Genomic DNA, 72,089 nt, shown 5'->3' with positions numbered 1-72,089 from the left:
GTTCTCCATCCACCCTGTCCATGCGCCTCATAATCTTGTACACCTTGATTAGGTCACCCCTCAGTATTCTCTGCTCTAGTGAACACAATCCAAACCTATCCAACCTCTCTTCATAACTAAAATGTCCCATCCCAGGCAACATCTGTTGAAACGCCTCTTCAGGCGCTCCAGTGCAAACACATACTTACTATAATGCGATGACTAGAACTGCACACAGTATTCCAGCTGTGGCATCACCAATGCTCTACATAACTCCAACATGACTTCCGTGCTTTTACTATCTATGCCTCGATTGATAATTGCAAGTGTACCATATGCCTTTTTCACCACCCTATTAACCTGCCCTTCTGCCTTCAGAGATCTAATTACAAACACGCCAAGGTCTCCTTGTTCCACAGGACTTCCCAGTGTGGTGTCATTCATTGAATATTTCCTTGTCAATTTGCTCCTTCCAAAATGTAACGCCTCACACTTTCCGATAACTTTCCCTCCCTGGGACAACTTGCTCAATAACCTCACAATCTCTCTCCCAGAGATCCATAGCTGCCTCCTCATTCTCCTGGGTGAAGATAAATGTGAAATATTAATTTAACACACTACCAATCCCTCTGGCTCCACCACAGATTCCCCCCTTGGTCCCAAATGGACCCTACTGTTTCTCTAGTTATCCTCTTCCCATTGATATACTTAGAGAATATCCTGGGATTTTCCCTACTTTTACCAGCTAGAGATTTCTCATATCCCCTCTTTGCTTTCTTAAGCTCAATCCTGCCCTTTCTGTACTCCACGAATGTGTCTGTTGATTTGTTTCCCTTGTACTTATGAAGGGCCTCTCTCTTCCTTCTCATTGTATCCTGAATATCTCTGGCCATCCATGCTTCTCTGGGCTTGTTACCCTCCCCATTTCCTCTTTGAACCCCCCCCCCCCCCCCACCGCTCTTCTGTAGATCTCCCCGCCAGTAACTTTTCCCAATCTACCTTGGCCAGATCCGGCCTTATTTTATTAAAGCCTGCTCTTCCCCAATCCAACAAAATTTTCTGCAATTTGCTTATTTCCTTGTACATAATAAATTGACATTGCACCATGTTGAGGTCGCTATCACTAAAATGCTCCCCCGCCATCACGTCTACCACTCTGTCTGGCTTCATTCCCCAGCATTAGGTCCAGCACTGCAACATCACTTGTTGGACCCTCCACACATAAGTTTTATGAACTCTGCTCCATCTAAGCCCTTAACACAATGACTATGCCAGTTAATGTTGGGAAAGTTGAATTCACCCCGTATAATTACTCTGTTATTTTTACATCTGCATATTACGCCCATATTTGCTTCTCAATTTCCCTCTGGCTATTTGGGGGTCTATAATAAACACCCAGCAATGTGGCTGTCCCTTTTTTATTCTAAGCTCTACCCACAAAGCTTCAATTAATGCAACCCCCAAGATGCAACCCTAGGCAGCACGGTATCAGAAGTGGATAGCTCTGTGGCTTCACAGCACCAGGGTCCCAGATTCGATTCCCCACTGGGTCACTTTCTGTACGGAGTCTGCACCTTCTTCCCGTGTCCGTGTGGGTTTGCTCCGGTTTCCTCCCACAGTCCGAAGACGTGCAGCTTGGATGGATTGGCCATGATAAATTGCCCTTAGTGACCAAAAAAGGTTCGGGAGGTTATTGGGTTACGGGGATAGGGTGGAAGTGAGGGCTTACGTGGGTCAGTGCAGACTCGATGGGCCGAATGGCCTCCTTCGGCACTGTATGTTCTCTCTCATCTCTCCTTACTGCAGTAATTGTCTTCGTAACTAATAGCGCAATTCCTCCCCCTCTTTTGCCCCCTCCCCTGTCCGTCCTGAAGATTCTGTATCCCGGGAGGTTAAGCTGCCAATCCTGCCCCTCTCTCAACCACGTGTCCGCGATGGCTACTATATCATAATTCCACGTGTCAATCCTCGCCCTTAACTCATCCGTTTTACCTGTAATACTCCGTTAATAAAGCAGAGGCCATTCAGCCTTCTCTTACTCTCCTGCAACTTACTGCCACTGTATTCCCTCTGACTTGATTGTTTTTCTGTGATACACTCTGTCCCTATTCTGGTCACAGTCTGCGTCCCCTTCCCCTGCCACCTGCAAGTGATCTGCTGCATGTCCCAGCTGCTTATCTGTTAAGCCTGGAGGTTTAGATCGGAGACAAGGTGAGGTCATTATTGCGATTTTTTACCTCTTAAGCAATCCCAAATCCAATGTTTGCGTGACAAAAGCAGTCCTTACTACATGGGCTCAGAAACCAGGAATGTTTATTGGTAATTTTCAGTTTTCCCTCTTTCTCTGACAGCGAATTTAATGGTAATTGTGGTCGTGTCGCAGGGAAAGTGTGGCCTCTCCGCTGGTACCGTTCGTTACCTGGTAGCCATGGCAATGGCAGATCTCCTGTCAATTATCACTGAGGTCATACTCAACCGAATCAATAATTATTATTTCCCAATGGTTTTAATGGAATTCACCCCTGCGTGTCGAGTTCGATATGTCCTGCTCCGTATAGGCATCGACTGTTCTGTATGGTTCACCGTCACCTTCACTTTTGATCGATTTGTCCTTATTTGTTGTCAGAAGCTGAAATCTAAATATTGCACCAAGACAACTGCGGAGGTGATACTAGCAACAACCGGCATTTTTCTCTGTTTAAAAAACATTCCCCTGTACTTCAGATTTGAACCCAGAAGGATAGTTAACAATGTTGAAATCAGATGTTCTAATAAGCCAAGCTACTTTACTGACCCGGTTTGGATTGGATTCAGAATGTTTGATAAGGTTTTAACTCCTTTGCTGCCATTCGGTTTAATTCTGCTGCTCAACGCTCTGACAGTCAGACACATTTTAGTGGCCAGTCGAGCCCGGAAGGCACTAAGGGGTCAGAGGAAGAGAGAGAATGTCAGTGACCCAGAGATGGAGAGCAGAAGGAAATCTATGATTTTACTCTTCACTCTATCGGGCAGCTTCATACTCCTGTGGTTTATGTATATTTTATATTTTTTTGATGTCGATGGATATTTAGATAATAGTTCTTCTTATATCTTTGAAAAAGTCTCATACATGCTGCGGAATTTAAATTGCTGCACCAATGCGTTTATTTATGTGTTGACTCAGTCCAAATTTAGAGAACAGGTTGTGAAGTTAGTGAGATATCCGGCTGTGTCAATTATTAAATTAATGAAGAAACAGAAACACTGAGAGGAGCTCAATGGCCCAGTGCTCAAGGGTAACAGAGGAATGCAGGAGGACTGGAAGGAAACCCCCCGAGGAGGGAATACGACAGATCGGGCCACGATGGATAAGCGCTGACATTCAGAGGAGCGGCTGTAAAGGGGCCAGGAGGGCAGACAGCACTGTCTCTGAATATCAGGAAATACTGATGTGGAGATGCTGGCGTTGGACTGGGGTGGGCACAGTAAGAAGTCTGACAACACCAGGTTAAATCCAACAGGTTTGTTTCGAATCACTAGCTTTCAGAGCACTGCTCCTTCAGCAGGTGAGTGAAGAGGTGGGTTCCACAACCCATACATTGACAAAATCACTCGACACCAGCATCCCCCATGACGACGGCATTGCTGCAACAGCCTCAGTCCTCAACACCAACAACTACCAATCTCCAGACGCAATTCTGCAACTCATCCGCTTCATCCTGGATCACAACGTCTTCACCATCGACAACAAGTTCTTCGTCCAGACTCACGGAACAGCCGTGGGGATCAGATTTGCATCCCAATACGCCAACATCATCACGCACAAGTTCGAACAAGACCTCCTCACTGCACAGGACCTTCAACATCAGACACATTGATTACATTTTTTTCCTTTGGACCCACAGCGATGAATCACTGAAATGACAACACAATGACATTAATAAGTTCCATCCCACCATCAGACTCATCATGGACTACTCTCCAGAATCAGTTGCATTCTTGGACACATGCATCTCCATCAAGGACGGTCACCTCAGCACTTCCCGCAAGCCCAAGGACAATCTCACGATGCTCCACTTCTCCAGCTTCCACCCTAAACACATTAAAGAAGCCATCCCCTATGGACAAGCCCTCCATATGCACAGGATCTGTTCAGTCAAGGAGGAACGTAACAGACATCTATAGACACTGAAAGACGCACTCGTAAGAACAGGATATGGTGCACGACTCATCGATCAACAGTTCCAACGTGCCACAGCAAAAAACCGCACCAAGCTCCACAGAAGACAAACATGGGACACAACCGACAGAGTACCGTTCGCCGTCCAGTACTTCCCCAGGGCAGAGAAACTACGACATCTTCTTCGCAGCCTTTAACATTCCATCAATGGAGACGAACATCTTGACAAGGCCATCCCCACACCCCACTACTTGCCTTCAGACAACCACACAGCCTCTAACAGGCCAACGTTGTCTACCTCGTACGCTGCAGGAAAGGATGTCCCGAAGCGTGGCACATTGGCGAGACCATGCAGACGCTGCGACAACGAATGATCGGACATCGTGCGACAATTGCCAGGCAGAAATGTTCCCTTCCAGTCGCGGAACACTTCAGCAGTCAAGGGTATTTAACCTTTGATCTTCGGGTAAGCGTTCTCCAAGGCGGCCTTCAGGATGCACGACAATGCAGAATCGCCGAGCAGAAACTGATAGCCAGGTTCTGCACTACAGCCTCAACCGAAACCTTGGACTCATGTTGCATTACATTCATCCCCCACCATCTGGCCTGTGTGGTGTAGGGCGTTCTGACACACAGATGAGCCAACACGGTTGTATATGGTACAACGCTATTTTATTTAAACTTTCTATGTACAGTTTTGTCTTGATACTCTGCACATGGGGATTCCCTGTTTGTGATCTTGTAACAGGTCTTGTCCGTGTCTTTGTCCCCAGACCTACTGTCCACTAGGTGTCGTGCTCGTGCTTTTATGTGGTTGCTGTCCTTGTGCGTGATTGGTTGTGGTGTTGTGTGCTCTGATTTGTCTGTTGGTGTGTCCATCATGATGTGTGTGTTTGAATATCATGACATCCCCCCTTTTTACAAAGATATGTGCCTACGTGGTAATAAATATGATCGCGTTGTGAGTGCATCTAAGAGTGTGTGTGTGTTGTGTACAGCATGTGCGTATGACGTAACTATTTACATGGGGCGATGTCGGGTGCGTCACATGAATAAGGTTGTACCATAACAGAACATGAATGCGAACGAGAAAAAAAACTTGAACAGTGGTCCAGTCAGACGATATCTGGAACGATAAACAACAACAGGTTATCATATAAAATTGTGTAACTTGTTAGACATATGAGGGGTGTTATAAGTCCAGTCTAATGGGTTTGCGACGAGTTCGCGTTGACCGCCTCAAGGGTGGGTCAAGAACCACCGGCTGATGTCAAGCATGGCCATGGGTGGCGATGGAGAGGGCGTGATCTGCGGCAGCTCCACAAAGTCATCCTCGGAAGCCTGTTGAGGATCTGGCGTGTGCGTACTGTGTGGCTGCGAGCGTGGAAGCCGGCGAAGGGCGCGCCGATTGCGGCGACGCACTGAACCATCCGGCATGCGAACCAGGAACGAGCGGGGAGCCACATGTCGGAGGACTTCGGCCGGTGCTGACCAGCCACCATACGGTTGATGGACGCGTACTTTGTCTCCGGAGGACAGGGGGGGCAGGTCCGTCGCTCGTGTGTCGTACTGACTTTTCTGGCGATCACGCTGCATTTGCATGTTCCGAAGAACCGTCTCATGGTCTGTTGTTGGTGCCAGGATGGACGGTACCGTCGTCCTGAGGGAGCGACCCATTAGGAGCTGCGCTGGCGAGAGACCCGTGGATAGCGGGGCCGATCGATAGGCCAGCAAGGCGAGGTTAAAGTCCGATCCGGCAGCAGCCGCCTTGCACAGGAGCCGCTTGGCAATGTGGATGCCCTTTTCAGCCTTCCCGCTCGACTGTGGATGTAGAGGGCTGGATGTCACATGAGTGAAACCATATGCTGCGGCAAAGGACGACCATTCACGGCTGGCGAAGCAGGGTCCATTGTCTGACACGACAGTCCTTGGAATGCCATGGCGAGCAAATGTTTCCTTGCAGGTCCCAATGACTGCGGACGACGTCAGATCATGGAGAGGCATGACTTCCGGGTAGTTTGAGAAGTAGTCTATAATAACGATGTGATCTCTGCCGAGCGCGTGAAATAGGTCAACACCCACCTTCGCCCAGGGGGACGTCACCAACTCGTGTGGTAGAAGCGTCTCCGAAGTTTGCGCCGGCTGAAACCTCTGACAGGTTGTGCAATTGAGCACCATGTTGGCTATGTCTTCATTAATACCCGGCCAATATACCGCCTCTCGGCCCTTCGTCTGCATTTTTCGACGCCCAAGTGGCCTTCGTGTAGTTGATAAAGAATCATCTGGCGCATGCTGTGCGGAATAACGATCCTGTCTAATTTCATAAGGACCCCGTCTATGTTGGTAAGGTCATCTCGCACATTATAAAACTGGGGGCACTGCCCTTTGAGCCACCCTTCCGTCATGTGGCGCATCACTCGCTGCAGAAGGGGGTCAGTCGCCGTCTCTGCGCGTATATGGGCCAGACTTGGATCATCAGCTGGCAGATTTGCTGCTGTCAGAGTCACGTGTGCCTCAATTTGACGCACGAACCCCTCCGCATCTGGTGGTGTGCTCACTGCTCGGTAGAGCGTGTCCACCACGATGAGATCCTTCCCCGGAGTGTAGATCAGTTCGAAATCATACCTCCTGAGTTTAAGTAAGATGCGCTGAAGGCGAGGGGTCATGTCGTTCAGGTCTTTGTTAATGATGTTGACCAGGGGGCGGTGGGCAGTTTCAACCGTAAATCGTGGCAGGCCATACACATAGTCGTGGAACTTGTCCACTCCAGTTAACAAGCCCAGGCATTCTTTTTCTATTTGCGCGTAGCGCTGTTCGGTAGGGGTCATGGCTCGTGAGGCATATGCAACCGGGGTCCATGACGACGTGCTGTCTTTTTGCAGGAGTACCGCTCCAATACCAGATTGGCTGGCGTCTGTTGAGGTCTTTGTAGGGCGAGTCATGTCAAAGAACGCCAGCACTGGTGCCGTGACCAGTTAGTGCTTGAGCTCCTCCCATTCCAGCTGATGCGATTGCTGCCAGTGGAATTCTGTTGATTTGTTTACGAGATGGCGCATATTCGTTGTATGAGAAGCCAGGTTGGGAATGAACTTCCCAAGGAAGTTGACCATGCCCAGGAATCTTAGGACAGCCTTCTGGTCAGCCGGTCGTGGCATGGCTGTGTTGGCGCTAACTTTGTCTGCATCGGGACGGACCCCTGATCGTGAGATGTGGTCCCCGAGGAATTTCAGCTCCATCTGGCCGAAGACACACTTGGCGCGGTTGAGACGCAGGCCATTTTGTCGTATGCGGGTGAAGACACGTCGTAGACGATGCATGTGTTCCTGCGGAGTGGTGGACCAAATGATGATATCGTCCACATATACATGTACCCCTTCGATGCCTTCCATCATCTGCTCCATAATGCGGTGGAAAACTTCAGATGCTGAAATGATGCCGAATGGCATCCGGTTGTAGCAGAATCTGCCAAAAGGGGTGTTGAACGTGCATAGCCTTTGGCTGGCCGGGTCCAATTGGATCTGCCAAAATCCTTTGGACGCATCCAATTTGGTAAATATTTTGGCTTGCGCCATCTCGCTGGTGAGGTCCTCTCATTTCGGGATGGGATAGTGTTCCCGCATGATGTTGTTATTCAGATCTTTAGGATCTATACATATGCGGAGCTCGCCAGAGGGCTTCTTTACACAGACCATGGAGCTGACCCATGGCGTGGGCTCCGTGACCCTGGATAGGACCCCTTGGTCCTGAAGATCCTGCAGCTGCAACTTGAGGCGGTCTTTGAGTGGCGCAGGAACCCTGCGAGGTGCGTGAACGACAGGGATGGCGTCCGGTTTGAGTTGAATCTTGTACGTGTATGGCAATGTCCCCATGCCTTCAAAAACCTCCTGGTTGTGAGCAAGGAGGGAATGGAGATTTGCGTGGAACTCAGCATCCGGGAAGTCGGATATCTCATCTGGAGAGAGAGACATAATGCGCTGTACCAGGTGAAGGACCTTACACGCCTGTGCGCCCAGTAACGAGTCTTTTGATGAGCCGACAACTTCGAAGGGGAGTGTGGCCGTGTGCATCTTGTGAGTTATCTGTAGCTGGCAAGATCCCATGGACGGGATGACGTTCCCGTTATAATCAACCATCTTGAGCCGGGATGGCGTGATGGGTGGTTTGACCTTCATGGCCTGGAATGCAGAATATGCAATCAGGTTGGCGGATGCGCCGGTGTCCAGACGGAAGGTGACGCGCGATTGGTTGACCGTCAGGGTGGCACACCACTCATCGGCTGGATTGATGGCATTGACCTTGTTGACATAGATGACGGAAACGCGGAAGGCATCCTGACTGGAAGTCTTGATGCGTGGGCTGGACGGTCCTGACTTGTCTGCGAGATTGTCGGGGATGTGCAGGATCCATGGGTTGAGCAGAACGACAGTGGGCAGCATAATGGCCCATCTTGCCACATCTGAGGCACTGTCGGTTTTTAGCAGGACATTGCCCTTTTAAGTGTACAGCTCCACAATTGCCGCACGTCATGACATCACGGCGTTCGTTGCGCCACTGCGCATGCGCAGTGCGATCTTGCGGTGGGCGCGCCTGCGCAGTGCGTCCCTCGATGTGGCCGTTATTTTTGGCGCTCACCAGCGTGGGAGACCGCGGGAAGCGGCCGCTGTCGTCCGGGCCGTGGGTCGGGAAGTAATCGACGGCCTGGATGCGTTCGGCATCGTGGGCGGCCTGGCTTGCCGATTCGACGGCTGGGGACCCCCTCCGTGCCAACTCGGACGCCTGAAATCGGGCAAAACGGCAGGTTGCATTCTCGTGGAGGACACAGGCTTCCACAGCAGACGCTAAGGTGAGGCTTTTTATTTTAAGAAGCTGCTGGCGTAGGCCACTAGAGGCAACGCCAAAAACAATCTGGTCCCTGATCATGGACTCTGTGGTGCTGCCGTAACCGCAGGACTGCGCTAGAATTCGGAGGTGCGTCAAAAAGGGTTGAAAAAGCTCCTCCTTACCTTGCAGGCGTTGCTGAAAGAGGTATCTTTCAAAACTTTCATTCACTTCAACCTTAAAGTGCTGGTCCAGTTTGAGGATGACCGTGTCATACTTGGCTTGGTTTTCGCCTTCTTCGAACATCAGTGAGTTGAAGACGTCGAGGGCGTGCTGACCTGCGTAGAAGAGGAGCATTGCAATCTTCGTTTCATCCGAGGCACTCTGTTTTTCGTTGGCTCGGATGTACAGGTCAAATCGCTGCCTGAAGAGCTTCCAATTGGTACCTAGGTTCCCCGCGACTTGCAACGGCTGCGGTTTGTCGGTGCGGTCCATGTCCAGAATGGCAGGTTAGTTGGCAAGTATCGATCCACTCCTGTACCATGTGGTGTTGGGCGTTCTGACACACAGATGAGCCAACACGGTTGTATATGGTACAACGCTATTTTATTGAAACTTTCTATGTACAGTTTTGTCTTGATACTCTGCACGTGGGGATTCCCTGTTTGTGATCTTGTAACAGGTCTTGTCCGTGTCTTTGTCCCCAGACCTACTGTCCACTAGGTGTCGTGCTCGTGCTTTTATGTGGTTGCTGTCCTTGTGTGTGATTGGTTGTGGTGTTGTGTGCTCTGATTTGTCTGTTGGTATGTCCATCATGATGTGTGTGTTTGAATATCATGACAGCCTGGGCTTGCAAACTCCTACCAACTGTCCTGGCTTGAGACAATTGACACCTGTTTAACCTGCGATGATACTTCTCTCCAGTTGCTCCATCTGAACCTGTAGAGACATAATTACCTGCAAAGACTCGCATTCAAAGTATCGTCTTGCATCATTGACTTTGTCTGTATATGTGGATGTGGAACTAACCTCTTCAGTCACCTGAGGAATGCGCTGCGCTCCGAAAGCTACTGATTTGAAACAAACCTGTTGGGCTTTAACCTGGACTTCTTGATGCATCAGGAAATACAACAGCAGGCCCGTGCCTCCTCCACCTCCTCTGTCTCGATTCTCAACACCTTCAGTCGTCTCAGAAGAAAGAATAGAGCTTTCACAAATACAACAGGCTGCCCATTGTGGAAACCTTGTGTGAATACATTTTATTTATTTATTATTCTATTTATTTATATGTGCCACTTTCATTCGCCCGCCTGATCATTGTGAACTCTCTCTCTCTCTTTCTATCCCTCCTCTCCCCTGGATAGACAGACAGTGGGTGGAGGGGGGGGGTGGTGGAGGGGGTTATAAGGACCTCAGTGGGGAGCTGAGAACAGTAAGGGATGCGAGGGCAGAGAATGGATTGGCAAACGGTACTGACAACCCTTAGACTTAGCTTGGGGCTTTCTTGACGACTCCATCCCTCTTCCAGGGAACTGTCTGCAGCTGGCGCTGCCTGTTTGCAGACTGTTCATAACTGACATCAGGCAAGTTTCTAACCAGATATCTACCACTCTCCTTCTCACTGCCCAACACCAATATGTCTCTTCACAGTCCATTGTTCCCACCTTCAACCCTCAGGCTCCACTTTTGCTTTCTGCCTCCTGCTCAATACTCACTCTCCTACTTTATCTCTCACTCAACATCACGCTGAATTCCTCTCCCATTACCTTTCCTCACTCTCCAGCATAATCAGTCCCTCTCGCCTCCCTATAATCATTTCCACACATTTTATTTTATTTCGCTCTCCCACTCTCTATTTATCAACCATACTGCTTGCTCCCCTTTCTCTCAGTCTCACCCTCTGTCTCTCCCCTTCCTTGCAATCTGTCCACACCCATTGCGTTTCTTCCAATGCAGGCCCCTGAATGGGTCTAACGAAAACGTGTAGAGACCCTTATTCTGCATCTAATGGGCACTTTAATTGCCCTGGAAATGTTGATGGGACAATCTAAAGGGGCATTTACTCTTCAATTACATCTTGATACACCTGCCCAGGACGTCGTTTTTGGACAGTTTCGGGGACTGCAATCTCTAGAGAACCATTTGATGGAAGTTCTTGACAGGGACAATATCGAGGGAGCTTTGGATGTATCGAGCTCCATATTCCCTGGGAGGGACATTGTAGAGCTAGCTTTACTTTGTATCGAACCCTGTGTTTGGGGGCATTTGATAAGTGCGGTGCAGAAGGAGATTTATTCTGTGGATAATCGAGTGTAAATACATCCCGTGAGTATTCAATGACAACACTGTGGACATATTTGTACTCAGCGTTCCATCCAAATTCTTCCCCTTCCAATAAATAACAATAAAACCTAAGGAGCATTCTCTGACCTGTGATACATTTAGTCATGGCTTACTTTTCTGCATGTTATTTTTATCACAATCTCAGCTGGGACAGCACGTGACACGTGAACAGGAGAACACATGAACATGATATTTGAGGCATGCACTTTCAGCTACACTTGAACCTGGTTCAGGGGAACCACCTGTGCAAAGTAAAGCTCGCTGTGGACCCCTAGATGTGGGACGAGGAACAACAAATATCTGTACAGAGCGGAGGGGTGACAGGGAAGGTCATGATGAGGAGGAGAATACACCAAATCCTACAGAATCTTACATACAGGGTCACAGAGTTGCTCACTTGGACAGGGATTGCCGAAGAGCAGAACTAGATTGACATGGGTGAGCAGTATGTTTGCAGTGTACATGACTCACAAAATGCAAATCGGATGCTCAACTTTATTACAAGTATAAAAGATGAGATTTCTTGATGTACATGGCATTGGAGAGAACACAGTGTTGGTCAGCTCCAATTAGATGACACTCAGAATCGTTTCACTTGGCTTTTTCCTGTTACGAAGGTGTTGGTTAGGAGGAGACTTTGCCCATGTTGGGCAATACTCATTAAATCTTTGAAGAATGAGAGATGCTCCTAGTGAAACATGTCCCATTCTGAGGAGGCGTGGCAGGCAAGATTAGGAGAAGATGTTCCTCTCATTTCAGTAATCTGGAGCTTCGTGAACATTAAAAGCGGGGCGAGGTTAAATTTAAGATGGAGCGGAGTGGGAATTGGTTCAACCTGAGGGTCGCTGGTATTTCCATTCCCTTTCCCAGCCAGCAGTGGAAGCTCTGACCAGAGGGACTGTCAGGAAAGTGGAACTAAGATCACAATCAGGCCATCCACGGTTTCGCTGCTCGATGGGCCGAATCGCCTATTGCTGATCCTGTGTATTACTATATTCATGATTCCAATTATTCTTAATTTATTTTAATTTATTCAAGATAATATTCGAGGTTGGAGTACATACTCCCAGTTCAGCCATTTTAACCATTGTGTTATTCCAATCAATCTGCACATCACAGCCCGTTTCTAGCATCAGAACCGTGTGAGTTCAAGTCAGCATTGAAGAGCGGCCGCATTGTCAGATCGTAATACTTGGGATAGTTCCACATAACAAGAGGTTTAGTGCTGTGAATAACAACTCACAGACAGAGGCTCAGTACTGGGGACAGGGCCACACTGACAGAGGCTCAGTACTGAGGATAGTGTCACACAGTCAGAGGCTCAGTACTGGGGATAGTGTCACACAGAGAGAGGCTCAGTACTGGGGATAGTGTCACACAGTCAGAGGTTCAGTACTGGGGATAGTGCCACAAAGTCAGAGGCTTAGTACTGGGAATAGTGCCACACAGTCAGAGGCTCAGTACTGACAATAGTGCCACACAGTCAGATGCTCAGTACTGGGGTTAGAGCCACACAGTCAGAGGCTCAGTACTGGGGATAGAGCCACACAGTCAGAGGCTCAGTACTGGGGATAGTGCCACACAGTCAGAGGCTCAGTACTGGGGACATGACCACACAGTCAGAGGCTCAGTACTGGGGATAGAGCCACACTGTCAGAGGCTCAGTACTGGGGATAGTGCCACACAGACAGAGGCTCAGTACTGAAAACAGTGCCACACAGTCAGAGGCTCAGTACTGGGGATAGTGCCACACAGTCAGAGGCTCAGTACTGAAAACAGTGCCACACAGTCAGAGGCTCAGTACTGGGGATAGTGCCACACAGTCAGAGGCTCAGCACTGAGGATAGTGCCACACAGTCAGAGGCTCAGTACTGGGGATAGTGCCACACAGTCAGAGGCTCAGTACTGAGGATAGTGCCACACAGTCAGAGACTCAGTACTGGGGTTAGTGCCACACAGTCAGAGGCTCGGTACTGGGGATAGTGCCACACAGTCAGTGGCTCAGTACTGGGGATAGTGCCACACATTCAGAGGCTCAGTACTGGGGGATAGTGCCACACATTCAGAGGCTCAGCACTTGGGATAGTGCCACACATTCCGAGGCTCAGTACTGGGGATAGTGCTACACAGTCAGAGGCTCAGTACTGGGGATAGTGCCACACAGTCAGAGGCTCAGTACTGGGGTTAGTGCCACACAGTCAGAGGCTCAGTACTGGGGACAGTGCCACACAGTCAGAGGTTCAGTACTGGGGATAGTGCCACACAGTCAGAGGCTCAGTACTGGGAATAGTGTCACACAGTCAGAGGCTCAGTACTGGGGATAGTGCCACACAGTCAGAGGTTCAGTACTGGGGATAGTGCCACACAGTCAGATGCTCAGTACTAGGGTTAGTGCCACACAGTCAGAGGCTCAGTACTGGGGATAGTGCCACACAGTCAGAGGCTCAGTACTGGGGATAGAGCCACACAGTCAGAAGCTCAGTCCTGGGGATAGTGCCACACAGTCAGAGGCTCAGTACTGGGGATAGTGCCACACAGTCAGAGGCTCAGTACTGGGGATAGTGCCACACAGTCAGAGGCTCAGTACTGGGGTATAGTGCCACACAGTCAGAGGCTCAGTACTGGGGTTAGTGCCACACAGTCAGAGGCTCAGTACTGGGGACAGTGCCACACAGTCAGAGGTTCAGTACTGGGGATAGTGCCACACAGTCAGAGGCTCAGTACTGGGAATAGTGTCACACAGTCAGAGGCTCAGTACTGGGGATAGTGCCACACAGTCAGAGGTTCAGTACTGGGGATAGTGCCACACAGTCAGATGCTCAGTACTGGGGTTAGTGCCACACAGTCAGAGGCTCAGTACTGGGGATAGTGCCACACAGTCAGAGGCTCAGTACTGGGGATAGTGCCACACAGTCAGAGGCTCAGTACTGGGGTTAGTGCCACACAGTCAGAGGCTCAGTACTGGGGACAGTGCCACACAGTCAGAGGTTCAGTACTGGGGATAGTGCCACACAGTCAGAGGCTCAGTACTGGGAATAGTGTCACACAGTCAGAGGCTCAGTACTGGGGATAGTGCCACACAGTCAGAGGTTCAGTACTGGGGATAGTGCCACACAGTCAGATGCTCAGTACTAGGGTTAGTGCCACACAGTCAGAGGCTCAGTACTGGGGATAGTGCCACACAGTCAGAGGCTCAGTACTGGGGATAGAGCCACACAGTCAGAAGCTCAGTCCTGGGGATAGTGCCACACAGTCAGAGGCTCAGTACTGGGGATAGTGCCACACAGTCAGAGGCTCAGTACTGGGGATAGTGCCACACAGTCAGAGGCTCAGTACTGGGGTATAGTGCCACACAGTCAGAGGCTCAGTACTGGGGTTAGTGCCACACAGTCAGAGGCTCAGTACTGGGGACAGTGCCACACAGTCAGAGGTTCAGTACTGGGGATAGTGCCACACAGTCAGAGGCTCAGTACTGGGAATAGTGTCACACAGTCAGAGGCTCAGTACTGGGGATAGTGCCACACAGTCAGAGGTTCAGTACTGGGGATAGTGCCACACAGTCAGATGCTCAGTACTGGGGTTAGTGCCACACAGTCAGAGGCTCAGTACTGGGGATAGTGCCACACAGTCAGAGGCTCAGTACTGGGGATAGAGCCACACAGTCAGAGGCTCAGTCCTGGGAATAGTGCCACACAGTCAGAGGCTCAGTACTGGGGATAGTGCCACACAGTCAGAGGCTCAGTACTGGGGATAGTGTCACACATTCAGAGGCTCAGTACTGGGGATAGTGCCACACGGTCAGAGGCTCAGTACTGGGGATAGTGCCACACGGTCAGAGGGTCAGTACTGGGGATAGTGCCACACGGTCAGAGGGTCAGTACTGGGGATAGTGCCACACAGTCAGAGGCTCAGTACTGGGGATAGTGCCACACAGTCAGAGGCTCAGTACTGGGGATAGAGCCACACAGTCAGAGGCTCAGTACTGGGTGGAGAGCCACACAGTCAGAGGCTCAGTACTGGGTGGAGAGCCACACAGTCAGAGGCTCAGTACTGGGGATAGAGCCACACAGTCAGAGGCTCAGTACTGGGTGGAGAGATACACAGTCAGAGGCTCAGTACTGGGGATAGTGTCACACAGTCAGAGGCTCAGTACTGGGGATAGTGCCACACAGTCAAAGTCTCAGTACTGGGGTTAGTGCAACACAGTCAGAGGCTCAGTACTGGGGTTAGTGCCACACAGTCAGAGGCTCAGTACTGGGGATAGTGCCACACAGTCAGAGGCTGAGTACTGGGAATAGTGTCACACAGTCAGAGGCTCAGTACTGGGGATAGTGCCACACAGTCAGAGGTTCAGTACTGGGGATAGTGCCACACAGTCAGAGGCTCAGTACTGGGGTTAGTGCCACACAGCCAGAGGCTCAGTACTGGGGATAGTGCCACACAGTCAGAGGCTCAGTACTGGGGATAGAGCCACACAGTCAGAGGCTCAGTCCTGGGCATAGTGCCACACAGTCAGAGGCTCAGTACTGGGGATAGTGCCACACAGTCAGAGGCTCAGTACTGGGGATAGAGCCACACGGTCAGAGGCTCAGTACTGGGGATAGTGCCACACAGTCAGGCTCAGTACTGGGGATAGTGCCACACAGTCAGAGGCTCAGTACTGGGGATAGTGCCACACAGTCAGAGGCTCAGTACTGGGGATAGTGCCACACAGTCAGAGGCTCAGTACTGGGGATAGAGCCACACGGTCAGAGGCTCAGTACTGGGGTTAGTGCCACACAGTCAGGCTCAGTACTGGGGATAGAGCCACACGGTCAGAGGCGCGGAAATTCCCTCACCTGTTGTCTAGTAAACGCCCTCACCTGCATATATCTCAGAAATTCCCCCGGGGTAACTTATACTTTTCCTCCAGTGCTCCCAAGCTCGCAAAAGTCCCATCTATGAATAAATCTCCCACCTTCCTAATTCCCAACTGGTACCAGCTCTGAAATCCTCCATCCATTCTTCCTGGAGCGAACCTATGGTTGTTCCTGATAGGGGACCCCACCAGGGCTCCCCGCACCCCTCTCTGTCGCCTCCACTGTCCCCATATGTTCAGTGTTGCCGCCACCACCAGGTTCGTGGTGTACTTTTTCGGTGAGAACGGTAGCGGCGCCGACACCAGCGCCTCGAGACTCGTCCCTTTACAGGACCTTCTCTCCAGCCTTTTCCATGCCGCTCCCTCACCCTCTATCATCCATCTACGTATCATTGCCACATTGGCGGCCCAATAATAATCTCCCAAGTTCGGTAGTGCCAGTCCTCCTCTGTCCCTACTGCGCTGCAGGAACCCCCTCCTTACTCTCGGAACTTTCCCTGCCCACACAAAGCTCGTAATGCTCCTATCTATTTTATTAAAAAAGGTCCTGGTGATTAAAATAGGAAGACATTGAAATACAAATAAGAACCTCGGGAGGACCATCATCTTAATTGCCTGCACCCTGCCCGCCAGCGATAAAGGCTGCATGTCCCACCTCTTAAAGTCCTCCTCCATTTGTTCTACCAGCCGTGTCAGATTAAGTCTGTGCAAGGTTCCCCAGCTCCGAGCGATCTGAATCCCCAAGTATCGGAAGTTTCTTTCCACTTTCCTTAGCGGTAAGCCTTCTATCTCTCGACTCTGGTCCCCTGGATTTATCACATATATCCCCATGTTTCTTCCCCATGTTTAACCTATACCCCGAAAATTCCCCGAACCTCCTCAAGATTCGCATAACCTCTAACATCCCCCCCGCTGGGTCCGACACGTATAGCAATAGGTCATCCGCGTATAACGAGACTCGGTGTTCTTCTCCCCCTCTAGTCACCCCTCTCCATTTCCTGGAGTCTCTCAGCGCCATGGCCAGAGGTTCAATTGCCAGCGCAAACAACAATGGAGACGGGCATCCCTGTCTTGTTCCCCTATATAATCGGAAATACTCCGATCTATGTCGACCTGTAACTACGCTTGCCGTTGGTGCCCCATAAAGTAGTCTAACCCAGCGAATAAATCCGTTCCCAAACCCAAACCTCCTTAACACTTCCCATAAATACTCCCACTCCACCCTATCAAATGCCTTCTCTGCGTCCATTGCCGCCACTATCTCTGCCTCCCCCTCCACTGAGGGCATCATTATCACCCCTAATAGCCGTCGCACGTTAACATTCAATTGTCTCCCTTTTACGAACCCTGTCTGGTCTTCGTGCACCACCCCTGGGACACAGTCCTCTATCCTCGATGCCAGCACCTTTGCTAGCAGTTTGGCGTCCATGTTCAATAGTGAAATAGGTCTATAGGACCCACACTGCATCGGATCTTTGTCCCTCTTCAAAATTAGCGATATCGTCGCCTCCGACATTGTCGGGGGTAGTGTCCCCCCTTCCCTGGCCTCATTGAACGTCCTCGCCAACAACGGGGTCAACAAGTCCACATATTTTCTGTAGAATTCCACCGGGAACCCGTCCGGCCCCGGGGCCTTCCCTGCTTGCATGCTTCCCAGTCCCTTAATAACCTCGTCCACCTCAATCGGCGCCCCCAGGCCTGCCACCGCCTGCTCCTCCACTTTCGGGAACCTCAACTGGTCCAGGAACTGCCGCATCCTCTCCTCTCCCTTGGACTGAGACCTATACAGTTCTTCATAAAAGGTCTTAAACACCTCATTTAACTTTCCTGCCCTTCGCACAGTGTCTCCCCTTTCATCCCTAATTCCTCCTATCTCCCTCGCTGCTGCCCTCTTTCGCAGTTGGTGCGCCAACAGGCGACTAGCCTTTTCCCCATATTCATACCTCCTCCCCTGTGCCTTCCTCCACAGTACCTCCGCCTTTCTGGTGGTCAGAAGGTCAAACTCGCTCTGGAGTCGTCTCCTCTCCCTGTACAGCTCCTCCTCCGGGGTCTCTGCAAATTCCCTGTCCACCCTTAAAATCTCCCCCAGTAATCTATCCCTTTCCTTGGCCTCTGTTTTCCTTTTGTGGGCCCCAATAGAAATCAGCTCTACTCTGACCACCGCTTTTCGTGCTTCCCAGACCACTCCCACAGGGACCTCGCCGTCGTCATTGACCTCCAGGTATCTCTCGATACACCCCCTCACTCTTGCACCCACTCCCTCATCCGCCATCAGTCCCACATCTAATCGCCAGAGTGTTCTCTGCTCCCTGTCCTCTCCTACTTCCAGGTCCACCCAATGTGGGGCATGATCCGAAACCGCTATGGCTGAGTATTCAGCTTCTTCCACCCTAGAGATCAACGACCTTCCTAAAACAAAAAAATCTATCCGGGAGTACACTTTATGGACGTGGGAGAAGAAGGAATACTCCCTAGCCCTGGGTCTAAGAAATCGCCATGGATTCACTCCCCCCATTTGGTCCATAAACCCCTTAAGTACCTTGGCCGCTGCCGGCCTTCTTCCAGTCCTTGAGCTGGATCTATCTAGCCCCGGGTCCAGCACCGTATTAAAGTCCCCTCCTAAAATCAAATTTCCTGCCTCCAGGTCCGGAATACGCCCCAGCATCCATCTCATGAACCCCGCATCGTCCCAATTTGGGGCATACACATTAACCAACAAGACCTCCATTCCCTCCAGCCTACCACTCACCATTACATATCTACCTCCACTATCTGCTACGATGTTCTTTGCTTCAAATGCTACCCGTTTCCCCACCAAAATGGCCACCCCTCTGTTCTTTGCGTCCAGTCCTGAGTGGAACACCTGTCCCACCCATCCTTTCCTTAGCCTAACTTGGTCTGCCACCTTTAGGTGCGTCTCTTGGAGCATAGCCACGTCTGCCCTCAGTCCTTTCAAATGCGCGAGCACTCGGGCCCTTTTTATCGGTCCATTCAGGCCTCTCACGTTCCACGTGATCAGCGTCACTGGGGGGTCTACCTGCCCCCCTCCCGTGTCGACTAGCCATTACCTTCTCTAGGCCAGTCCCATATCCCGCCTCCGCGCTCCCGCTCGCTCCCCCAGCGTCGCATTCCGCCCCCGACCACCCTCTCTTTAGCCATTTCCTTTTGGATTTCACAGCAGCAACCCAGTTGTCCCCTCCCCCCCCCCCCCCCGCCCTCCCCCCCGCCCCGCTAGATCCCTATCTAGCTTGATTGCTCCCCCCATATCACTTCCGTAAGTCAGCTGACTTCAACTGACCCCGGCTACTCCTGCTCGCTCCTCGACCCCCCCCCGGTGTGAGGGAACTCCCATCCGCCTTGCGCCTATTTTCCCGCCTTATTCTTTCTGGCGCGGGAACATCCCTTTACCTGACCCGCCTCTTTTGGCGCAGCTCCCTTTCCCCTCCCCCTCTCCTTCCCCATTCTCCGACTATGTCCCGCCTCTCCCCCCTCACCGGCGCCCACATTTCCCCAGTGTCGCCCCCCTTCCCTGTTTACTTCTCGATTACATCCCATAAACAAAAACAATAATAACAACAATAACAGTTCCCTGCAGCATCAGTCCCACAGTTCCGGTCCAGTTTCTCTTCATTGATGAAGGATCATGCTTCCTCCGCCGTCTCGAAATAATAGTGTCTCTCCTGATGCGTGACCCATAGTCTTGCCGGCTGCAGCATCCCAAACTTCACCTTCCTTTTGTGCAAAACCTCTTTGGCTCGGTTGAAGCTCGCCCTCCTTCTCGCCACCTCCGCACTCCAATCCTGGTAGATCCTTACCACCGCATTCTCCCATCTGCTACTCCGCACCTTTTTAGCCCATCTCAGGACCTCTTCTCTGTCCTTAAGGCGGTAGAATCGCACGATTATCGCCCTCAGTGGCTCTCCCGCTTTTGGTCTTCTCGCCGGGATCCGATTTGCCCACTCCACCTCCATGGGGCCCGCAGGGGCCTCAGCACCCATCAGTGAGCTCAGCATCTTACTTGCGTACGCTCCACAGTCCACTCGATCCACACCCTCCGGGAGACCTAGTATCCTGAGGTTCTTCCTTCGCGCTCCATTTTCAAGGGCCTCAATCCTGTCAGCACACTTTTTATGAAGTGCCTCGTGCGTCTGAGTCTTGACCGCCAGGCCCAGGACCTCGTCCTCAATACCTGACACCTTCTGCTCCACGACGCGAAGTTCAGTCTCCTGGGTCTTTAAAGTCTCCTTCAGCCCCTCAATTGCCTGTAACAACGGGGTCATTACCTCCTTCTTCAGCAGGTCCACGCACCGTCTCACCACCTCGTCCTACTCAGTACTGGTTTAAGTTGGTGCTGTGGCTTAGATTGTTAAAGCGCCTGTTTAAGTAGACAGGCGAGTTCAAATCTCAGCAGTGCCTTTATACCTTTACGTCAAAACAAGTAACCTGTTATGAAAAGCTGCCAATTTAATGGTGGATGCCGAGTTTATTGGCAAAATCTCCATGGCACTAACCTTGAAGGTGCCTTCCCTACTCTTAGACTAGGGAAAGAGTAGGACCAGTAAAGGACAGGGATGGGAAGTTGTGTGTGGAGTCTGAAGAGATAGGCGAGATACTAAATGAATATTTTTCGTCAGTATTCACTCAGGAAAAAGATAATGTTGTGGAGGAGAATGCTGAGCCCCAGGCTAATAGAATAGATGGCATTGAGGTGCGTAGGGAAGAGGTGTTGGCAATTCTGGACAGGCTGAAAATAGATAAGTCCCCGGGTCCTGATGGGATTTATCCTAGGATTCTCTGGGAGGCCAGGGAAGAGATTGCTGGACCTTTGGCTTTGATTTTTATGTCATCATTGGCTACAGGAATAGTGCCAGAGGACTGGAGGACAGCAAATGTGGTCCCTTTGTTCAAAAAGGGGAGCAGAGACAACCCCGGCAACTGTAGACCAGTGAGCCTCACGTCTGTAGTGGGTAAAGTCTTGGAGGGGATTATAAGAGACAAGATTTATAATCATCTAGATAGGAATAATATGATCAGGGATAGTCAGCATGGCTTTGTGAAGGGTAGGTCATGCCTCACAAACCTTATCGAGTTCTTTGAGAAGGTGACTGAACAGGTAGACGAGGGTAGAGCAGTTGATGTGGTGTATATGGATTTCAGCAAAGCGTTTGATAAGGTTCCCCAAGGTAGGCTATTGCAGAAAATACGGAGGCTGGGGATTGAGGGTGATTCAGAGATGTGGATCAGAAATTGGCTAGCTGAAAGAAGACAGAGGGAGGTGGTTGATAGGAAATGTTCAGAATGGAGTTCAGTTACAAGTGGAGTACCACAAGGATCTGTTCTGGGGCCGTTGCTGTTTGTCATTTTTATCAATGACCTAGAGGAAGGCGCAGAAGGGTGGGTGAGTAAATTTGCAGACGATACTAAAGTCGGTGGTGTTGTCGATAGTGTGGAAGGATGTAGCATGTTACAGAGGGATATAGATAAGCTGCAGAGCTGGGCTGAGAGGTGGCAAATGGAGTTTAATGTAGAGAAGTGTGAGGTGATTCACTTGGAAGGAATAACAGGAATGCGGAATATTTGGCTAATGGTAAAGTTCTTGGAAGTGTGGATGAGCAGAGGGATCTAGGTGTCCATGTACATAGATCCCTGAAAGTTGCCACCCAGGTTGATAGGGTTGTGAAGAAGGCCGATGGAGTGTTGGCCTTTATTGGTAGAGGGATTGAGTTCCGGAGTCAGGAGGTCATGTTGCAACTGTACAGAACTCTGGTACGGCCGCATTTGGAGTATTGCGTACAGTTCTGGTCACCGCATTATAGGAAGGACGTGGAGGCTTTGGAGCGGGTGCAGAGGAGATTTACCAGGATGTTGCCTGGTATGGAGAGAAAATCTTATGAGGAAAGGCTGATGGACTTGAGGTTGTTTTCGTTGGAGAGAAGAAGGTTAAGAGGAGACTTAATAGAGGCATACAAAATGATCAGGGGGTTAGATAGGGTGGACAGTGAGAGCCTTCTCCCGCGGATGGAAATGGCTGGCACGAGGGGACATAGCTTTAAACTGAGGGGTAATAGATATAGGACAGAGGTCAGAGGTAGGTTCTTTACGCAAAGAGTAGTGAGGCCGTGGAATGCCCTACCTGCTACAGTAGTGAACTCGCCAACATTGAGGGCATTTAAAAGTTTATTGGATAAACATATGGATGATAATGGCATAGTGTAGGTTAGATGGCTTTTGTTTCGGTGCAACATCGTGGGCCGAAGGGCCTGTACTGCGCTGTATCGTTCTATGTTCTATGTTCTATGTAATCATTCAAGCTTTGCTCACAGACATCGCTGACAAACATTCAAAATGTATTGTTGAAACATCAGTATTGTTGATTTCTCCTGCTGACTTTGAGAGTGCAAATTAAAATATTCATCGGCAATGGGGTTTTGAAAGTGTAAAAATTGCAGTTATTTCTGAAAGTTATTAATTTAAAAGCAGTTCTGCAGGAAAGAAGTATACAAACAGGAAATATTTTGCGAATTGGGAAATTATTAAACATGGCCAGAAAACTACAGTGGTACAATGCAGGACAAGACCAGGAGAGAGTTTTTACATCAACTGAAAATCTAGCAAAAATTCTTGAAAACTCTAGACAGCTGTTGCAATTTGGCAAACACGACGTTGTCACGGTTCTTCCACTTTCCATAAAGCATCCTGCATTCTTTATTTTAATTTCCTACCGTTCATTGGGAAGCAAACGCCTTGAGCCAAAATCCAAAACCTGACAGGGACTTGAACCCTGGACCCTCGGATTAAAAGTCTGATGCTCTCCCGACTGAGCTATCATGGACCATTTTTAAAATGTTCTCATAGCTCACGTCAAAGTCTCATATTGTATCTTTTGAATTTCCTTCACTGGTAATTCGGCCTCTCCAGCTCATTTCCCTCGCAAGCAGACTGGCAGCCTCCCTTCGGCCTTCTTTCTCAAATTCGTCAACTTGGACTCGCATTTTACCAGTGACTTGTGATGTGACAACTGTTGTGACCCAGGGACATGCACTGGGACTTCAAGACATTGAAGATTATGTTTAGTTCGCTGAGATGTGAGTGGGAAGCTGCAGAGATACAGATTGTATTTTAAGAGAGGGAATAAAGGGTGTCATCTGTTGTTTGTTGTGGCAGAGAGTGAACGCAAGTAAGCTCATCTAGAAAAGTAACAAATTATGCAAATCGCAAAGTTTCAGGGTGTAAATAGGTCTGTCAATGCCACATCTTCATGGAAAACGCCCAATCCTTTATCCCGCCCAAATCGTTCTTGCTGACATGCAGCAACATATATCGTCCAATAAAAAGGCAAATTACTGCAGTTATGAAATCTGAAAAAAAACAGGAAATGATGCAAAATCTCAGTGGGTCTGGGAGCATCTGTGAAGAGAGAACCAAGCTAACGTTTCGAGGCTGGGTCACTCTTCATCAGAGTAAATCATTTAATCATTCAATCTTTGCTCACAGACATCGCTGACAGACATTCAAAATGTTCCTACTGGATTTCCTGAGGACAATCCTGTCATGCATTCAAAGGAAAATACTGCACATGTTGTGAATCTGCATGAGAAACTAAAAATGATTGGATTAAAGGTCATAAAATTTGAGGATGTCAAACACAAAGTTAATGTTTCAAATCCGTGTGATCCTTATTCAGAGCTGAAGCGAGGTTACATGCAATGGAGTAAATGAGGAAAATGGAAGTTGCGTGAAAAATGGGAGATATGGAAGTTTGAATCAAATTTGACATAAAACGGGGGAATGCAATCTTGAAGGTCAGTACCACAGAAATGTTGTCAACATTTTCTGTGTTCACCATGAAATGAGGATCATTCTTCACAGGCTACATGCTTTGACCTGAATGTATAAAAGTACTATTGAGATTTGAACTCAGGATCTCCTGTATATAAGACAGGCACTTTAACCATCTAAGCCACAGCACCAATCTGCAAGATAGGCTTGCAAGTGTGGAACAGATTTCAATTGTTTTGATTAAACATCAGGATTGTTGATTTCTCCTGCTGACTTTGAGAGTGCAAATTAAAATATTCATCGGCACTGGGCTTTTGACACTGTAAAAATTGCAGTTATTCTGAAAGTTAATAATTTAAAAGCATTTCTGCAAGAAAGAAGTATACAAACAGGAAATATTTTGCGAATTGGTATGTGATTAAACATGGCCAGAAAACAACAGTGGTCTAATGCAGGACAAGACCAGGAGAGAGTTTAAACATCAACTGAAAATCTAGCAAAAATTATTGAAAATTCTGGACGGCTGTTGCAATTTGGCAAACACGACATTGTCACGGTTCTTCCACTTTCCATAAAGCATCCTGCATTCTTCATTTTTATTTCCGACCGTTCATTGGGAAGCAAACGCCTTGAGCCAAAATCAACCCCCTGACAGGGACTTAAACCCTGGACCCTCAAATTAAAAGTCTGATGCACTACCGACTGAGCTAACAGGGCCCAATATAAAAATGTGCTCATAGCTCACTTCAAAGTCTCATATTGTATCTTTTGAATTTCCTTCACTGGTAATTCGGCCTCTCCAGCTCATTTCCCTCGCAGGAAGACTGGCAGCCTCCCTTCGGCCTTCTTTCTCAAATTCTTCAACTTGGACTCGCATTTTACCAGTGACTTGTGATGTGACAACTGTTGTTACCCAGGGACATGCACTGGGACTTCAAGACATTGAAGATTATGTTTAGTTCGCTGAGATGTGAGTGGGAAGCTGCAGAGATACAGGTTGTATTTTGAGAGAGGGAATAAAGCGTGTCATCTGTTGTTTGTTGTGGCAGAGTGTGAACGCAAGTAAGCTCATCTAGAAAACTAACAGATTATGCAAATCGCAAATTTCAGGGTGTAAATAGATCTGTCAACGCCACATCTTCATGGAAAACGCCCCATCCTTTATCCCACCCAAATCGTTCTTGCTGACATGCAGCAACATATATCGTCCAATAAAAAAGCTAATTACTGCGGATGTGAAATCTGAATTAAAACAGGAAATGATGGAAAATCTCAGTGGGTCTGGCAGCATCTATGAAGAGAGAACCGAGCTAACTTTTCGAAGTTGGGTCTCTCTTCATCAGAGTAAATCATTTAATCACTCAATCTTTGCTCACAGACATCGCTGACAAACATTCAAAATATTCCTACTGGATTTCCTGAGGTGAATCCTGTCGTGCATTCAAAGGAAAATACTGCACATATTGTGAATCTGCATGAGAAACTAAAAATGCTTGGATGAAAGTTCATAAAATTTGAGGATGTCTGTGGAGCCAGACACAAAGTTAATGTTGCAAATCCGTGTGATCCTTATTCAGAGCTGAAGTGAGATTACATGCAATGGAGTAGATGAGGAAAACGGAAGTTGCATGAAAAATGGGAGATATGGAAGTTTGAATAAAGTTTGACATAAAACAAGCGAAAACAATCTTAAAGGTCAGTACCACAGAAATGTTGTCAACATTTTCTATGTTCACCATTCTTCACAGGCTACATGCTTTGACCTGAATGTCTAAAAGTACTACTGAGATTTGAACTCAGGATCTCCTGTTTACAAGACAGGCGCTTTAACCATCTAAGCCACAACACCAATCTGCAAGACAGGCTTGCAAGTGTGGAACAGATTTCAATTGTTTTGATTAAACATCAGTCTTGTTGATTACTCCTGCTGATTTTGAGAGTGCAAATTAAAATATTCATCGGCACTGGTCTTTTGAAACTGAAAAATTGCAGTTATTTCTGAAAGTTATTAATTTAAAAGCAGTTCTGCAGGAAAGAAGTATACAAACAGGAAATATTTTGCGAATTGGGAAATTATTAAACATGGCCAGAAAACTATAGTGGTATAATGCTGGATAAGAACAGGAGAGTTTTTACGTTAACTGAAAATCTCGCAAAAATTCTTGAGAATTCTGGGCGGCTGTTGCAATTTGGCAAACACGACGTTATCACGGTTCTTCCACTTTCCATAAAGCATCCTGCATTCTTTATTTTTATTTCCGACCGTTCATTGGGAAGCAAACGCCTTGAGCCAAAATCGAAACCCTGACAGGGACTTGAACCCTGGATCCTCAGATTAAAAGTCTGATGCTCTACCGACTGAGCTACCAGGGCCCATTATAACAATGTTCTCATAGCTCACTTTAAAGTCTCATATTGTATCTTTTGAATTTCCTTCACTGGTCATTCAGCCTCTCCAGCTCATTTCCCTCGCAAGCAGACCGGCAGCCTCCCTTCGGCTTTCTTTCTCAAATTCTTCAACTTGGACTCGCATTTTACCAATGACCTGTGATGTGACAACTGTTGTTACCCAGGGACATGCACTGGGACTTCAAGACATTGAAGATTACGGTTAGTTCGCTGAGATATCAGTGGGAAGCTGCAGAGATACAGATTGGATTTTGAGAGAGGGAATAAAGCGTGTCATCTGTTGTTTGTTGTGGCAGAGTGTGAACGCAAGTAAGCTCATTTAGTAAAGTAGCAAATTATGCAAATTGCAAATTTTCATGGGGTATATAGATCTGCAAATGCCACATCTTCATGGAAAAGGCCCCATCCTTTATCCCGCCCAAATCGTTCTTGCTGACATGCAGCAACATATATCGTCCAATAAAAAGGCAAATTACTGCATATTTGAAATCTGAAAAAAAACAGGAAATGATGGAAAATCTCAGTGTGTCTGGCAGCATCTGTGAAGAGAGAACCGAGCTAAAGTTTCGAGGCAGGGTCATTCTTCATCAGAGTAAATCATTTAATCATTCAATCTTTGCTCACAGACATCGCTGACAGACATTCAAAATGTTCCTACTGGATTTTCTGAGGGCAATCCTGTCGTGCATTCAAAGGAAAATACTGCACATGTTGTGAATCTGCATGAGAAACTAAAAATGATTGGATTAAAGCTCATAAAATTTGAGGATGTCTGTGGAGCCAGACACAAAGTTAATGTTTCAAATCCGTGTGATCCTTATTCAGAGCTGAAGCGAGGTTGCATGCAATGGAGTAGATGAGGAAAATGGAAGTTGCGTGAAAAGTGGGAGATATGGAAGTTTGACATAAATCACGGGAAAGCAATGTTCAAGGTGAGTACCACAGAAACATTGTCAACATTTCCTGTGTCCACCATTGAATGAAGAGCATTCTTCACAGGCTACATGCTTAAACCTGAATGCAGAAAGCTACGGCTGAGATTTGAACTCAGGATCTCCTGATTTCAAGACAGGCACTTTAACCATCTAAGCCACAGCACCAATCTGCAAGACAGCTTTGCAAGTGTAGAACAGATTTCAATTGTTTTGATTAAACATCAGTATTGTTGATTTCTCCTGCTGACTTTGAGAGTGCAAATTAAAATATTCATCAGCACTGGCCTTTTGAAACTGTAAAAATTGCAGTTATTTCTGAAAGTTATTAATTTAAAAGCTGTTCTGCAGGAAAGAAGTATACAAACAGGAAATATTTTGCAAATTGGGAAGTGATTAAACATGGCCAGAAAACTACAGTGGTATAATGCTGGATAAGACCAGGAGAGAGTTTTTACATTCACTGAAAATCTAGCAAAAATTCTTGAAAATTCTGGACGGCTGTTGCAATTTGGCAAACACGACGTTGTCACGGTTCTTCCACTTTCCTTGAAGCATCCTGCATTCTTTATTTTTATTTCCGACCGTTCATTGGGAAGCAAACGCCTTGAGCCAAAATCAAGACCCTGACAGGGACTTGAACTCTGGACCCTCAGATTAAATGTCTGATGCTCTACCGACTGAGCTACCAGGGCTCATTACAGAAATGTTCTCATAGTTCAGTTCAAAGTCTCATATTGTATCTTTTGAATTTCCTTCACTGGGAATTCAGCCTCTCCAGCTCATTTCCCTCGCAAGCAGACCGGCAGCCTCCCTTCGGCTTTCTTTCTCAAATTCTTCAACGTGGACTCGCATTTTACCAATGACCTGTGATGTGACAACTGTTGTTACCCAGGGACACGCACTGGGACTTCAATACATTGAAGATTACATTTAGTTCACTGAGATATCAGTGGGAAGCTGCAGAGATACAGATTGGATTTTGAGAGAGGGAATAAAGCGTGTCATCTGTTGTTTGTTGTGGCAGAGTGTGAACGCAAGTAAGCTCATCGAGTAAAGTAGCAAATTATGCAAATCGCAAAGTTTCAGGGTGTAAATAGATCTGTCAACACCACATCTTCATGGAAAACGCCCCATCCTTTATCCTACCCAAATCGTTCATGCTGACATGCAGCAACATATATCGTCCAATAAAAAGGCAAATTACTGCAGATGTGAAATCTGAAAAAAAACAGGAAATGATGGAAAATCTCAGTGGGTCTGGCAGCATCTGTGAAGAGAGAACCGAGCTAACGTTTCGAGGCTGGGTCACTCTTCATCAGAGTAAATCTGTGAATCTGCATGAGAAACTAAAAATGATTGGATTAAAGCTCATCAAATTTGAGGACGTCTGTGGAACCAGACACAAAGTTAATGTTTCAAATCCGTGTGATCCTTATTCAGAGCTGAATCGAAGTTACATGCAATGGAGTAGATGAGGAAAATGGAAGTTGCGTGAAAAATTGGAGATATGGAAGTTTGAATCAAGTTTGACATAAAACAAGCGAAAACAATTTTGAAGGTCAGTACCACAGATATGAGGTCAACATTTTCTGTGTTCACCATTAAATGAGGAACATTCTTCACAGGCTACATGCTTTGACCTGAATGTATAAAGGCACTGCTGAGATTCGAACTCTGGATTTCTTGTTTATAAGACAGGTGCTTTAACCATCTAAGCCACAGCACCAATCTGCAAAGGAAATTTGCAAGTGTAGAAAAGATTTCAATTGTTTTGATTCAACATCAGTATTGTTGATTTCTCCTGCTGACTTTGAGAGTGCAAACTAAAATATTCATCAGCACTGGCCTTTTGAAACTGTAAAAATTGCAGTTATTTTTGAAAGTTATTAATTTAAAAGCAGTTCTGCAGGAAAGAAGTATACAAACAGGAAATATTTTGCGAATTGGGAAGTGATTAAACATGGCCAGAAAACTACAGTGGTATAATGCTGGATAAGACCAGGAGAGAGTTTTTACATTCACTGAAAATCTAGCAAAGATTCTTGAAAATTCTGGACGGCTGTTGCAATTTGGCAAACACGACGTTGTCACGGTTCTCCCACTTTCATTGAAGCATCCTGCATTCTTTATTTTTATTTCCGACCGCTCATTGGGAAGCAAACGCCTTGAGCCAAATTCAAAACCCTGACAGGGACTTGAACTATGGACCCTCAGATTAAAAGTCTGATGCTCTACCGACTGAGCTACCAGGGCCCATTACAAATATGTTCTCATAGTTCAGTTCAAAATCTCATATTGTATCTTTTGAATTTCCTTCACTGGTAATTCGGCCTCTCCAGCTCATTTCCCTCGCAAGCAGACCGGCAGCCTCCCTTCGGCTTTCTTTCTCAAATTCTTCACTTGGACTCACATTTTACCAATGACCTGTGATGTGACAACTGTTGTTACCCATGGACATGCACAGGAACTTCAAGACATTGAAGATTACACTAGTTCGCTGAGATATCAGTGGGAAGCTGCAGAGATACAGATTGTATTTTGAGAGAGGGAATAAAGCATGTCATCTGTTGTCTGTTGTGGCAGAGTGTGAACGCAAGTAAGCTCATCTAGTAAAGTAACAAATTATGCAAATCGCAAAGTTTCAGGGTGTAAATAGATCTGTCAACGCCACATCTTCATGGAAAACGCCCCATCCTTTATACCGCCCAAATCGTTCTTGCTGACATGCAGCAACATATATCGTCCAATAAAAAGGCAAATTACTGCAGATGTGAAATCTGAAAAAAAACAGGAAATGATGGAACATCTCAGTGGGTCTGGCAGCATCTGTGAAGAGAGAACCGAGCTAACGCTTCGAGGCTGGGTCACTCTTCATCAGAGTAAATCATTTAATCATTCAATCTTTGCCCACAGACATCACTGACAGACATTCAGAATGTTCCTACTGGATTTCCTGAGGTCAATCCTGTCGTGCATTCAAAGGAAAATACTGCACATGTTGTGAATGTGCATGAGAATCTACAAATGATTGGATTAAAGCTCATAAAATTTGAGGATGTCTGTGGAGCCAGACACAAAGTTAATGTTTCAAATCCGTGTGATGCTTATTCAGAGCTGAAGCGAGGTTACATGCAAGGGACTAGATGAGGAAAATGGAAGTTGCGTGAAAAATGGGAGATATGGAAGTTTGAATCAAATTTGACATAAAACGGGGGAATGCAATCTTGAAGGTCAGTACCACAGAAATGTTGTCAACATTTTCTGTGTTCACCATGAAATGAGGATCATTCTTCACAGGCTACATGCTTTGACCTGAATGTATAAAAGTACTATTGAGATTTGAACTCAGGATCTCCTGTATATAAGACAGGCACTTTAACCATCTAAGCCACAGCACCAATCTGCAAGATAGGCTTGCAAGTGTGGAACAGATTTCAATTGTTTTGATTAAACATCAGGATTGTTGATTTCTCCTGCTGACTTTGAGAGTGCAAATTAAAATATTCATCGGCACTGGGCTTTTGACACTGTAAAAATTGCAGTTATTCTGAAAGTTAATAATTTAAAAGCATTTCTGCAAGAAAGAAGTATACAAACAGGAAATATTTTGCGAATTGGTATGTGATTAAACATGGCCAGAAAACAACAGTGGTCTAATGCAGGACAAGACCAGGAGAGAGTTTAAACATCAACTGAAAATCTAGCAAAAATTATTGAAAATTCTGGACGGCTGTTGCAATTTGGCAAACACGACATTGTCACGGTTCTTCCACTTTCCATAAAGCATCCTGCATTCTTCATTTTTATTTCCGACCGTTCATTGGGAAGCAAACGCCTTGAGCCAAAATCAACCCCCTGACAGGGACTTAAACCCTGGACCCTCAAATTAAAAGTCTGATGCACTACCGACTGAGCTAACAGGGCCCAATATAAAAATGTGCTCATAGCTCACTTCAAAGTCTCATATTGTATCTTTTGAATTTCCTTCACTGGTAATTCGGCCTCTCCAGCTCATTTCCCTCGCAGGAAGACTGGCAGCCTCCCTTCGGCCTTCTTTCTCAAATTCTTCAACTTGGACTCGCATTTTACCAGTGACTTGTGATGTGACAACTGTTGTTACCCAGGGACATGCACTGGGACTTCAAGACATTGAAGATTATGTTTAGTTCGCTGAGATGTGAGTGGGAAGCTGCAGAGATACAGGTTGTATTTTGAGAGAGGGAATAAAGCGTGTCATCTGTTGTTTGTTGTGGCAGAGTGTGAACGCAAGTAAGCTCATCTAGAAAACTAACAGATTATGCAAATCGCAAATTTCAGGGTGTAAATAGATCTGTCAACGCCACATCTTCATGGAAAACGCCCCATCCTTTATCCCACCCAAATCGTTCTTGCTGACATGCAGCAACATATATCGTCCAATAAAAAAGCTAATTACTGCGGATGTGAAATCTGAATTAAAACAGGAAATGATGGAAAATCTCAGTGGGTCTGGCAGCATCTATGAAGAGAGAACCGAGCTAACTTTTCGAAGTTGGGTCTCTCTTCATCAGAGTAAATCATTTAATCACTCAATCTTTGCTCACAGACATCGCTGACAAACATTCAAAATATTCCTACTGGATTTCCTGAGGTGAATCCTGTCGTGCATTCAAAGGAAAATACTGCACATATTGTGAATCTGCATGAGAAACTAAAAATGCTTGGATGAAAGTTCATAAAATTTGAGGATGTCTGTGGAGCCAGACACAAAGTTAATGTTGCAAATCCGTGTGATCCTTATTCAGAGCTGAAGTGAGATTACATGCAATGGAGTAGATGAGGAAAACGGAAGTTGCATGAAAAATGGGAGATATGGAAGTTTGAATAAAGTTTGACATAAAACAAGCGAAAACAATCTTAAAGGTCAGTACCACAGAAATGTTGTCAACATTTTCTATGTTCACCATTCTTCACAGGCTACATGCTTTGACCTGAATGTCTAAAAGTACTACTGAGATTTGAACTCAGGATCTCCTGTTTACAAGACAGGCGCTTTAACCATCTAAGCCACAACACCAATCTGCAAGACAGGCTTGCAAGTGTGGAACAGATTTCAATTGTTTTGATTAAACATCAGTCTTGTTGATTACTCCTGCTGATTTTGAGAGTGCAAATTAAAATATTCATCGGCACTGGTCTTTTGAAACTGAAAAATTGCAGTTATTTCTGAAAGTTATTAATTTAAAAGCAGTTCTGCAGGAAAGAAGTATACAAACAGGAAATATTTTGCGAATTGGGAAATTATTAAACATGGCCAGAAAACTATAGTGGTATAATGCTGGATAAGAACAGGAGAGTTTTTACGTTAACTGAAAATCTCGCAAAAATTCTTGAGAATTCTGGGCGGCTGTTGCAATTTGGCAAACACGACGTTATCACGGTTCTTCCACTTTCCATAAAGCATCCTGCATTCTTTATTTTTATTTCCGACCGTTCATTGGGAAGCAAACGCCTTGAGCCAAAATCGAAACCCTGACAGGGACTTGAACCCTGGATCCTCAGATTAAAAGTCTGATGCTCTACCGACTGAGCTACCAGGGCCCATTATAACAATGTTCTCATAGCTCACTTTAAAGTCTCATATTGTATCTTTTGAATTTCCTTCACTGGTCATTCAGCCTCTCCAGCTCATTTCCCTCGCAAGCAGACCGGCAGCCTCCCTTCGGCTTTCTTTCTCAAATTCTTCAACTTGGACTCGCATTTTACCAATGACCTGTGATGTGACAACTGTTGTTACCCAGGGACATGCACTGGGACTTCAAGACATTGAAGATTACGGTTAGTTCGCTGAGATATCAGTGGGAAGCTGCAGAGATACAGATTGGATTTTGAGAGAGGGAATAAAGCGTGTCATCTGTTGTTTGTTGTGGCAGAGTGTGAACGCAAGTAAGCTCATTTAGTAAAGTAGCAAATTATGCAAATTGCAAATTTTCATGGGGTATATAGATCTGCAAATGCCACATCTTCATGGAAAAGGCCCCATCCTTTATCCCGCCCAAATCGTTCTTGCTGACATGCAGCAACATATATCGTCCAATAAAAAGGCAAATTACTGCATATTTGAAATCTGAAAAAAAACAGGAAATGATGGAAAATCTCAGTGTGTCTGGCAGCATCTGTGAAGAGAGAACCGAGCTAAAGTTTCGAGGCAGGGTCATTCTTCATCAGAGTAAATCATTTAATCATTCAATCTTTGCTCACAGACATCGCTGACAGACATTCAAAATGTTCCTACTGGATTTTCTGAGGGCAATCCTGTCGTGCATTCAAAGGAAAATACTGCACATGTTGTGAATCTGCATGAGAAACTAAAAATGATTGGATTAAAGCTCATAAAATTTGAGGATGTCTGTGGAGCCAGACACAAAGTTAATGTTTCAAATCCGTGTGATCCTTATTCAGAGCTGAAGCGAGGTTGCATGCAATGGAGTAGATGAGGAAAATGGAAGTTGCGTGAAAAGTGGGAGATATGGAAGTTTGACATAAATCACGGGAAAGCAATGTTCAAGGTGAGTACCACAGAAACATTGTCAACATTTCCTGTGTCCACCATTGAATGAAGAGCATTCTTCACAGGCTACATGCTTAAACCTGAATGCAGAAAGCTACGGCTGAGATTTGAACTCAGGATCTCCTGATTTCAAGACAGGCACTTTAACCATCTAAGCCACAGCACCAATCTGCAAGACAGCTTTGCAAGTGTAGAACAGATTTCAATTGTTTTGATTAAACATCAGTATTGTTGATTTCTCCTGCTGACTTTGAGAGTGCAAATTAAAATATTCATCAGCACTGGCCTTTTGAAACTGTAAAAATTGCAGTTATTTCTGAAAGTTATTAATTTAAAAGCTGTTCTGCAGGAAAGAAGTATACAAACAGGAAATATTTTGCAAATTGGGAAGTGATTAAACATGGCCAGAAAACTACAGTGGTATAATGCTGGATAAGACCAGGAGAGAGTTTTTACATTCACTGAAAATCTAGCAAAAATTCTTGAAAATTCTGGACGGCTGTTGCAATTTGGCAAACACGACGTTGTCACGGTTCTTCCACTTTCCTTGAAGCATCCTGCATTCTTTATTTTTATTTCCGACCGTTCATTGGGAAGCAAACGCCTTGAGCCAAAATCAAGACCCTGACAGGGACTTGAACTCTGGACCCTCAGATTAAATGTCTGATGCTCTACCGACTGAGCTACCAGGGCTCATTACAGAAATGTTCTCATAGTTCAGTTCAAAGTCTCATATTGTATCTTTTGAATTTCCTTCACTGGGAATTCAGCCTCTCCAGCTCATTTCCCTCGCAAGCAGACCGGCAGCCTCCCTTCGGCTTTCTTTCTCAAATTCTTCAACGTGGACTCGCATTTTACCAATGACCTGTGATGTGACAACTGTTGTTACCCAGGGACACGCACTGGGACTTCAATACATTGAAGATTACATTTAGTTCACTGAGATATCAGTGGGAAGCTGCAGAGATACAGATTGGATTTTGAGAGAGGGAATAAAGCGTGTCATCTGTTGTTTGTTGTGGCAGAGTGTGAACGCAAGTAAGCTCATCGAGTAAAGTAGCAAATTATGCAAATCGCAAAGTTTCAGGGTGTAAATAGATCTGTCAACACCACATCTTCATGGAAAACGCCCCATCCTTTATCCTACCCAAATCGTTCATGCTGACATGCAGCAACATATATCGTCCAATAAAAAGGCAAATTACTGCAGATGTGAAATCTGAAAAAAAACAGGAAATGATGGAAAATCTCAGTGGGTCTGGCAGCATCTGTGAAGAGAGAACCGAGCTAACGTTTCGAGGCTGGGTCACTCTTCATCAGAGTAAATCTGTGAATCTGCATGAGAAACTAAAAATGATTGGATTAAAGCTCATCAAATTTGAGGACGTCTGTGGAACCAGACACAAAGTTAATGTTTCAAATCCGTGTGATCCTTATTCAGAGCTGAATCGAAGTTACATGCAATGGAGTAGATGAGGAAAATGGAAGTTGCGTGAAAAATTGGAGATATGGAAGTTTGAATCAAGTTTGACATAAAACAAGCGAAAACAATTTTGAAGGTCAGTACCACAGATATGAGGTCAACATTTTCTGTGTTCACCATTAAATGAGGAACATTCTTCACAGGCTACATGCTTTGACCTGAATGTATAAAGGCACTGCTGAGATTCGAACTCTGGATTTCTTGTTTATAAGACAGGTGCTTTAACCATCTAAGCCACAGCACCAATCTGCAAAGGAAATTTGCAAGTGTAGAAAAGATTTCAATTGTTTTGATTCAACATCAGTATTGTTGATTTCTCCTGCTGACTTTGAGAGTGCAAACTAAAATATTCATCAGCACTGGCCTTTTGAAACTGTAAAAATTGCAGTTATTTTTGAAAGTTATTAATTTAAAAGCAGTTCTGCAGGAAAGAAGTATACAAACAGGAAATATTTTGCGAATTGGGAAGTGATTAAACATGGCCAGAAAACTACAGTGGTATAATGCTGGATAAGACCAGGAGAGAGTTTTTACATTCACTGAAAATCTAGCAAAGATTCTTGAAAATTCTGGACGGCTGTTGCAATTTGGCAAACACGACGTTGTCACGGTTCTCCCACTTTCATTGAAGCATCCTGCATTCTTTATTTTTATTTCCGACCGCTCATTGGGAAGCAAACGCCTTGAGCCAAATTCAAAACCCTGACAGGGACTTGAACTATGGACCCTCAGATTAAAAGTCTGATGCTCTACCGACTGAGCTACCAGGGCCCATTACAAATATGTTCTCATAGTTCAGTTCAAAATCTCATATTGTATCTTTTGAATTTCCTTCACTGGTAATTCGGCCTCTCCAGCTCATTTCCCTCGCAAGCAGACCGGCAGCCTCCCTTCGGCTTTCTTTCTCAAATTCTTCACTTGGACTCACATTTTACCAATGACCTGTGATGTGACAACTGTTGTTACCCATGGACATGCACAGGAACTTCAAGACATTGAAGATTACACTAGTTCGCTGAGATATCAGTGGGAAGCTGCAGAGATACAGATTGTATTTTGAGAGAGGGAATAAAGCATGTCATCTGTTGTCTGTTGTGGCAGAGTGTGAACGCAAGTAAGCTCATCTAGTAAAGTAACAAATTATGCAAATCGCAAAGTTTCAGGGTGTAAATAGATCTGTCAACGCCACATCTTCATGGAAAACGCCCCATCCTTTATACCGCCCAAATCGTTCTTGCTGACATGCAGCAACATATATCGTCCAATAAAAAGGCAAATTACTGCAGATGTGAAATCTGAAAAAAAACAGGAAATGATGGAACATCTCAGTGGGTCTGGCAGCATCTGTGAAGAGAGAACCGAGCTAACGCTTCGAGGCTGGGTCACTCTTCATCAGAGTAAATCATTTAATCATTCAATCTTTGCCCACAGACATCACTGACAGACATTCAGAATGTTCCTACTGGATTTCCTGAGGTCAATCCTGTCGTGCATTCAAAGGAAAATACTGCACATGTTGTGAATGTGCATGAGAATCTACAAATGATTGGATTAAAGCTCATAAAATTTGAGGATGTCTGTGGAGCCAGACACAAAGTTAATGTTTCAAATCCGTGTGATGCTTATTCAGAGCTGAAGCGAGGTTACATGCAAGGGACTAGATGAGGAAAATGGAAGTTGCGTGAAAAGCGGGAGATATGGAAGTTTGAAATAAAACAAGGGAAAGCAATGTTGAAGGTCAGTACCACAGAAACGTTGTCACCATTTCTTGTGTCCACCATTGAATGAGGAGCATTCTTCACAGGCTACATGGTTAAACCTGAATGTATAAAGGTACTGCTGAGATTTAAACTCAGGACCGCCTGTTTACAAGACAGGCGCTTTAACCATCTAAGCCACAGCACCAATCTGCAAGACCGCTTTGCAAGTGTAGAACAGATTTCAATTGTTTTGATTAAACATCAGTATTGTTGATTTCTCCTGCTGACTTTGAGAGTGCAAATTAAAATATTCATCGGCACTGGGCTTTTGAAAGTGTAAAAATTGCAGTTATTCTGAAAGTTATTAATTTAAAAGCAGATCTGCAGGAAAGAAGTATACAAACAGGAAATATTTTGCGAATTGGGAAGTGATTAAACATGGCCAGAAAACTACAGTGGTATAATGCAGGACAAGACCAGGAGAGAGTTATTCCATTCACTGAAAATCGAGCAAAAATTCTTGAAAATTCTGGACGGCTGTTGCAATTTGGCAAACACAACGTTGTCACGGTTCTTCCACTTTCCATAAAGCATCCTGCATTCTTTATTTTTATTTCCGACCGTTCATTGGGAAGCAAACGCCTTGAGCCAAAATCAAAACCCTGACAGGGACTTGAACCCTGGACCCTCAGATTAAAAGTCTGATGCTCTACCGACTGAGCTACCAAGACCCATTTAAAAAATGTGTCACAGCTCACTTCAAAGTCTCATATTGTATCTTTTGAATTTCCTTCACTGGTAATTCAGCCTCTCCAGCTCATTTCCCTCGCAAGCAGACCGGCAGCCTCCCTTCGGCTTTCTTTCTCAAATTCTTCAACTTGGACTCGCATTTTACCAATGACCTGTGATGTGACAACTGTTGTTACCCAGGGACATGCACTGGAACTTCAAGACATTGAAGATTACGGTTAGTTCGCTGAGATATCAGTGGGAAGCTGCAGAGATACAGATTGGATTTTGAGAGAGGGAATAAAGCGTGTCATCTGTTGTTTGTTGTGGCAGAGTGTGAACGCAAGTAAGCTCATCGAGTAAAGTAGCAAATTATGCAAATCGCAAAGTTTCAGGGTGTAAATAGATCTGTCAACGCCACATCTTCATTGAAAACGCCCCATCCTTTATCCCGCCCAAATCGTTCTTGCTGACATGCAGCAACAGATATCGTCCAATAAAAAGGCAAATTACTGCAGATGTGAAATCTGAAAAAAAAAACAGGAAATGATGGAAAATCTCAGTGGGTCTGGCAGCATCTGTGAAGAGAGAACCGAGCTAACGTTTCGAGGCTGGGTCACTCTTCATCAGAGTAAATCTGTGAATCTGCATGAGAAACTAAAAATGATTTGATTAAAGCTCATCAAATTTGAGGACGTCTGTGGAACCAGACACAAAGTTAATGTTTCAAATCCGTGTGATCCTTATTCAGAGCTGAATCGAAGTTACATGCAATGGAGTAGATGAGGAAAATGGAAGTTGCGTGAAAAATGGGAGATATGGAAGTTTGAATCAAGTTTGACATAAAACAAGCGAAAACAATTTTGAAGGTCAGTACCACAGATATGAGGTGAACATTTTCTGTGTTCACCATTAAATGAGGAACATTCTTCACAGGCTACATGCTTTGACCTGAATGTATAAAGGCACTGCTGAGATTTGAACTCTGGATTTCTTGTTTATAAGACAGGTGCTTTAACCATCTAAGCCACAGCACCAATCTGCAAAGGAACTTTGCAAGTGTAGAAAAGATTTCAATTGTTTTGATTCAACATCAGTATTGTTGATTTCTCCTGCTGACTTTGAGAGTGCAAACTAAAATATTCATCAGCACTGGCCTTTTGAAACTGTAAAAATTGCAGTTATTTCTGAAAGTTATTAATTTAAAAGCAGTTCTGCAGGAAAGAAGTATACAAACAGGAAATATTTTGCAAATTGGGAAGTGATTAAACATTGCCGGATTACTACAGTGGTATAATGCAGGACAAGACCAGGAGAGAGTTTATACATCAACTGAAAATCTAGCAAAAATTCTTTAAAATTCTGGACGGCTGTTGCAATTTGGCAAACACGACGTTGTCACGGTTCTTCCACTTTCCATAAAGCATCCTGCATTCTTTATTTTTATTTCCGACCGTTCATTGGAAAGCAAACGCCTTGAGCCAAAATCAAAACCCTGACAGGGACTTGAACCCTGGACCCTCAGATTAAAAGTCTGATGTTCTACCGACTGAGCTATCAGGGCCCATTATAAAAATGCTCTCATAGCTCACTTCAAAATCTCATATTGTATCTTTTGAATTTCCTTCACTGGTAATTCAGCCTCTCCAGCTCATTTCCCTCGCAAGCAGACCGGCAGCCTCCCTTTAGTTTCCTTTCTCAAATTCTTCAACTTGGACTCGCATTTTACCCGACCAGTGGAAACATCCTGCCCGCATCTATCCTTTCTATTCCCTTCATAATTTTATATGTCTGAATAAGATCCCCCCCGCATCCTTCTAAACTCCAATGAGTACAGTCCCAGTCTACTCAACCTCTCATCATAATCCAATCCCCTCAACTCTGGGATCAACCTAGTGAATCTCCTCTGCACTCCCTCCAGTGCCAATATGTCCTTTCTCAGGTAAGGAACACAAAACTGAACACAATACTCCAGATACGGCCTCACCAGCACCCTATACAATTGCAGCATAACCTCACTAGTCTTGAACTCCATCCCTCTAGCAATGAAAGACAAAACTCGATTAGCCTTCTTAATCACCTGTTGCACCTGCACACCAACTTTTTGCGACTCGTGCACCAGCACACCCAGGTCCCAATGCACAGCAGCATGTTTTAACATCTTACCGTTTAAATAATAATCCATTCTGCTGTTATTCCTCCCAAAATGGATTGCCTCACACTTGGCAACATTGAATTCCATCTGCCAGACCTAGCCCATTCACCTAACCTATCCAAATCCTTCTGCACACTTCCGGTATCCTCTGCCCTTTTTGCTTTACCACTCATCTTAGTGTCTGCAAACTTTGACACATTGCACTTGGTCCCCAACTCTAAATTGTCCATGTAAATTGTGAACAACTGCGGGCCCAACACTGATCCTTGAGGGAACCCACTAGTTACAGTTTGCCAACCAGAGAAACACCAATTTATCCCCACTCTCTGCTTTCTGTTAGTTAACCAATCCTCTACCCATGCTACCACTTTACCCTCAATGCCATGCATCTTTAGTTTATGCAGCAACCTTTTGTGTGGCACCTTGTCAAAAGCTTTCTGGAAATCCAGATATACCACATCCATTGGCTCCCCGTTATCTACTGCATTGGTAACGTCCTCAAAAAATTCTACCAAATTAGTCAGACACGACCTACCCTTTATGAACCCATGCTGCGTCTGCCCAATGGGACAATTTCCCTCCAGGTGCCCCGCTATTTCCTCCTTAATGATAGATTCCAGCATTTTCCCTGCAACCGAAGTTTAGCTTACCGGCCTATAATTACCCACTTTCTGCCGACCCCCTTTTTTAAACAGTGGTGTCACGTTTGCTACTTTCCTATCCGCTGGGACCACCCCAGAGTCTAGTGAATTTTGATAAATTATCACTAGTGCGTTTACGATTTCCCTAGCCATCTCTTTTAACACTCTGGGATGCATCCCATCAGGGCCAGGAGACTTGTCTACCTTTAGCCCCATTAGCTTGCCCAATACTGCCTCCTTAGTGATTACAATCCTCTCAAGGTCCTCACCTATCATATCCTTATTTCCATCAGTCACTGGCATGTTATTTGTGTCCTCCACTGTGAAGACTGACCCAAAAAACCTGTTCAGCTCCTCAGCCATTTCCCCGTCTCCTATTATTAAATCTCCCTTCTCATCTTCCAAAGGACCAATATTTACCTTAGCGACTCTTTTTTGTTTTAGATATTTGTAGAAGCTTTTACTATCTGCTTTTATGTTCTGAGCCAGTTTACTTTCATAGTCAACCTTACTCTTCTTTATGGCTTTTTTATAGCTTTCTGTTGTCCCCTAAAGACTACCCAGTCCTCTAGTCTCCCACTAAATTTTGCCACTTTGTATGTTTTTTCCTTCAATTTGATACTCTCCCTCACCTCCTTAGATATCCACGGTCGATTTTTCCCCTTTCTACCGTCTTTCTTTCTTGTTGCTATGAACCTTTTCTGAACACTGTGAAAGATTGCACGGAAGGTTCTCCACTGTTCCTCAACTGCTTCACCATGAAGTCTTTGCTCCCAGTCTACCTTAGCTAGTTCTTCTCTCATCCCATTGTAATCGCCTTTGTTTAAGCACAAAACACTAGTGTTTGATTTTACCTTGTCATCCTCCAACTGTATTTTAAATTCCACCATATTGTGGTCGCTCCTTCCAAGAGGATCCCGAACTATAAGATCATTAATCAATCCTGCCTCATTACACATGTCCAGATCTAGGACCGCTTGTTCCCTTGTAGGTTCCATTACATACTGTTCCAGGAAATTATCCCGGGCACATTCTATAAACTCCTCCTCAAGGCTGCCTTTACCAACCTGGTTAAACCAATCGATATGCAGATTAAAATCTCCCATGATAACCACTGTACCATTTCTACATGCATCCGTTATTTCTTTGCTTATTGCCTGCCCTACCATTCTGTTACTATTTGGTGGCCTATAGACTACTCCTATCAGTGACCTTTTTGCCTTACTATTCCTGATTTCCACCCAAATTGATTCAACCTTGTCGTCCATAGCACCAATATCATCCCTTACTATTGCCCGGATGCCATCCTTAAGCAACAAAGCTACACCACCGCCCTTACCGTCCATTCTATCCTTTCGTATAGTCTGATACCCTTGGATATTTAACTCCCAGTCGTGACCATCTTTTAACCATGTTTCAGTAATGGCCACTAAATCATAGTCATTCACGATGATTTGTGCCATCAACACATTTACCTTATTTCGTATACTACGAGCATTCAGATAAAGTACACTTATGCTGTTTTTTATGTTTTTGTTATGAATCCTAACACCTTGATCAGCAACTTTTCACAATTTATTTTTCCTCTTACCCTTTCTCCTAATTTTCCTTGTCTTTGAACCCATATCTCTACAAAATAACCTGTCACGTAACCTGCTGCCTTGATCTCCATTAACCATTATACTGTCCATAGCTTTACACTTCCCTTCCCCCCAACTTGCTAGTTTAAAGTCCTTGTGACCAACCTATTTATCCTATTCGCTAGAACACTGGTCCCAGAATGGTTCAGGTGAAGACCGTCCCAACGGTACAGGTCCCTCCTGCCCCAATACTGATTCCAATGCCCCATGAAATGGAATCCCTCTTTCCCGCACCACTCCTTTAGCCACGTGTTAACTTCTCTAATTTTCTCAACCCTCTGTCAATTGGCACGTGGCTCGGGTAGTAATCCAGAGATTATAACCCTGGAGGACCTGCTCTTTAATTTAGTCCCTAGTGTTTGATAATCCCCAAACAGGTTCTCTTTCCTAGTCTTACCTATGTTGTTAGTCCCAACGTGGACCACAGCAACTGGATCCTCCCCCTCCCTCTCCAAAATCCTTTCAAGCCGATCAGAGATGTCCCTCACCCTGGCACTGGGCAGGCAACATACCATGCGGGACTCTCGATCTGGCTTACAAAGGATGCCATCAATCTCCCTAATTATAGAATCCCCTACAACTACCACTTGTCTTTTTGCTCCCCCCTCTTGAATGGCTTCCTGTACCAAAGTGCAGTGGTCAGTCAACGCATCCTCGCTACAGCCCTCTTCCTCATCCACACAGGGAGCAAGTACCTTATACCTGTTGGACAAAGTCAAGGGATGAGGCTCCTCAACTCCTAAACTCAGGATCCCCCTACCTGCCTCCCTTGCAGTCATACCACTCTGTCCCTGACCACTGTCCGAATTAACAGAACATATTCTACCGGGTGTGACTGCCTCCTGAAACAAAGCGTCCAGGTAATGCTCCCCCTCCCTGATGTGCCGCAGTGTGTGCAGCTCGGTCTCCAGCTCATCAATTCTGAGTCGTAATTCCTCGAGCAGCCAACACTGCAGATGTGGTCACTGACGGTCTCAATGGGATCCACCAGTTCCATCATCATACAGCAACAGCACATCACCTGTCCAGCCATATTCAACTAGTTAATTAATTTAAATATTAAAAAAAAAAAACATTTTTTGTCGAACCTCAAGGATAAACCCGAACACCAACAAAAACATAGCCCTCTCTGGCCACTCACCCGAACTCAGTCACTCACCTAAACTCAGATGCACTCTGTTCCAATCAGCACTCCGTGACTAAAGGCACTCCTGCCACACCTTTTGTGCACTCACCTCTCCCAGCACTGTCCCGGCTCTCTCCTCCAGCGCTTTTTAAATCTCCCGGCTCTCTCCTCCCGTGCTTTTTAAATCTCCCGGCTCTCTCCTCCCGCCCTTTTTAAATCTCCCGGCTCTCTCCTCCGGCGCTGTTTTCGCTGTCCCGGCTCTCTCTGCTCCCGCGCTGTTTTCGCTGTCCCGGCTCTCTCCTCCCGCGCTTTTTAAATCTCCCGGCTCTCTCCTCCGGCGCTGTTTTCGCTGTCCCGGCTCTCTCTGCTCCCACGCTGTTTTCACTGTGCAGCGGGACCTGGGTGTCCTTGTGCACCAGTCGCTGAAGGTAAGCATGCAGGTGCAGCAGGTGGTAAAGTGGTATGTTGGCCTTCATTGCGAGGTGTTTCTAGTATAGAAGGAGGGATGTGTTGCTGCAATTATAAAGGGCCATGGTGAGGCCACACCTGGAGTATTGCGTGCAGTTTTGGTCTCCTCCTCTGTGGAAGGATGTTCTTGCTCTCGAGGGAGTGCAGCGAAGGTTTACCAGACTGATTCCAGGGATGGCTGGACTATCATATGAGGAGAGATTGACTAGGTTAGGATTATTCTCGCTGGAGTTCAGAAGAATGAGGGGGATCTCATAGAGACTTATAAAATTCTGACAGGACTAGACAGGGTAAATGCGGGGAAGATGTTACCAATGTGGGTGTGTCCAGAGCCAGGGGTCACAGTCTGAGGATTCAGGGTAAACCATTTTGGACAGAGATGAGGAGATATTTTTTCACCCAAAGAGTGGTGAGCCTGTGGAATTCATTACCACAGGAAGTAGTTGATGCTAAAACATTGAATATATTCAAGAGGCGGCTAGATATAGCACTTGGGGTGAATGGGATCAAAGGCTATGGGGAGACAGCAGGATTAGGCTTTTGAGGTGGATGATCAGCCATGATCGTGATGAATGGCGGAGCAGGCTCGAAGGGCCGAAAGACTTCCTCCTGCTCCTATGTTCCACAAAAGGCCACCAGTGAGTCTGCACGGCCCTTGGAAAGAGCACCCTACTTAAGCCCCATGCCTCCACCCTATCCCCTTTATCCCCGTAACCCAGTATCCCCACCGAAACGGTTTGGACACTGAGGGCAATTTAGGGTGTCCAATCCACCTAACCTGCACATCTTTGGACTGTGGGAGGAAGCCGGAGCACCCGGAGAAAACCCCCACACACACAGAGAACGTGCAGACTCCGCACAGACAGTGACCCAAACCAGAAATCGAACCTGGAATGCTGGAGCTGTGAAGTAACTGTGCTAAGCACTGCGCTAACGTGCTGCCTGAAGGCCATTGTCTGCAGGGGGTAAAAGTCAGACATGTTAGCATGGTGCGTACTCGCATGCCCAGCCAGGTCCAACAGGCTGTACTGCAGACCGTGCCCCCACTTGTCCTGCTCCCTCCCCCCCGGCCACTCCTCCAGCACTCTGCCCTCCACAACCCTGGCTCCATCGGTGCCCTGTGCCTTGGGGACCTATGGCCCTGGTGCCCATCACAATGCAGCATGAAGTAGACCGCTTGGACGCTCTCAAACAGCTCCCCATGAACTAAAAATGTCCAGATATCTGGGGGCCATTTTAGCTGCCCTCCTATTTTCTAAAAGAACAAAAATGGCTTCACATCATTCTCTTCAAATTTGGAAAGGAATCTCACAAACTTGATGGTCTCAGAAAGTAGTCCCACGTGAGAGGGATGGTGAGGGGGATGGGGTGGGTATTTCCTCATCGAGAGAGATATTAACTTGCAGCAACGCCGTCTATACTCTCCTTACCTTTGAGTTGCCAGCTCCATTTCCAATATTCGGAAAAAGCAAATTCTCTTTCCTTTTCTTGATCCCTCCCTCTCCCTTCCTTCTCTTTCTCACTTTCCCTCTCTTTAACATTCCCCACGCTCTCTTTCCCTCTCATGAGCTTCTTCCTCTCTCTCCACCTCCTCGTAATTGTAGCTGCAATTAAATTGACGAGGCCATAGATTTGGAGTCACCATTGAGCTATTGATCCGAGTGCTCAACGGGAGACGCGAGATCCAGATGTTCCACTGACGACTGGATCAGCCCATTTTGTTTGATTTTACTGGAAAATCGTTCACTGCTGGGAGCTGGGACCCCAACCAGAGGCGGTAAACGGGTGAGGGTGTCGGCGGACATCTTTCCCCAGCAAACATTTTCAACTGATCCGTTTTAAGGACGCCAAGGTTTCCCCATTTAAATTCTTTCGCTGAAAAAATATTTGGCCATTTTCTTTGCGTTACAATGAGGAATTCGCTGTGCAAATGTGTTTGCTTTCAAATTGGTTCCATTTGAACATACAAAACTGGAGCAGAAGAAGGTGACTGGGCCTCTCAAGACAGCACCAACATTCAATAAGATTATGGATGTTTGGATTGTGTTTCGATTTTTAAATTCCCAACGACTCTCAAAAACTTTTGCTGCCCAACAAGAGCAATTTATCTCTGATTTAACAATATTCAGTGACCCCGCTTCCATTGCTTTCTGAGGTAAAGCCTCAAAGTTGGACAACCCATGGACAGAGAAAAATCAATCTTCTCTATCCCATAAGGGTGCCTGGATGTTAAAAACAGCGCCCCCTAGATCTCAGCTCAAAAGAGGAAACATCTTTCCACACAGACCTTGTCGATACCATTCAGGCTTTTATATACTTCAAAATTATGCCAAACTAAATTTATATGAGAGAGCTGAATTGCTGACACAGGCACCATGCCACCTGGATTATACACCCAGGTAGGGCAAGATTTATGATGATCAGTCTTTCAGATCTCAATTTAGCATCTTTGCTCCACCTGCGGGAGTCTGCAGGCAGATTCGGTTTATCACTATGCCTGGTGGCATCGAGCTGCCTGCTCCTGTGCTTACACTGCACCCTTACATGGTGCCACCTTCTTCAACATCTGTTGCCAGTTGCATAGGGGAAGAGGAAGAGGGAGCAAGCTTTCCATCTCCAAATGGTTCAGCGACCAGAGGTTGGCTCCAGGCAATGGAGTATTTGAAAATGAAGAGGAAAGCTCTTTCCATCATTTTACAGGGGACAGGGGTGGCAATTTGTGTTGTAGGCGATGTTGATATGAGGGGTACTCACTTAGAAAGAATGGACATAAAGTCCTTGCTCTCTGTCTCGGTCTGAAGCCTGAATAAGCAAAACTACACGAAACCCAGGGCAATATGAAGCTACAATTTGAGAAAGGAATCCAGTCCCTCCTACTTTTTGATCAATGATCTTTGTTGCATCACAACATCATCTATCATTGTTCCATTGTCCTGTCAGTTAGAATGATCTACCTGCAGGAGTTGCTACTTCAGACACTGACCATCCCGACTGACATGGCCAAGGATCTCTGCTCCCCCTCCCCAAGACCTCCCCACCCCGTCCTCCCACAGCCACCCCACAAGGAAAATGGGTCCTGGTGGTGACGACCAACCTCCACACCGCTCTGCCAGAGTCTAGGCTTGACTACACCCCACCTTTCACGTCCAGCAAATTCACCATCCCCATCTTCCCCACCCCCCACCTTCTGCGTATTCCACATTCCTCATTCCCAACATTCCCCATCCCTGATGTACCACATTCAATACCTTCTCCTGGCGCCACCTTCCCAATCATGAATGTTCCACAAAGGACACCTTTGCCATCCCAACCACCCCATCCCCTAACTTTCCCACCCTCACCTTGCCAATACCCCACTCCACCCCCATGACACCAATTTCGCACCCACCTGCCCCAACAAAACATTCCCAACCCCACCCCCTTCCTCGTCACCCAACTTTCCCATTGCCCATTTTCCCATCCCCCAACTTAACCATTCCTCAACTTGCCCCAACCCACATTTTCAATCCTCCACAATCCGCATCCACTACATTTTCCATCCTCCACATTCTCCACCCTCGCACCTTCCCATTTCCCACAAATTCCAGTCCCACCTGCTCCATCCCGCATGTTCATTAAGCCCATCTTCCACATCACCTAGTCAACCTTCCCACTCCACACACCACCTTTCCCAAACCCGCTCTTCCCCATTACCCACCTTCCACAAACTCCCATATGCCACATTCCCCATCTTCCCATTCCCCACCTTCCCAATTACCCAGCCAGGCGTTAAGAAAGCTCGGGACTCAGATTTAATAAAGTGTTTATTGACTCAATGACTATATTGATAAATAAATAAGAATAATGCATTGTCACAGTAATATTTCTAATATACGAACAATTTTGTTTTTCTGTGAACCCGCTAAGTTTTACTTTTGGGAAAATGCGAGGAAATGGGAAATCAAGCAGAGGAGGTAAAGGAACGATGGTGTTTGCTGATTTATTTCCAGCACACCAGGAAATCATCTGGCTCCTCTCCTGAAACATTCATATTCACCCTTGCCCATCCCTAACAGTTATTTTGTTTTCCCCACTCCTCCTGGCCTTTCCTTTCCGAGCTACCTGCTTTACCCTCTTGCATTTCAGCACTGCCTCACCATCTGATTGGTCTCAGATGTGTTGTTTATTCATTAATTTAATAATTGATATAACTGGGTATTTCAGCATGCTCTTCAATTGCTCTCTGAAGTTAGACTGAGTCAGGACGTAAATCAGGGTGTTTGTGCAGCAACTTAAGTTCCGCAGCATATAGGCAACATTTTCAAAGATGTAAAATGAATCATCATCTAAGAAGTCATTTACATCAAAGAAATACAAAACATAAACAAACCACAGGAGGATGAAGCTGCCGGATATGGAGAAGAGTAAAATCATCGACTTCCTTCTGCTCTCCATCTCCGGGTCACTGTGATTATCCCCCACGCTCTGACCTCTCAGTTGCTTACGGACCCGGCTGGTCACCAAAATGTGTCTGACTGTCAGTAAGTTCAGCAGCAAAATTAAAGCGAATGGTATCAGTGGCGTTAGAACTTTTTCAAATTTTCTGAATCCAATCCAAACAGGGTCAGTAAAATAGCTCCGCTTATTTGAACACATCCAAGGTACATTGTCGATAATCCTTCTAGGTTTAAATCGAAAGTAGATGGGGATGTTTTTCACAGTGAACAGAATGCCGATATTTGCTAGGACCACAGCTGCAGTTCTCTTGGTGCAATATTTAGATTTCAGCTTCTGACAACAAATGACGACAAATCGATCAAAAGTGAAAGCGACAGTGAACCAGACAGAACAGTCTATGGCTATACGGAGCAGGACGTAGCGAACACTACACACAGGGGTGATTCTTAGGAAATTCAATGGGAAATAATAATCATTGATTCGGTTTAGTATGACCTCAGTGATGATGACCAGAAGATCCGCTGTTGCCATAGCCACCAAGTAGCGTGTGGTGCAGGTGGAGAGGCTGCACTTTCCACGGGAAAGAATCAAAATTGACACCAAATTCACTGTAACACATAAAAAGGAAAAGAGAGTGGAATTACAGAAAATATTGCCTATTCCTGAGACCAGGCAGGAAGCATTAGCCAGATAATATGTGTGGCTTACAATTGGGTCATAGCTCAATAAATCCAACCATGACTCTTGCACTGTTTTTCAGGCGGACATGAGAATAATCTTCAGACACTCAGCTTCTAATTATGTGCCGCTGTGGGCACGCTCTGAAATGCAAAGAGCTGATATCTTCAAGCGCCCAGTTGATCCTTCTCCTTTCTTCCAGATGTCAAGATCCCGGTCCAGAACACAACATTGCATTGGTACGGGATGAGAATGGCAAATTTAAACAAAGAATTAACCGCATTAACATCAAGGAAAATAACAGCAATTATCGGGTAAACAGTGTTTGAACACAAGGAAAAACTTCAACTCATGCCTCACACCTTCCCGATTTCTCTATTCCAACAAAGCAACACAATAAAGTTAAAATTCTACTGATAAATAAAGTTAGCAGAACATGATTACTTGCTTATTTGTGCAGACCTTTGGAGAGAGATTGCCTTTCAGGAACAAACTGAAAATTCTTCTGTCTTGTCAGAATTCTCCTCCCAAGCTGACCACATTGGCAAAAGCGCTGTTCAACTTAAAATTTCTAGCAGACAGCAAAACTACAGATATACCTATCCTGCATTCATTATATCCTTGTATCCCACTAAGTTCCATGGCCTGCTTAGCTTGGATTTAGCACCACTCTCCCATAAATTACCGACACTCCGGGGAATCTCCAGCAATCGGAACACAAGTTAATAGCCCATTTATCTGTAAAAAGAGAATGGTCGGGATCAAGTATTTCCCCACCATTAGCCACTCTTAATTACAGCTTTAACAGACATACAGTCTGGATATCACAACATAGATTCTGTAATAATATTACTGCAACAAATATATACCTTATCCAGGCTATTAAAACATTACTGCCACAAGTATAATTATTATATGTAATATATAACAATTTCTACATACATCAGACCTTCCCCCTAACTAGCAATATGAAGAGATTGTTTATTTTTTAAAGCCAAACTTGCAACTGCCAGTGTAAAAAATCATCCTAGCCTATGTTGAAATCATTGCATTCAACTGATCAACAGGACTCTATGCGAATGAATATGCTGCTTCCCAACAATTTCACGCAAATGCTGCATTTGTCCAAAAAAACACCTTTTATCAGCAAATTTCTGAACTTTCAGTCAGCTCTTACAAAATGTCGTTTAAAACTAATACTATTGGGGAAACAGACAGGCCCCAAATTTTCTTTGAATACCAGACGGGAACCCAGAGCTCTTTTTCTATTTGTAAAACTGTAAGGAAGGGTACTTCACCCCAGGAATGATAACTCTGACCAATAAGTATAGTCTATGTCAAAACACATGTTAATTTAAACACAGAATTAACAAGCTTAGCATCAAATAAATAACTTTGTTAACAGGTCTTAAATAAAAATTTTAAACGTGTACTTACTGTCTGCACCTAACTCACTCATTCCAATTAAACAACCCAATACAGTTCAAATATCATTTCTACGTAAAGTTGACAAAATAGGTTACTTGCTTATCTCGGTGTAGACCTTTTGGAGAAAGAGAGACTTTTTTAACAGCAGATCCAATACACTGCGTCTTAATAGGCCCTGGCAGAATTTGCATAACTGCGGTTCAACATAAAAGCTGATTACACACTGCAAAACTGCAGCAATACAAGGCTCCTCCCATTAATTTCATCATTGTATCCCACTATAATGTCCCGTCACTTAATCAGCTAGCACAAAATACAATCTCTCATAAATGATCTATTACCCAGGGGATTTCCAGAAACAATAACAATGTTTCATTAGCTTTCTGTATGAAAAGACATAAATAGATAGAAACAATGGTTACCTAATGTTTTACTCATCTTAAAATAAGTTTTAACAGAAACACAGTCTGGATATCATAATCAAGGTTCTTTAATAATATGACTGCAACAGATATTACCTTAACCAGACTTTGAAGAGCATTCCTGCAACAGATATGAAATGCAATGGAAATATACCAATTCTGTACATTCCTCACACTTAACCCCTTAACAGAATGAACTAGCAATATGAAAATATGGCTTCATTTTGCATAACATTTTCAACTTTAAACACTACTCATTACTATGCACTCACATTGCTCTATATGATACATATCCCCTCATATTTATGCATGAACATTTAAACAGCAGTATAGTACATTTAAGTCTGTCTTTCCCAATTTTGACGTTCCATTCTTCTTTCATCTCAAATGATGATAAAATATCGGCATTCACATTCTCTCTTCCTGCCACATGTATACCTTTCAAGTTAAATTGTTGTCGCAATAAATTCCATCTAATAAGTATTTTGTTTCAATCTTTAAATTTCACCAAATACTTCAATGGATTATGGTTTGTGTAAACAATTATCGCTGATGAATTTGTAGCAACATCAATGCCAAAAGGTTGCAAAGCCAATGCCAAACCCAACGCCTCCTTCTCAATGGTCGAATACATCCTTTGACGAGTATTTGGCTTTTGGGGGGTGGGGGAGCAAACAAGTCTTTCCATAGCTTCTTCATTTTCTTGTAACATAACAGCACCAAGGCCCACATCACTGGCATCAATGGCCACCTGAAATTGCTTGTGGTAATTCGGTGTGATTCAAACTGATGCGACAGCTAGCATAGTTTTCAGTTTGTCAGTACCTCCAAACGGTCAGCCATCCAAAGGAATGTCTAGTTCTGTCTTCCAAGGTCAGTCAGTTGTAAGGTGTCTTTTGTGGTGATTCCTTTATTTCCCATTCCTTTTACTTGGTGGTTATCATTTTGATCATGGATATTTTCTGGACATATCCCTTTAAGGCGAAAGAGCAAGCAAGGAACTCAAACGTTGTAAAATAATGAACTGTGGAGTTTTTGAACAGCAGAACTCAGACTTTGTGGCACCCAAGAGATCGGAGGTAGGCGGTTCAATTGGTTGGCTGGTAGCCAATGAATTGGCAAAGGGCTATATTCTGCCCGGTGACAGGCAATGATGGGTTCTACCTGAGTGGAATTGTTTTCAGATCACCATAGAAAGGACATTCAGAGCCTGGACGCTGAGTTGAGCAGCTGTGAATGTGTATCTTTCTCTTTCACATTCTCCCTCTCGCTCTCTCTTCCTCCATTAATGCTGCCTAATGAGGATGTCTGTACCTGCGGAGAGCTTCTTTAGACTTGGATGAATCTGTATTGAAAACCATTATGGACTGAAAACAAAAACCTCGAACTGAAGGGCTAGACTGTAGAAAGGAGTACGAGAAGGCTAACGTATGAAAAAGCTGAACTATAATACAACCATTTGAAACAAAGACCCTTATCCTTTTACTTCCATCATTGTATTTACACCTTTTTCCCCTCTGTGTTTGTTTGTCAGTCTTGCGTTTGTGTGTACAGAGAGTGGGGGTGAGTAAAAGAGGTGGGTTAGTAATTAGATAATCGTTAACCATTTTTATCTACTGCATAGTTAATTATAGTTATTGTTATTAATTTTTCAAAATGTGTTTACATTTACATACCTGATGACTGTCGTCTTTTGTCAGCGACAGTCCAGAGCCCGCGGATATTTTCGAAGAATTAATTGTCAATTTAAATTGTGCTGCGACTCAGGGTAAAGTGAGGCTGGAATTGACCGCGCACTAGCCCAGGGTGGCGGAACACAGTGGAACAACCATCATGGTGAAATGTGGCGTGGGGTTTCTGCCAAAAGGGACACAATATCAGAAATCTCAAAACTTCTCTTCTCGTCGATGGCATTGTGAAGTGCCCAATCGCTTTAAGTTTCTCATTCCATGCGTTAATCTGACCATGACCAACAATGTGGCTTCATAATGTGATTTAGCTTTGGTAAACAGACGTTGAGTCAGGTTTACCACCAAATCATCCCACTGTGGACAATCGAGCAAATCCTTCAGATGTTCCAAAAGCTCCTTTCGCAGTGACCTGAACACCACCAAACCTGCAGTGTACACTGCACAATTGTGTAGTCCAGTTAGACTTCGCAATGTTGCTCACGCATTATTCATTCCAAATGGCACCACTTTAAACTGATGCATGCCATTTGGTGATACAAAAGCCAGAATCTCCTTCACCCTTTCTGTTAAAGGTACTGCTCAGTATACTTTTAGTAAATAAACTTTAGTATTACAGTTTGCTTGTCCAACACACAATCGTTTCATTCCATTTGGTTTTGGTACCATCAGAATAGTTGATCTCCAATCATTGTAACTGACTTCATTGATATTCTTAAGCATGCTTGCAATCTCCTTTTGTATCTGCGCGATCTTTGTATCTGTAGCCATCTAAAATGGCCACCTGCAAAAGATCATGGGAATTGTGGTCAGCTTGAACACAGACAGGAACACAGCCTCTGTGTATTGTGCAAAGAAGCCAGGCCTGACTGAAACTTGTACCCATAAAGAGTCAATCACCATTTCCGCCAGGACAATCAAGTTTGAATCATGGAGTTGCAACAGTAGCAGACAAACCGGCGCCACTTGCCATTAGTTGTAAAGGCTGTTGTGCCTATGACAGTGGTAGCTAGGACCCGCCCAGCCACTGAGGTATCCGCCCCTAATTGGCCAGGATCAATGAGGGTGATCGGAACTCTATCGATCTATTGGATCTGGAGTTCGGACCACCCCAAAGGGCGCGAAAGCCCAGGGGGATAAGAAGAACTGCAAACCGAAAGATCGGCCTCTTTTGGACCAGCCTGTGTGAGACCAATTGCAGCATATCAACTAGCCAAGTTCAAGGACCCACAATCGCTACCTGAAGGACGAGCCCAGTCGCGACAAACCTGAAGACTTCCAACCGACCCACGTGGACATAGTTAAAGGCCTGATCTCTTGCACAGAGCCGGTCATCACGAAGTGAAGTAAAGGTCATCTTAGTGATTAGGTCTAGTTTAGTGCGTAAACTAAATATCATTGCAGATAGAAATAAGTCTTGTGTTATTAATAAACTGTCTTTGAACTAGTACACCAGTCGTGTGGTCATTCATTCAATATAGGAAACAGCTTGTGGTTCACAGAGAAATAAAGAAGACAACACAGTCAAAATGTTGGCAGCACGGTAGCCTTGTGGACAGCGCAATTGCTTCACAGCTCCAGGTTCGATTCCGGCTTGGGTCACTGTCTGTGCGGAATCTGCACATCCTCCCCGTGCGTGCATGGGTTTCCTCCGGGTGCTCTGGTTTCCTCCCACAGTCCAAAGATGTGCAGATTAGGCGGATTGGCCATGATAAATTGCCCTTAATGTCCAAAATTGCCCTTAGTGTTGGGTGGGGTTACTGGGTTATGGGGATAGGGTGGCGGTGTCGACCTTGAGTAGGGTGCTCTTTCCAAGAGTCGGTGCAGACTCGATGGGCCGAATGGCCTCCATCTGCACTGTAAATTCTATGATAATATGGATGTTGTCTTTAAAGTCTGATTCCACTTATCAAATGCCACCTTTCTAAAGCTCCTTCTGATGCTGGATGATGCACTTTATTCCTCAGCTATTAATAACTTCCCTGAATAATGTTGCGCTAAAATTGAATCCCTGATCCGACTAGATATCTTTTGTTAGCCCGTATGTGGCTAAAACAGAGTTAAGTCCACTACAACCTTCTTTGCTGCAATATTTTGCAACAGAATTGCTTCCGGAAATCTAGCAACCACACCCATTATTGTCAACAAACATTGATTACTTTTTATCATCTTAACAATTGAGGCCTCAACAAATGTTTCCTCAAATGCAAGAATGGGTATTAAGGTAGCTGGCTTGCTTGTTGTTTAAGATTTTCCAATACCAATCAAGTATGACATGTATGACAAAGTTCAACTACATCCCGCTGCAGGACAGACCTATGAAAATGTTTTTGTATATTTGCTGGAGTTGTCCTTACTCCTAAATGACCCCCTACAGGAATCTCATGTGCTACCCACAGAACTTCATTTCTATAACGCACTGTTAATACCATGTGATCAAGCGCTGACCTTTTATCATCAACCTGAGCATTTAAAGGGCTTCACTTCCAACATTAATATATTATTTATTGTGCAATAACACTCCTGGCTACTCAGATTCTATCTCTGTGTATGCTTTCTGATCAACTTTGTCTCTGAATTCCTCTGTTGTAATTCTCCTAATTTTCTGGAACTAAAGATATGCGGAATTTTCCGGTCCACCAGTCCTGCACGTCGCACCCCCGTCGGCAGCAGGATTCCCCATTCCCGTAGCTGGCCAATGGAGTACCCGATTGTGGGCCGACCCTCGCCGTCAGCAAACGTGCGGGTGTGGGTGTGCTACCGGCGGGCCGGAGGATCCGCTGACAGAGAATTCCACAGCTTAACTCCACCCTCCACTTGCTCTTGTTCTTTATCAGTCATCTGGTTAAAGGCTGGACCTGATAAATACTCGGATAAATACTTGGACATCTTGACCCATGGCCGAAACCTTCGTCCTCAAGGCCTCCATTGCAGATCCTGCACGTACGGTGTTGACCTCAGTAGTACGCATGGTCGGCACCATCTCCTGCCCTACAGCTGGTTCACCAGCTCTAACTGCACCTTCAGGAGATTGGTTGGTTGCCGACTCCCCTCATGTAGTCCCTGGCTCTGAGACTGCATCTCCACAATAGATGGGACCGCCCTTTCCTGAAGCCCGAAACTTGCCCACAAGGCAGCTGGTCCCTGGGATGGTGGAGGGTGTTGGAGACAGCTGTGATGGGAAGTCAATTTCATCCCCAGACTGGTGCTCTGGGGTACCTCTGGCTGCGGGTCGAGGGCGCCCACCCGTGCCCGTGTCTGCATCCTCCTCGCTGCTCTCCTGGTATTGGGGTTGGGGACACCAGAAGGGCCCGCATCATCGCCCGGTGATCCTGCAAGACACAATTCCTGACCTATGATTGGAGGGTGTTGGTGAGAGGATGGTGTTGGGGTGGTGAGAGGATGGTGAGGGGGTGCTGGGAGAGTAGGGTGGGGTGGGGGTGGTGTGGGGTGATGAGGGAGTGGTGTGGGGGTGGTGTGAGGGTGGTGTGGGATGGTGTGGGGGTGGTGGGAGAGTGGTGATGGTGTGGGGGTGGTATGCGGGTGGTGTGGGGGTGGGGTGGGCTGGGGTGGTGTGGTGTGGGGTGGGGTGGGGGAGGGATGGTGTGGGTGTGGGGTGAGGTGGTGTGTGGGTGGTGTGGGTGTGGGGTGGGGTGGTGGTGGGGTGGGCGTGGTGCCCATGCGTGCCATAGGAATCCACCATGCAGCGAGGAGCTCACTTGGTTGCCCGATTCAGATCTCCGTCTCGGTGACTGCCCTTTCTCCGAGCCAACCTACAAAGTCCACTGCCCGCTGTTCCGCAAATGCTGAGGTCAAGCGGTCCCGCTGCGGTCCCCTCTCTCACTGTGGTTATTCGCCATCTTCTCCTGCGGGAGGGAGGAGACAGAAAGTGGACAGTGTTCGGCAGTCAGACCCGTGCCACAATCGGTGGAGCAGTTGGTGGCGTCCGTGGTCAGGGCACCAGCTATGGTGGCCGATATGGGTGTTGACATTTGTTGCAGTGCGGGGTGCGTGCACACCGCCCATGGGTGGGGTTTGGTCTGGGGGAGGGGGGTTACAGGTGTTTTGGATGGGCGTTAGTGCCAGGGGCACAATTCTGCCTACTCACCCTGACGGCCCTGAGAAACTGGTGCAGCGTCTTCCAGCATTGATTTCCAGTCCTGATGGTGGGGCCCACGGCACTCACAACCTCTGCCACCAGCGCCCAGGCCCATTGTATGATGGCAGTTGGCATCCTCCTTCCCACCTTGGGGAACAGGGTGTCCCACCTTTCTTCCATGGCGTCCAGCAGGGACCTGAGCTCTGCATCTACGAATCAGCTTCCGCTCTCTGTGCTGTCGTCTTCCTGGCTGGAATGAGTGCGTGTGGGGATTGGAGAGCTAACCTGCGGCTGAAGTTTGTCAGTCTCCTGTTGTGCAAAATCGCTCTATTTACTTATTGAGCCTCCATCACATTGCTGGCAGTCCCTCTGAGCTACAGAGGAAGGGTTCCTGACCTCATCCTCATGCACACTTCTAAATGGGCCTCCACCAAGACAAGCATCTGCTGGGTGGCACCCTGCATCTCCTCCTCTTTATTTCCCCTCGGTTAAAATGTTTGTGCAGGAGACAGTCACAAATGCTTCTCTCCATCTCTGGCAGGAAGCCATGGGAGTCACTGGGACGGAAGGACAAGATCACGAGGCTGCAAACCTTTCTCCGCCCATTTAAACCTGGGGAATAGGCACGACACAGATTAATAATGTGAGGATCTACATCTCGTCCAGCCATAACTCCTCTTATTTAGGTGTGATAGTAATTCCACTCCGTGCCCAGGGTAACTCCAGGTAATGAATTGTAACTAGGGGCTGATTCCCGTCTCCAGCTGACATCACAAATGGAGCCGAGGACCAAACAATGAATCTTTGAGACACAAACCCTCGCATATTGATGGACCCTTAACTGCAACAATGAAAGGCCCCTCACATTTGTATTGTCTAAAACATTGATCCTTAGTAACCTAACCTTACATGCCCGCCACATCACATGGGAAACCTTCCACTTTTGGCTTGTTCTACGCCTCACTGACCCAGGGTCTGAGTTTAGGTGGGAACCGGATTAATCGGCAGCACGGGAGCACAGTGGTTAGCACTGTTGCTTCACAGCTCCAGGGTCCCAGGTTCAATTCCCGGCTTGGGTCATTATCTGCGTGGAGGCTGCACAGTCTTTCTGTGTTTGTGTGGGTTTCCTCCGGGTGCTCCGGTTTCTTCCCACAAGTCCAAAGATGTGCAGGTTAGGTGGATTGGCCGTAGGGAGATACGGCGGAGGTGTGGGCTTAAGTAGGGTGCTTTTTCCAAGGTGCAGACCCGACGGGCCAAATCACTGTAAATTCTATGTAATATGTTACTCTCACTGGAAGTGTGTGCACCGTCTTATACAGTCACTTCTAGGTTCTCTGCACTGGAGTCATCTGTTCCGATTTTTGGTTTAATGTCATGACAGAAAAAATGTTCCCTGAACATGCAGAACATGCTCAAGGAATTTGACCACAAAGAGGCAATGGAGTAGTCGAGAAAAGTGGCGCCGAGGAGTGCCTGCTTTGTGTCCCTGAAATCTGATCAGGTGTTTCTCAATAACTTCGCCAAAGTTAGCCTGGACAATGAAGAATAACAAGGTGAGCGAGACAACCAGTGGAAAGGACGGAGGTAGCAGTGCCAGCACTCGATGGTGAATCATTCCAGGATATTCTCTCTGTATCTGACCACAGAGGTAAGAGTGCGACCAGGTGAGGGCAGTTCCACCCATCTGCTAACTGGAGCCTTGAGTTTAGAGTGGAAGGCGCGCTCCAACCATGTCAAAGACAGGATGAATGACACCATCGCCTTTTTCAAACTTTGTGAATGGTTATTTCACTGCTGTGTCAAAGGCACAAAACTGAAACCTCAGGCGGATGAGAGGTTTGGGCAGACGAGAAAACATTGAAGGATTCTGGAGAGGGAATGCAGGATGGAGCTGGGCTAGTAGATTAGAACCACAGGACCCAAAAGTGTATTTGGTCGGAGCTATGAGATTTTGGCTAATTAAAAAGGGAGACGGATGTAATAAACCATTCGTATTATCAGCGAGCCTGCAGTTCGGAACGATCAATAGGTGAATCGGGTTAAGAGGTCACGAGTTGGATAGAATTCGCACTAATGAGCTTAAAGAATTAAGACCGGAAATAGAGAAAACAGAGGGGAGCTGGTAATACAGGAGCTCCTTGAAGAGAGAGGGAAGTGAATTGAGGGGAATTGCTTAATTACAACGGGAATAAAGGAAGTTCAAAATTGGTAACTCGTAAACTGTAACTGGAGGATATTGGAATTTTGAGGAATGCAACAATAATGTAATTTGTCAAAGCAAAGTGGATTTAATGGGACAAAGTGACTTATTATTAGAATAGAATAAAAATAACTTGAATGAAGTGCTGTGATGTTTAATTAGGAATAGAGAAGAAGGGAACTTAATGGAACATATTGATTGTTAGGTAAGAAATAGGACAGAGGAGAGTTGTGTAGAAGGTTAAACTATAGGATGTATGCAATGTTTGTAGGTAAATGATGGGGAAGGCATTCAGTGTTTAAGAAGAAATAGATGGTGCAGAATGCCAGAGAAAAACTTACCGTGGAATTGGAAAAGAAAAACTCAAGACTCGAGGCAAAATACAATAAAAGAGGGTATGGGAAATCCCTCCCCTATCTGGCTGTGATTGAGACGGAAATGTAACAGTTATTACATGAGTAATCAGTCAGTCACAATTGTCGCTGAGTGTCGATAAATCATTGACTGGTGAACACCTTTCTCCAAATTCCCCACTGATCAGAATAAAGATTGATGAAATATACATCAATGACCTCTGTTCATTCCATCGCTTGTCATTTCACTCTGAAAATGGCCTTGGCTGCCAGGAGAGCCCACTTGCGTTCTCCTGAGACACATTTTATGCAATAAATTGACACTGTCACAACCCATATTCTGGACTCATCTTCAGAGAGTCTAAATCATGTACATAACATGATTCAGATGTGACACATTCCTTATGTCCACCTGGAACGCTAGTACAGTGGTTAAATTACTGGGGTAATAATTCGGAGTCCTGGAGTGAAAGTTCCACCAGCTGGGGGAATATATTTGACTAAAGAAATAAATCGGGAACAAACTTGAGTCTCAATAATAGTGAGCGCATCATCACAGGAGTATGACAACAAAGGCAGAGATTAGCATTGTTTTACAGGGTGGTGGCTGGGGAAGCTCGAAAATTATGTTACAGTTATACAAAACATTGGGGAGGCCACATTTGGAATACTGTGTCCAATTTTGATCACCACACTACCAGAAGGACGTGGAGGCTTTGGCGAGAGTAGAAAAAAGGCTTACCAGGATGTTGCCTGGTATGGAGGGCATTAGCCATGAGGAGAGATTGAATAGACTGGGATTGTTTTCCCTCGAGCGATGGAGGCTGAGGGGTGACCTGAAAAAAGTTTATAAAATTATTAGTGGTATAGATAGGGTGAACAGTTGGAGGCTTTTCCCCAGGGCACAATTGAAAATTACAAGGGGGCACAAGTTCAAGATGAGGGGGGATAGGTTCGGTGGTGATGTGCGGGGGAAGGTTTTTACACAGAGGGCGGTGTGGCCTGCAATGCATTGCCAAGTGAGGTGGTTGAGGCAGATACGTTAGTGACCTTTAAGACTTATCTGGATAGGCACATGAACAGACGGGGTATGGAAGGATACAGGCGGTTGGTCTAGATAGGACACGTGATCGGCGCAGTCTTGGAGGGCCGAAGGGCCTGTTCCTGTGCTGTATTGTTCTTTGTTCTTTGTTCTATTTGTTCTTTGATATGAACACTGTTACAAAAGAATGGGCGTTGAAGACGCTGTTTTTATGGTGATATTTTGGGAAATGTGGATGTACAAAGTGTTTCCTTGTAAACAAAAGTGAAGAGGCAGGTGCAGCAAACAATTAGAAAGACAAATGGCAAGTTAGCCTTCATCGCAAGAGGATTTGAGTTCAGAAGTACACATATCTTAGTGTAGTAACACAGGGCCTTGGTGAGACCACAGCTGGAGTACTGTGTTCAGTTTTTGGCTCCCTACCTGACAACGGATATAACTACCAAGGAGAGCATGTAGCACAGGCTCAGTACACTGATATCAGGATTGCAGCAACTGTCCTTTGAGGAGAGTTGGTTTGATTGGGCCTGTATTCGAGATAAAATTAATGAGGTTTCCGAAATCAGAACGAAAGAATGAATTGAAACAAACGCAGTCATCGCTGTGTAGGATAAAGATGTTAAACAGGTACCCTGAGAATTCTAGAGACGGAGTGATAGAGATTTACACCTGAGGAACAATGTGAACGCATTTCAAAAGTCGCAAAACGGGCGTGAGATTTTTCCAGGTTTGAGGAACTCCCGTCTTGCAGATAGATTAGAGAAACTGCATTTGTTTTCTCAGGGAAGGGAAGTTTGAGAGTAAATTGAATTGTGCTGAAAATCAGGATGGGGTCGGGGTTGGAGGACTCACTTTAAAATGGGTAGATAGAGAATAACAGAAAATACTGGGCAATCGCAGCAGGTCTGGCAGCATCTGTGGAGAGAGAAGGGAGTTAACATTTCCAGTCGGGATGACACTTCGTCAAATCTTTTGATTGTCCAGTATTTTCTGTTTTTGTTTCAGATTCCAGCAGCCGCAGTAATTTGCTTTGATCTCAGACAGAGAATAAATGTCAAAAACCATCGGACACAGGTTTCAGACGATAAACAATGTAACCAGGGGCTGGTTTAGCACAGGGCTAAATAGCTGGCTTTTAAAGCAGGCCAGCCGCACGGTTCAATTCCCATACCAGCCTCCCGAACAGGTGCTGGAATGGGGTGACTAGGGGCTTTTCACAGTAGCTTGATTTGAAGCCTACTTGTGACAATAAGCAAGTTTCATTTCATTTTTTAATCAACAGTGACATTAAGGAAATTATATTCTAAGTTATTCTTTCACTGGATCTGGACACCGCAGGTGAGGCCAACAATTATTGCCCATACCGAATTGCGGTTGAGATATTGGTGCGGAAGCAATTTCTTGCCCCTCTGCAGTACAAGTGTAACAGGGACACCCATAGTCCAGTTACAGAGGAGTTCCAGAATATTGATCCAGTGACAATGATGGAATGGCGATAGATATCCAAGACAGCATGGTATGTAGCGGTGCTGTTGACGGAGACTTGGTGATTTTCTGCAGTGCATCTTGCAAATGGTTCACACTGCTGCCACTGAGTGTTGATGGTGGAGGGACCGGATGTTAAAGTTGGTGAATGGAGTGCCAGTCCAGCGGGCTGCTTTTTCCTGGGCAGTGTCAATCTTCTTGATTGTTATTGGATCTGCACTCATCCAGGCAAGTGGAGAGTGTGCCAAGACACCCCTGGTGTGTACTTTGCAGATTTTGGCCAGAGCTTGGGGACTCAGGGCGTGAGTTACTCACTGCAGAATTCCCAGCATCCCACCTGTTCTTGTAGACTCGATATTTATATCATTAGTCCAGTTCAGTTTTTGTTCAATGGTAACTTTGTTGATCATGAAATATTCAACGCTGGAAACATTATTATATGTCAAGGTAATATGAGTAGATTATCTCTCACTCCGTATACTGATTGCCCAGCACTTATGTCATTGTCATTGTTTAAGAAGGGAGGGAGGCAGAAGACGGGAAATTATAGGCCGGTTAGCCTGACTTCGGTCATTGGTAAGATTTTAGAGTCTGTTATTAAAGATGAGACCGCAAAGCACTTGGAAGTGCATGGTAAAATAGGACTGAGTCAGCACTGCTTTGTCAAAGGGAGGTCGTGTCTGACAAATCTGTTAGAGTTCTTTGAGGAGGTAACAAGAAAGTTAGATAAAGCAGAACCAGTGGACGTGATTTACTTAGATTTCCAGAAGGCCTTTGACAAGGTGCCGCACAGGAGGCTGTTAAATAAGTTAAGGGCTCATGGTGTTCAGGGTAAGATCCTGGCATGGATAAAGGATTGGCTGACTGGCAGAAGGCAAAGAGTGGGGATAAAGGGGTCTTTTTCAGGATGGCAGCCGGTGCCTAGTGGTGTGCCTCAGGGGTCTGTGCTGGGACCACAACTTTTTACAATATACATCAATGATCTGGAAGAAGGAACTGAAGACACTGTTGCTAAGTTTGCAGATGATACAAAGATCTGTAGAGGGACAGGTAGTATTGAGGCAGCAAGGGGGCAGCAGAAGGACTTGGACAAGCTAGGAGAGTGCGAAAGGAAGTGGCAAATGAAATACAATGTGGAAAATTGTGAGGTTATGCACTTTGGAAGGAGGAATCTAGGCATAGACTATTTTCTAAATGGGGAAATTCTTCGGAAAGCTGAAGCACAAAGGGACTTGGGAGTCCTTGTTCACGATTCTCTTAAGGTTAATGTGCAGGTTCAGTCGGCAGTTAAGAAGGCAAATGCAATGTTAGCATTCATGTCAAGAGGGCTAGAATACAAGACCAGGGATGTACTTCTGAGGCTGTATAAGGCTCTAATCAGACCCCGTTTGGAGGGTTGTGAGCAGTTTTGGGCCCCATATCTAAGAAAGGATGCGCTGGCCTTGAAAAGGGTCCAGAGGAGGTTCACAAGAATGATCCCTGGAAGGAAGAATTTGTCGTATGAGGAACGTTTGAGGAATCTGGGTCTGTACTCATTGGAGTCTAGAAGGATGAGAGGGGACCTTATTGAAACGTACAAGATACTGCGAGGCCTGAATAGAGTGGACGTGGAGAGGATGTTTCCACTTGTAGGAAAAACTAGAACCAGAGGACACCATCTCAGATTAAAGGGACGATCCTTTGAAACAGAGATGAGGAGGAATTTCTTCAGCCAGAGGGTGATGAATCTGTGGAACTCTTTGCCGTAGAAGGCTGTGGAGGCCAAGTCACTGAATGTCTTTAAGACAGAGATAGATAGGTTCTTGATTAAAAAGGGGATCAGGGGTTATGGGGAGAAGGCAGGAGAATGGGGATGAGAAAATATCAGCCATGATTGAATGGCAGAGCAGACTCGATGGGCCGAGTGGCCTAATTCTGCTCCTATGTCTTATGGTCTTATGGTCTATGGTGACAAAAATATTGTTCGTACTTGTCAACCCAAGACCGAATACAGTCCAAGTATTGCATCAGATGGTCACGCACTGCTTGCGTATCTGTGGAGCCGCGGGTGATGTGGAACATTGCACAATTATCAGTGAAAATGCCAATTCTGACCTTATGGTTGAGGGAATGTCATTGGTGAAGCACCTGAAGGCGGTTGGACAGAGACCAATACAGTGAGACTCTCCTGCAGTGAAGCACCGGGTCGCAGAGGTTTGATGTCCAACCACTGCCACCATTTTCCTTTGTAACCGGTCCAACTGGGAGTTTGCTGTTTCTCGTAACCCTCATTGACTTCAGGTTTGCTCGGGCTCCTTGATGCCACATATGGTCAAACACTGCCTTGAGATCAGCTGAGGATCAGGGAGGAAGTTATTGCTGTGTAAGTGCCTTATTGTGGCACTATCGATGACACATTCCATCACTTAACTGATGATCGCGAGTAGAGTGATGAGGCGTAATTAGCCTGCTTGGATTTTATCCAGTTTCTGTGGACTGTGCATAACTGGGCAATTTCCCAAAATGCTCGGCAGATGTCAGGGTTGTAGCGTGAGAAACGTGACTAGTGGTGCGACTAGTTCTGGAGACCAAGAATTGCGCAGAATAGTGTCAGGGCCCGTAACTTTTGCAGTATCCCTTGATTGGATATCACACAGAGTGAATCGAATGGGCTGTGGACTGGCATCTGTGATTAAGGGGACCCCCGGAGGAGGTCGAGTTGGATTATTCACATGAAACCTTTGTTTGATTTTCTTTTTGCAAAGGGTTCAGTACCGTCTTTTGCAATGACTGGCTCTGACATCACAGCGCATGGGGATATTGTCGATGCCTCCTCCTCCAGTTCAGTGTTTAATTGTCCACCGCCATTCAAGACTTGATCTTGAATTTAAATCTCAACCATCGTTTGTGGACTGGTTCATCTTTGGACAGTCCATGGTTCGGGTCTGAAATGAACTGCCTGAAAGGGTGGAGAATCCAGGCTTAATCAGGAGAGAACTGGATAAGCAACTGACGAGAAAATAAAACAAGGAGATTATGAGGAGACTTGAAAATGAGAGGTGGTGTTCGTGCAGCGCGCAGATACGGACAGACGAGTCCCAATACCCAACTGCTGGATTGCAACCATTCTATGATATTTTGGTCTCACTGATGTTTCCCAACAAATTACCATGGTGAAAGAGAGCAATCATGTCCATGAGTATGACTGAACATCACCAATATCAGTAAGACTAGGAACTTAATTTCTGAGGAACATGAAGGGTGCAGGCCATTCACTGGACCAATATGAGAACCAGGGATGGGATGTCTAATGTTTGGAGGAAGACTTCCTTGGTTGTTTAGCACATCTTCCAATGATGATTTGCTATTCTGCATAATCAGACTTGTCCTGACTTGAGGTTCCAATTAACTCTCAGCTTTGATTACATTTCAACCACAGGGAATTAACATAGTTGTTGTCATCTGTTTAAGCAAACTTCAAAAAACACATTTGGAATAATTCTTCAACCTCAATATCCCCGTGGGGATCGTCGGGGTATAAAGTAATTGCACTTGTAATGCCTAACCTGAGTTTATTTCAGAGATATTGGGCGTCATTCTCCGACCCCCCAGAGGGTCGGAGAATGGCCGTTGGCCGCCGTGAATCCCGCCCCCGCCCCGCCGAAGTCTGCGAAGCGAGAAAAGTCGGCGGGGCGTTAATGGCGCCGCTGCTGCGGAGAATGTCACGGGTCTGCGTAAGGCAGCCGATTTTCGGCCTGCCGATATTCTCCCTTCCGGATGGGCCGAAGTCCCGTCGACGTGATGACCGTTCACGTCGACGTGAATCAAACCTCCTTTTCATCGGCGTGACCCGGTGCTCCAGGCTCACGCCTACCAGCGTGGAGGTGAGTGACGGCCTGGGGGGTTGGCTCTGGGCAGGAAATGGCGTGGCCGCAGTCTGATTGCGTGAGGAGAGGTGTGTCTCGGGTTGTGTGTGTGTGTGTGCGGCGGGGGGGGGGGGTGGTTAGAGTAGGCTGGGCTCCGGGAGGGGGTCCGTGCCGGGGTGGAGGTTGGGGGGGGGTCCGTGCTGGGGTGGAGGTTGGGGGGGTCCGTGCCGTGCCGGGGTGGAGGTTGGGGGGGGGTCCGTGCTGGCGTGGAGGTTGGGGGGGGTCCGTGCCGGGGTGGAGGTTGGGGGGGGTCCGTGCCGTGCCAGGGTGGAGTTTGGGGGTTGTGGGGGGGTCCGTGCTGGGGTGGAGTGTGGGGGGGGGTCCGTGCCGTGCCAGGGTGGAGGTTGGGGGGGCGTCCGTGCCGAGGAGGGGGATGGGAGGGCAAGTGAGTTGGTCCACCTGGCCAGGTGCCAGCCTCCAACAGTTGGACCCATGCAGTCCATGCCACCTGGCTGGGGGGAGGAGGGGATATGGGCAATGATGACATGTCATCGTTTCCCTCCCCCCCACCAGGCCGTCATGTTTTCAGATCATCCAGCGATGTTGGCCGCCGTGGTGGCAGCTGCTCATGTCTATGTTGCCCTGGATGAGGAGGAGGAGGAGGAGGAGGAGGAGCGTGCCAGAGAGGCGGCGCAGGCTGCCGCAGAGGGGCAGGCGGCAGCCGCCCAGGCTGGAGGGACACCTGACCGACAGGACGAGGAGGGGGAGGAGGACGTCGCGGCCCCACGGCAATGGAGGCACCCGAGGGCGCCCCGTGTGTACCGGCCCCGGCAGTCATACCAGGACCTCATGGACCGGGAATGCAGGAGGAGACCCCGGATGAGCCGGGAAACCGTGGCACACATCTGCCACCTGCTGGCACACCTGTCACCGCGTGGCACTGGCGGGGGACACCCTCTCCCCGTGTCCGTCAAGGTTACGGTGGCCCTGAACTTTTATGCAACGGGGTCATTCCAGGCACCGAGTGGGGACCTGTCCGGCATATCGCAGACATCGGTGCACCGGTGCATCCGGGCAGTGACAGATGCCCTATATGCCATGGCGCACCGCTACATCCGCTTCCCCGTGGACCGGGCCAGCCAAGATGCCCGGGCCGTGGGCTTCTCTGCCGTGGCCGGGTTCCCCATGGTCCAGGGCGCAATCGATGGGATGCACGTCGCCGTGCGGCCACCTGCAGATAACAGGGCTGTGTTCACTAATAGGAAGGGGACCTATTCGATGAACGTACAGGTGGTCTGCGACCACCGCATGATGATCCTGCACGTCTGCGCCCGTCACCCAGGCAGTGTACACGACTCATTCGTGTTGTCGCGGTCACCCATCCCCGGCATGTACGAGGGACGCCATCCCCGGCTGAGGGGCTGGTTGCTGGGCGACAGGGGCTACCCATTGCGATCGTGGCTGATGACGCCTATACGGAGGCCACGCAATGAGGCGGAGAACCGCTACAATGATGCCCATGTAGCGACAAGGGGAGTGATCGAGAGGTGCTTTGGCGTGCTGAAGATGCGTTTCAGGTGCCTGGTCGGCCGCATCATTGTGGTGTGCTGCGCCCTGCACAACATAGCCCAGCAGAGGGGCGATGTGCCGCAGGCAGAGCAGGGCGGAGTGGAGGAGCAGCAGGAAGAGGCCCAGTCCTCCCCAGATGAGGGGGATGGGGGCAATGGTCAGGGCAGACGGGGTAGACACAGGCGGGTGGCTGTCCACCGTTACCGGCTGGCCCAGCGGCCACGGGACAGACTGATAGATGCCCGCTTCACTGACTAGATGGGCGTGGGAATCGGGTAGTATGGCCACAGACCGCACACCATGGCAACAGCCGACCACCCACACCCCCCACCCATCCACCCACCCAGCACCCTCACCCCCCTCCTCAACCCCACCTACCCCACCCGCATGCACACCACCCCCCCTCCCATTGCCGATCCACCTGCGGGGGGGGGGGGGGCAGGGGTAAAAGGCAACAGTGTTAGGCAGGTATATGAATGCACACCATAGGTTGCGCGTGCATTGCAGAGGTTAAGGTTAGGGCTGGACTCACTTGGGGATATGGGGGAAATGGGGTATATGGGGGTGGGGGGGATATGGGGGATATGGGGGATGGGGGGATATGGGGGAGAGGGGGGATATGGGGGAGGGGGGATATGGGAAGGGGGGATATGGGGAAAGGGGGGATATGTGGGAGGGGGATATGGGGAGGGGGGATATGGGGGATAAGGGGGAGGGGGGATATGGGGGATATGGGGAGGGGGGATATGGGGGATATGGGGGAGGGGGGTATGGGGAGGGGGATATGGGGGAGGGGGGATATGGGGTATATGGGGGTGGGGGGGGATATGGGGGATATGGGGGAGGGGGGATATGGGGGAGGGGGGATATGTGGAGGGGGGATATGGGGAGGGGGGATATGGGGGAGGGGGGATATGGGGGTTATGGAGGATATGGGGGAGGGGGGATATGGGGGATATGGGGGAGGGGTGATATGGGGGAGGGGGATATGGGGGATATGGGGTATATGGGGGTGGGGGGATATGGGGGATATGGGGGAGGGGGGATATGGGGGAGGGGGGATATGGGGAGGGGGATATGGGGGATATGGGAGATATGGGGGAGGGGGGATATGGGGGCGGGGGATATGGGGAAGGGGGATATGGGGGATATGGTGGAGGGGGATATGGGGGATATGGGGATATGGGGGAGGGGGGTAAGGGGGAGGGGGGATATGGGGGAGGGGGGATATGGGGGATATGGGGGAGGGGGGATATGGGGAGGGGGATATGGGGGAGGGGGATATGGGGTATATGGGGAGGGGGGATATGGGGGATATGGTGGAGGGGGGATATGGGGGAGGGGGGATATGGGGTATATGGGGGAGGGGGGTATATGGGGGATATGGAGGAGGGGGATATGGGGAGGGGTATATGGGGGAGGGGGATATGGGGGAGGGGGGTATGGGGGATATGGGGTATATGGGGGAGGGGGGATATGGGGGATATGGGGGAGTGGGGATATGGGGGATATGGGGAGGGGGGATATGGGGAGGGGGGATATGGGAGATATGGGGGAGGGGGGATATGGGGGATATGGAGTATATGGGGGTGGGGGGATATGGGGGATATGGGAGAGGGAGGATATGGGGGAGGAGGGGATATGGGGGAGGGGGATATGGGGGAGGGGGGATATGGGGGAGGGGGGGATATGGGGGAGGGGGAGGATATGGGGGATATGGGTAGGGGGGGATATGGGGGAGGGGGGATATGGGGTATATGGGGGTGGGGGGATATGGGGGAGGGGGGATATGGGGAGGGGGGATATGGGGGAGGGGGGATATGGGGGAGGGGGGATATGGTGGATATGGGGGGATATGGGGGAGCGGGGATATGGGGGAGGGGGGATATGGGGGATATGGGGGTGGGGGGGATATGGGGGATATGGGGGAGGGGGATGTGGGGGAGGGGGGATATGGGGAGGGGGATATGGGGGAGGGGGGATATGGGGGATATGGGGGAGCGGGGATATGGGGGAGGGGGATATGGGGGAGGGGGGATATGGGGGAGGGGGGATATGGGGGAGGGGGGATATGGGGGATATGGGGGAGGGGGGATATGGGGGAGGGGGGATATGGGGGAGGGGGAATATGGGGTATATGGGGGATATGGGGGAGGGAGGGATATGGGGGAGGGGGGGATATGGGGGGTATGGGGGAGGGGGGATATGGGGGATATGGGGGAGGGGGGATATTGGGGATATGGGGGAGGGGGGATATGGGGAGGGGGGATATGGGGGAGGGGGGATATGGGGAGGGGGTATATGGGGGAGGGGGGATATGGGGAGGGGGGATATGGGGAAGGGGGGATATGGGGAGGGGGGATATGGGAGGGGGGATATCGGGAGTGGGGATATGGGGAGGCTCACCCTGCCTGCTCTGATGAGGTTGTTCACCTTCTTGTGGCACTGGGTGCCTGTCCGTGGTGTCAGGGCCACAGCGGTGACGGCCTCTGCCACTTCCCTCCATAGACGCCGGCTGTGGCGTGGGGCAACTCTGCGGCCGTGCCCGGGATACAGGGCGTCCCTCCTCTGCTCCACCGCGTCCATGAGCGCCTCCACATCGCGTGACTCGAACCTCGGGGCTGAGCGACGGCCAGCCATCCAGTCGGGATTTGCGGTCGGGTGTTCTGGTCGGGTGGGGGGGAGCAGCGCGGCCTTATGAGCCGTCACGCCATGCAGCGCGTATGACGCTGCACAGCGTGAACCACTGCGCAAGCGCGGATCCCGTTACGTCGCTGCTAGCCCATTTCGGGCCGGAGAATATCGACCCATTTTTCCGACGAGACGCAAGTCGGATTTGCGCCGTTTTTTGCGTCGATCGGCGGACTTTCCACCGATAAGGGAGAATTTCGCCCATTGTCTCCTGCACGGAAGAGAAGATTTCCTACGCACAGGAAAATGCACCGTATAATGATACCGGTCAGGAAAATATACTATACGATTCTTGCGATAATTGGTGCACCTGGTAAGTGTCTCTAAATAATAATAATTAAATAAACAAATTGCATTCACCTGAGGAAGAAGCTGTGCTCCAAAAGCTCGTGATTCGAAACAAACCTGTTGGACTCTAACCTGGTGTTGTCAGACTTCTTACTGTGCTGGCCCCAGTCCAACGCCGGCATCTCCACATTATAAATAATGAAGTTGTGTAAACCTTTGTTTGAAATGATTTCTGTTATTACGCTGTGAATGATAATGTCCCAGCGGATTAAATTCTCACAGTTATACAGGCACACACTCAGTAATATAATAACGTTAATTAAATGACCTGAATTACCTGAGCTGTTTTATTCTGTTGTCTCAATTGTTTCTAGTTCACAGGCACTCCACAGTATAAAGTAACTGCATTCAGTGAAATATTCTTTAATGTTGAAACAAATTTAAAGCAGGAAACCCTGTGAGTTGTAAGTATTACTGGGATTATTTATAGTTGTTGAATTGTGGATTCAGTGGGTGAATTATTGCAGTGGAACATTTCACCCTTGTAAACGTGTTATACTGAGAGTATCTGTGAATGCAGAATTATACTGATTTCTGTCACTAACCAGGGGCGTCATTCTCCGACCCCCCAGCGGGTCGGAGAATGGCCGTTGGCCGCCGTGAATCCCGCCCCAGCCGGTTGCCGAAGTCTCCGCTATCAGATATTCGGCGGGGGCGGGAATCGGGCCGCGCCGGTTGGCGGGCCCCCCCGCTCGAGTCTCCAGCCCGGATGGGCCGAAGTCCCGCCGATAAATTGCCTGTCCCGCCGGCGTAAATTAGAGTAGCCATTTACCGGCGGGACAAGGCGGCGTGGGCGGGCTCCGGGGTCCTGGGGGGGTGCGGTGCGATCTGACCCCGGGTGGTGCCCCCACGGTGGCCTAGCCCGCGATCGGGGCCCACCGATCCGCGGGCGGGCCTGTGCCGTGGGGGCACTCTTTCCCTTCCGCCTCCGCAACGGCCTCCACCATGGCGGAGGCGGAAGAGACTCTCCCCACTGCGCATGCGTGGGAAACTGTCAGCGGCCCGGCGAAATTCTCCCCAAACGGCGCGATGTCCGCCGACTGGCGCCCAAAACGGCGCCAATCAGACGGGCATCGCGCCGCCCCAGCGGTGCGGAATGCTCCACATCTTTGGGGGCCGAGCCCCAACATTGAGGGGCCAGGCCGGCGCCGGAGGGATTTCCGCCCCGCCAGCTGGCGGAAACGGCCTTTGTTGCCCCGTCATCTGGCGCGGAAATGACATGTCGGGGCGGCGCATGCGCGGGAGTGTCAGCGGCCGCTGACAGTTTCCCATGCATGTGCAGTGGGGAGAGTCTCTTCCGCCTCCGCCATGGTGGAGACCGTTGCGGAGGCGGAAGGGAAAGAGTGCCCCCACGGCACAGGCCCGCCCGCGGATCGGTGGGCCCCGATCGCGGGCCAGGCCACCTTGGGGACACCCCCCGGGGTCAGATCGCCCCGCGCCCCCCCCCAGGACCCCGGAGCCCGCCCACGCCGCCTTGTCCCGCCGGTAAATAGCTACTCTAATTTACGCCGGCGGGACAGCCAATTTATTGGCGGGACTTCGACCCATCCGGGCCGGAGAATCGAGCGGGGGGGCCCGCCAACCGGCGCAGCCCGATTCCCGCCCCCGCCCAATCTCCGGTACCGGAGACTTCGGCAACCGGTGGGGGCGAGATTCACGGCGGCCAGCGGCCATTCTCCGACCCGCTGGGGGGTCCGAGAATGACGCCCCTGATCTCAATGACCCTGTGTTACTGTGGCTATTTTTGGGAGCAGAATTGTACAGATTGCGGGTCACTAACAACAGTGCCTCCCTGACCCCATATGTTTCTGGGTTCACCTGTCAGTGGAGAATTGTACTCAGTGTGGGTCACGAACAAGAGTGGATTACATGACCCCGGTTGCCATGTGTTACTGGGAGCAGCTGTCAGTGTAGAATTGTACCGAGTGTGAGACACAAACTATAGTGTAATACCGGTCCCCAGTTAGCATGTGATACTGGGAGCACCTAAATTTTGCTGACTGTAAGGCACTAATACAAGTGGAATAGGGTG

General features: G+C 47.3%; 1 protein-coding gene and 7 non-coding genes across 8 annotated transcripts; all 8 read right to left on the bottom strand.

Moving 5' to 3' along the window:
* Nucleotides 1-25,711: 25,711 nt before the first annotated feature.
* On the bottom strand, nt 25,712-25,785 carry trnat-ugu (transfer RNA threonine (anticodon UGU)). Its single transcript has one exon. It is a non-coding gene; the product is annotated as a tRNA-Thr (tRNA).
* Nucleotides 25,786-26,236: 451 nt separating this feature from the next.
* trnak-uuu (transfer RNA lysine (anticodon UUU)) lies at nt 26,237-26,309 on the bottom strand. The gene has a single exon. It is a non-coding gene; the product is annotated as a tRNA-Lys (tRNA).
* Nucleotides 26,310-32,262: 5,953 nt separating this feature from the next.
* trnat-ugu (transfer RNA threonine (anticodon UGU)) lies at nt 32,263-32,336 on the bottom strand. Its single transcript has one exon. It is a non-coding gene; the product is annotated as a tRNA-Thr (tRNA).
* Nucleotides 32,337-32,787: 451 nt separating this feature from the next.
* trnak-uuu (transfer RNA lysine (anticodon UUU)) lies at nt 32,788-32,860 on the bottom strand. The gene has a single exon. It is a non-coding gene; the product is annotated as a tRNA-Lys (tRNA).
* Nucleotides 32,861-37,144: 4,284 nt separating this feature from the next.
* On the bottom strand, nt 37,145-37,218 carry trnat-ugu (transfer RNA threonine (anticodon UGU)). Its single transcript has one exon. It is a non-coding gene; the product is annotated as a tRNA-Thr (tRNA).
* A 453-nt stretch (nt 37,219-37,671) lies between these two features.
* trnak-uuu (transfer RNA lysine (anticodon UUU)) lies at nt 37,672-37,744 on the bottom strand. The gene has a single exon. It is a non-coding gene; the product is annotated as a tRNA-Lys (tRNA).
* A 1,489-nt stretch (nt 37,745-39,233) lies between these two features.
* trnak-uuu (transfer RNA lysine (anticodon UUU)) lies at nt 39,234-39,306 on the bottom strand. The gene has a single exon. It is a non-coding gene; the product is annotated as a tRNA-Lys (tRNA).
* An 8,366-nt stretch (nt 39,307-47,672) lies between these two features.
* LOC140411340 (probable G-protein coupled receptor 139) lies at nt 47,673-53,196 on the bottom strand. Its single transcript, XM_072500461.1, has 2 exons — nt 53,043-53,196; nt 47,673-48,958 (listed from the first exon to the last, which is right to left on the bottom strand). Exons 1-2 carry the CDS (start codon nt 53,194-53,196, stop codon nt 47,922-47,924), a joined length of 1,191 nt encoding a protein of 396 aa, XP_072356562.1. The 3' UTR covers nt 47,673-47,921.
* Between the last annotated feature and the right edge of the window lie 18,893 nt (nt 53,197-72,089).

Source organism: Scyliorhinus torazame, chromosome 4 (assembly GCF_047496885.1).
Source record: "Scyliorhinus torazame isolate Kashiwa2021f chromosome 4, sScyTor2.1, whole genome shotgun sequence".
NCBI lineage: Eukaryota > Metazoa > Chordata > Chondrichthyes > Carcharhiniformes > Scyliorhinidae > Scyliorhinus > Scyliorhinus torazame.
Note: the sequence above shows the minus strand (reverse complement) of the source record. Positions and strands in the feature narration are given on the sequence as shown.

What these genes read in the sequence shown, in the direction of transcription:
- LOC140411340 (XM_072500461.1), bottom strand. Translation starts at nt 53,196, where the DNA reads ATGGCTACAGATACAAAGATCGCGCAGATACAAAAGGAGATTGCAAGC. An exon ending in GTGTGTTGGACAAGCAAACT is followed by an intron (nt 48,959 to 53,042) that starts GTAATACTAAAG and finishes CCTGAAAAACAG; the next exon opens with TGCAAGAGTCATGGTTGGAT.